The sequence below is a fragment of the Pleuronectes platessa genome, chromosome 13 (genome assembly GCF_947347685.1).
Source record: "Pleuronectes platessa chromosome 13, fPlePla1.1, whole genome shotgun sequence".
NCBI lineage: Eukaryota > Metazoa > Chordata > Actinopteri > Pleuronectiformes > Pleuronectidae > Pleuronectes > Pleuronectes platessa.
In genome coordinates this window covers 12929091-12990413 of record NC_070638.1, presented here as the reverse complement: position 1 = coordinate 12990413, position 61323 = coordinate 12929091, and the positions used below count along the sequence as shown (strand labels likewise).

General features: G+C 43.1%; 7 protein-coding genes across 9 annotated transcripts; 3 read left to right on the top strand and 4 right to left on the bottom strand.

Moving 5' to 3' along the window:
* Positions 1-634: 634 nt before the first annotated feature.
* On the bottom strand, positions 635-4260 carry ticam1 (TIR domain containing adaptor molecule 1). The gene is made up of 2 exons (XM_053437203.1): positions 3955-4260; positions 635-3763 (listed from the first exon to the last, which is right to left on the bottom strand). Exon 2 carries the CDS (start codon positions 3622-3624, stop codon positions 1897-1899), a length of 1728 nt encoding a protein of 575 aa, XP_053293178.1. The 5' UTR covers positions 3625-3763; positions 3955-4260; the 3' UTR covers positions 635-1896.
* Positions 4261-26138: 21878 nt separating this feature from the next.
* On the bottom strand, positions 26139-27205 carry ccl20a.3 (chemokine (C-C motif) ligand 20a, duplicate 3). Its single transcript, XM_053438301.1, has 4 exons — positions 27046-27205; positions 26794-26902; positions 26604-26678; positions 26139-26496 (listed from the first exon to the last, which is right to left on the bottom strand). Exons 1-4 carry the CDS (start codon positions 27119-27121, stop codon positions 26460-26462), a joined length of 297 nt encoding a protein of 98 aa, XP_053294276.1. The 5' UTR covers positions 27122-27205; the 3' UTR covers positions 26139-26459.
* A 2019-nt stretch (positions 27206-29224) lies between these two features.
* On the top strand, positions 29225-31207 carry ccl20a.4 (chemokine (C-C motif) ligand 20a, duplicate 4). Its single transcript, XM_053438487.1, has 5 exons — positions 29225-29376; positions 30424-30518; positions 30633-30744; positions 30846-30926; positions 31038-31207. The coding sequence occupies exons 2-5, from the start codon at positions 30455-30457 to the stop codon at positions 31045-31047; spliced, it is 267 nt and encodes an 88-aa protein (XP_053294462.1). The 5' UTR covers positions 29225-29376; positions 30424-30454; the 3' UTR covers positions 31048-31207.
* Positions 31208-31995: 788 nt separating this feature from the next.
* capn10 (calpain 10) lies at positions 31996-37611 on the top strand. 2 transcript variants are annotated; one of them, XM_053437777.1, is made up of 12 exons: positions 31996-32637; positions 33028-33159; positions 33283-33479; positions 33653-33882; positions 33962-34103; positions 34372-34538; positions 34639-34895; positions 34999-35201; positions 35697-35952; positions 36439-36632; positions 36722-36767; positions 37158-37611. In XM_053437777.1, exons 1-12 carry the CDS (start codon positions 32494-32496, stop codon positions 37185-37187), a joined length of 1998 nt encoding a protein of 665 aa, XP_053293752.1. In that variant the 5' UTR covers positions 31996-32493; the 3' UTR covers positions 37188-37611. The 2 variants fall into 2 exon arrangements, with proteins under 2 accessions (XP_053293752.1, XP_053293753.1); XM_053437778.1 differs by having other exon boundaries at positions 32594-32693.
* Positions 37612-38628: 1017 nt separating this feature from the next.
* Positions 38629-42608, top strand: eif4e2 (eukaryotic translation initiation factor 4E family member 2). Of its 2 annotated transcripts, none has more exons than XM_053438556.1 (8): positions 38629-38742; positions 39590-39698; positions 39852-39986; positions 40156-40260; positions 40345-40497; positions 40597-40733; positions 41352-41427; positions 41528-42608. In XM_053438556.1, exons 1-7 carry the CDS (start codon positions 38723-38725, stop codon positions 41398-41400), a joined length of 708 nt encoding a protein of 235 aa, XP_053294531.1. In that variant the 5' UTR covers positions 38629-38722; the 3' UTR covers positions 41401-41427; positions 41528-42608. The 2 variants fall into 2 exon arrangements, with proteins under 2 accessions (XP_053294531.1, XP_053294532.1); XM_053438557.1 differs by having other exon boundaries at positions 40597-40737.
* A 99-nt stretch (positions 42609-42707) lies between these two features.
* On the bottom strand, positions 42708-47196 carry LOC128454946 (phospholipid scramblase family member 5). The gene is made up of 7 exons (XM_053438555.1): positions 46860-47196; positions 46681-46758; positions 46386-46578; positions 44114-44225; positions 43939-44038; positions 43359-43417; positions 42708-42844 (listed from the first exon to the last, which is right to left on the bottom strand). Exons 1-7 carry the CDS (start codon positions 47194-47196, stop codon positions 42818-42820), a joined length of 906 nt encoding a protein of 301 aa, XP_053294530.1. The 3' UTR covers positions 42708-42817.
* Positions 47197-48698: 1502 nt separating this feature from the next.
* On the bottom strand, positions 48699-54958 carry chrng (cholinergic receptor, nicotinic, gamma). The gene is made up of 12 exons (XM_053438381.1): positions 54819-54958; positions 53108-53244; positions 52979-53023; positions 52732-52856; positions 52209-52364; positions 51053-51150; positions 50761-50961; positions 50117-50231; positions 49927-50041; positions 49541-49805; positions 49314-49447; positions 48699-49224 (listed from the first exon to the last, which is right to left on the bottom strand). The coding sequence occupies exons 1-12, from the start codon at positions 54880-54882 to the stop codon at positions 49021-49023; spliced, it is 1659 nt and encodes a 552-aa protein (XP_053294356.1). The 5' UTR covers positions 54883-54958; the 3' UTR covers positions 48699-49020.
* Positions 54959-61323: the final 6365 nt, after the last annotated feature.

Genomic DNA, 61323 nt, shown 5'->3' with positions numbered 1-61323 from the left:
ATGAATAGAGCACGAGTCTCAAACTTAAATTAGCTTGGTATTGACCACTGCATATTGTCATTTCATAGGAAGGCCACTTTAACATTAAAATACAACAAGAGGGCAATATTTCTGAAAATATACTTTTAACAGTTAGAGCAATTCTTTTTTACTTTAACTGTATTTCAGGGGTTATCAAAGTAAAAAAAATGGGTCTGCATGGTATAGATATTGTCAGTGAAGGAGTCATTAAAGTGCAAAAAAGTTGAACACTGCTTTGTTTGATTTCAAACACATGCCTCCACCAGGCCCAACAGTCCCCTTAAATTCAAGCTGCACACACTTATGGTGTGAAAGTTTTTTTACTAAGACAACTTTTCCCTAGAGAAAACCCCCACCCCCTATCCCAATGTTACAAAAAGTGATAAAAAAAATCTTGGATCTACACAAACATTTCACTCATGGAAGAAATTTTTTCATAGTGTCGTCCTTGTTTGTAGTGAGAATGCAGCACCTAAAATGTTAGTACCACAGTGATCAGATTATATGCAACTGGAAACATATCTGTCCTTGACCAGCTTGACCTCAGCTGTACCCTTTAAACTAAATCGGCACTCATTAGAGCACATACCTCTGCCATAGTCCATCAGTCCCCTTATGAAACGAAATGGATTTTTATTGAGAAATCAACAAACATACAAAAAAAACTTATTTCGCTTTGTTAATGAAAGTGGAAAAAAAAGAAACCATCTGCCCCCCCCAGCAAGTCATGGGAATCGATTCAGCAGCTTTAGCGTAAACCTGCTAACAAACAAACAAACACAAATGAAAACATAACCTATTGGTGGAGGAAATTAAGTAAATTTTACTTTAAATGATTGCTCACCTAAACCAGTGTTTGATGGAATATATTATTTTTATTCATAATGAAATATTTTCCAGCTTCTACCAATGCAGAGAAGGATTTAGATATTTTTCCACCAATGAATGAAGCCCAGATTAGCAGTGAGTGTATTTGAAAGAGAAAACAACAACACATATACATGGGTCAACATGTACATCCCATCAGCAGCCGTATGGAACATTTAGAACCTTCAGATATCACTCACACAAAGTGGACAACAGTACACCAAAAAAAAAATTATAAAGCATCTTTCAAAGTCAGTTGAAAGTGCAAAAGAAAGCTGATAAACACAGTAAAACAAGAGATGATGAAGAAGAGGGTAATATAGGCCGTGGTCGTGCATGATCCTGAGCGGATTGGTAAAGTCTTACAAATCACTAAAACGATTTTGTGACAACCTGCTGCCTGCTCCCCTGCAACTACAACAATAAAAGTGTTGCCACACAAGGAAAAAAAATAGTGCAAATGAGATGATATCAAAATCAAGATCAATGACAAATATTTTGAAAATTGCTCCAAAAGATAAATCTGTTAAATCCGGACAGTTTTTGTTGAAATATTTCGTCATACAACATACGGAACGTTTTCAAATTCAGATATTCTTCAATGTCTTGTAGCTCTCTGACAACAGAGCAGTGATGCTGTTGGATGACACTTCACTTATGAAGGGTGATAAGGAACCACGAAGAAAGTGTAACAACACTGCACCCTAGTGTCTGCATTGAGTCTATACAGCTCAGGAGGTCAGGAAGTGCATGTCACATATTGTTCAATAGATGGCGGTCCTGAGCTAAACATTCATCTAAAAAGGTCTCAGTGTACCATATCTTAGCAGTGGGTGAAACAAACAGGTCAAAATACAATAAAACAATCTACAGTGAATAGCTCATAGTGTTTGTTGTAGCTCAAATATTTTATAATTTAGAAAATGTTATGAATTAGTTAATTTTCCACACACAAATAGACTGAATATCTGGGTTTGTTGTGTTTTTTAAGTATGTTCCTATGTGAGTTTATTGCTTCTTCTCAGAAGAAATTGTATCATCTTTGTCTGCATCTCCACAGTGATCCACAGTCATTTGGGAGTCATTACCGATCATTATATATTGAGCATGCTCAATATGGATGTTTGGATGCTGTTGGCACCGAGCGCTGCAGTCGCCCCCTTCCTGTAAACTGGAACCAAGAAGGAGGTTTTGTGTCATTAAAAGATTCATGTTGTCTCGCTCCAGTGCCTGTGATTCTTTACACTGTTGGATCAGCTTCATTTGATACTGACTTAGTCGCCTAAGTTCCTCCTGTTTCTCCGTCTGACTTTTCATTTTCTGCCCCTCTTCCCAGACTCTCTTTTGTCTGTTAATGTTTGCTGGAGTCAACGATCGTCTCACCTTTCGGTCAAAGCTGCTGTTCTCCACTAGCGGAACTATTGTGTTGAGAACCATGGGCATGCTCTTTCTCGGCAGGCTGTTCTCCCGTGGCACCAGAGGGATAACCGTGTTGTGCTTGTATTTGTTGTTGATGGAGTTGATCAGGGCGGTGTCTGTCTCCGTCTGCAACATGCGAGTGTTGAAGTTGCGGGTGAGAAGCAGCAGGGTGAAGGCTGAGTTGTTGATAGCGTCCTCCACGCACCTCAGGGTGCTCTTTCCAGGGATGGCAAACTCTGAGAAAGTCACACCTTCATAGCCAGTGACCGTTTCCATTCTTTCCCTCATGCTCTCGGCCACGTCTATGTCCTCTGGTGAATGCAGGATTACAAATGCATAAAAAATAGCCTCCTCCTCTTCTGCAGCTTCACTTTCATGCAGGTCGTCTCGAACAGGTACCTTGGGGACACACGTGTTTGCTGCAGTAGGTAGTTCACAGTTTGGTAGGCTGCTTGGTTTGGTGGCTTGAGTTGGAGTGATAATCGGAATGTCCGACTTACTGCACAGTGCTGAGGGTGGTGTGTGCATCTTTGAGTCTTTCTTTGTTTCAAGCGGAGCTGGTTCATTGGATTTAAGCTCCTCAGATGAGTGAGACTGCCCACGTTCAAGGAGACAAGTGTTCAGTCGGGGTTGATCGATTGCTTCTGGGGATATTTTGTCCACTTCGAACAGGGCTGTTGGGGGGATACTAATTTCTAGATGAGTAGGGTATGAGGGCATTGAGGAGCCTGCCTCCAGGGGGCTGGCAAGGCTGTAACCTCTCTCTGACCGATTCGTAATTTGTAAGGTTTCATCCAGGTTTCTCTGAGGATCAGGCCCTGACAGGAGGTCTCTTGAGGAGCACATCAACTCTTCAAACTGAGGCCCACAGACATTTCTAGCTTCCTCTCTGAGTGGGTCATATTTTTGGCCGTCAACAGAAACGGCTCTCTGATAGGCCAAATTCCTCAGGTTCTGATCGCAAAGACTCCTCTCCGACAAAACCTTAAAAATTCGAGCCAACACGGCCAAAGATTCTACTGTAAACTCTTGTAAATCACCACAGTTATCCCTAAAAGCTTCTAATTTACCTCCACTCATTCTCCACCTTTCGCCCAGATGTTTGGCGAGGCCATTGTCCTTCAGCATCTGGAGTTTGTTCAGGACGCGCTCCTCTCTCTGGAGGATGATCAGACACAAGACGTGTATGACATCATCCTCAGGAGACTCACCCAGCTGAAGAGTCAAGCTCACCAGCCGCTCCGAAGGCGCTTTTAGTAATATGTCAAAGACGTCTCGCACTCCCGTCCCCTGTTTTTCTTGTTCTTCCTGACTCATTTTCAGTTGGTCTTGCCACTCCACCTCCAGACGTTAACAGGACGTGGCTGGGTCACAGGGGATTCTCCAACTTGGTCTCTTGTCTCTCATTGTTTCAGATACGTTGGAGAGGTGCACAAGTTTGAGGCCATTCTTGCATCTTTAAAGATATGAAAACAACAAGCCTTCAGAAATGGTACGGTCTTAACAGGAATGTTTGCTTTAAATTACATGACACTTTCAAGTGAGTTTGTAAAAGTAGGTCAAATGAAATTTTATAAATGAACATGTGTTTTATTGCTTCATTTCGACCTGATACAGCAATGTAAAGAGAATCGGACAGTTGCTCACCGGCATGGAGTTCCAGGTGCCAAAAACAATGAACTTTGAGTTTGTTGCCGGCTTGAATAAGGAAGTCACTCAGAGAATCTCTATTCCAGCTGAGCTCAACCGAGAGAAACGTTGTTCTGTCAACAGGAAGCTCTGGGTCCACGCCTGAGAGCCAGCTGCCTCGACCCCACTTTGTTCTGTTAGTCTTGTCCAACTTTTGCAGTCCAGTTGATCAGAGGAAGTACCTGTGGCAGTTCAGGCCTCTGTCTCTGAAGCACGCTAGAACACAATGATGATGTCACAGCTTGTAAAGTATGGGACCTCATGAGGGACAAAAGACAAAACCAGGAAGAGGAATAACTATGTGAAAAAAAGCACAGTTGTCCACTTAACCAATGGCAGAGGTTGAGGAAGAACTCAAACATAGATAGATAGATAGATAGATAGATAGATAGATAGATAGATAGATAGATAGATTCGTTTCACACGTTTAATACTGTAAAGTATAAATCTAGTGGAGTATAAAGTAAAGTTATTTGCTGATATATATAGAGGGTTAAAAGCGAAAAGTACCAGAAAATAATACTACTTACACAACAGTAACAAAGTTTATGTACTTTGTCGTATACCATCACTGCCTAATAGAAAAAACATGCAGAGCCATGAGTTGTACTTTGTCAAGCTAAATCAACTTTTACGTGTTCAAATCTCTTATAACATAGCCAATCAACTGAGAAATAAAGAGTTTGTGATTAGTGTGGAAGTCTCTCAGCTCCTCGTGCACAATAGGCGCCGAAGAGAGAGAGGAATTCTGGCTTTTCCCCCTCTCTGCTGAGAGGCAAGTGTATTTTTATCCACGGAGGAAACCTCTAACCCTGTATTTACCAGGGGTGGGGTCACACCAGGCAGAGTGCAAGCCAAGATCATATCCTTCACTGCAGTGGCAGACAGAGAGCCTCACTCTACGAAACGCTGAGTGCATCGCGATATGTTTACTGTATGACCACTTCTAAGAGTAACTCTATAGGAAGCTCGGTTTCTGTGCCTGCCTAAAAATATGGCTATTGTGAGTATGTGAGTATGTATGTTTCTTTTACCAAATAAATTGTCACCATTCAGCTGAGTTATAAAGCACATGCCACCGAGGCCATGGCTCTGTTGTTTTAAGCATAAGCCCATTCATGGCCGACAGCCGAGCTCACCAAGCCAACTGTTGGGCCTGTATAAGAAAATCATTAGAGGGCACGGAGAGGGTCAGGAAAGGGGGAGGGCTGTTTTCTTTTCGCTAAAGAGAAGATAAATGACATTTTCTGGGAGAGCAGGGGGTGGTGTTTTTATTTCACTCCAAATTCATATCTTATTTTGTATAGGCCTAAATAATATATATATAAAAACAGATACTTTCTGACCAGAGATTGGGTTCAACAGTATTTAATATATCTGCTTCCAAATGTACTGGCTTAATAAGTTTTGGTTATTTCCTTCTTCAAATAAATTATTGTTTTTTATTTTACTCATTTTCAACAACGTTCAAGTGTTCTCACTGCTTTGTGATAATCATTTACCCGGTTCTGATATTTTTCCTTTTGCTACAAGGGACAGGGCTTGCTCTTCTCTTTGGGGGATGCAGGGCTGCACAAGAAAAAGAAAAGCCATTGCAAATAAAATGTTGTTATTTCAACATGATGGATGATAGATACATATTTAAGTGAGGGAGTTTTAGCTTTTTGTAATATTTACATTGTGTGTTTTGTCTATTTTAACAGTACAAACATTCCAATAGATAAATTTCATAGGGATCAACATTGTCTTTGAGATGCTGTTGATGAGGGGTGTTCTGGTTGAAATGCAGATACACTTTATAAACTCTCTCAGCCCGTGTTTGCCCTTGTATACCTCCCCATCCCCAACACACACTCATCCAAGCAGGCGCAGGCAAGCGACACACACATCCCCTCAGCCTTTAGGATGATCCTGAGTCAGTTATGTAACATACCGCCAAACGTCCATCTCTATTGAGGTCAGTTCTTTTAACGAGACACGCAGCTGGGTTAGTCAGCCTGGCGCTAAATTTGCCTTCACCTTCGGGCAAAGATATGTAGTAACAGGCTGTGTCAGTTCTGCAGATCGTGGCATCGCACAGCTTCAGTCATGGTGTTTGGAGAGAAATGCACTCTTCTATTTTTGCGGTTTAACTATTGCGCTGTTTCAACACAAAAACATGCAACTCTAGCCTTGTATGGTTTGTAAAGATTAAGTAAAATGCACAGATGCGTGTGTGTGTCTGTGTGTGTTTGTCTGTGTGTGTGTGTCCGTGGTTTCTGGCCGTGGGAGAGAGCCCTGAGGGAGACACAGAGGGGTCACATATAAGAGGCTTTAGGGCAGAGAAGTGAAAAGGAGGCCCTTTCTTGGACAGAGACTACGGATTAGGATGAAAGACATACGAGTGGGGGATGCTCTCTCTTTTTTATCTGTCTCACCCGCTCGCCGCATTGCTCTCTCACATTCTGTATCATGTCTATTCAGAATGAGCAACATATAAAGAGGGGGACACAAAGACAGACACAGACGCACATGCAGAGAAAGGGAACTAGATAAGAAAGTGAGATAGTGGCAGAGCAAAAGACGACCCGAGACCTTGACAGATCGATAGGCTCTTTAGAATTAAGTTTGTGAGAGGCCGAGAGAGGCCACGCAGCACGCTGCTCCTTTCCCAGCCACTTGATTCGTCACACATGCTAAGAGAATTTAACACACTAGCTTCTGGAAGGCAAATATATGCTCCACACACATGTACATGTGAAGGCATACAGACATGCAAGACCATGCACTCATTCAGTTGGCAGTCCACTCCCATGGTTTCGCCTCTATTGAAGCACTGAATGAAACACCTGCGCTGCAGCCACCATGGCACTTTGCAGAAAAGTTTAGCATTTTCTTGTATCCTCTGCAGCAATGCTGATGAAACAGCATATTATACAGACCTAAAATACTGCGCAACACTGCACTTTGTTCAGAGAAGATAGAGATAATATATGGATGGTTGCAGCTTTAGGTAGCCTATATACGTTCAGACAAACTCTGCCCATATGCGTGTGCTGTTTATATAAGCACAGATAACCCTGGATCTCACACACTGGGGCTAGTTTGTGTTGTTGACAAAGCGAGCAAACAGATCTGAGTTAATGTGACACTTAACTAGCATTAATTCAGGAGCGAAGGTAAATGAAGCGGGCCTGCGGACACAACAGGGGAGGGCAGTGGGGATGGGAAGACGTGTGTACTGTACCACACTGGACTATGCTTGGGTGAGCATGTAGGCCATGCCAACAACAATGCATAATACAGCCTCTGGTGATGGGGGGGATGGATACACACACACACAACACCACCACTTCACCCCACACATACACGCACGCCCACAGACATACACTTGCATAAACACACGCAAACTCACACGCATGCATAGACATTGACGGTGATGGGGCATGGAGCAGTTTATGCTCATATCAAGAGAAAGTCTTTGATCAGTGTGACAGGAAGGGCACTCGCCCCAAAGGAATTAGCTAACTCTTGCCTTGCAAAAAGTACATCGGCAATAAATCGTGCATGTTTGCATTTGCAACAGAGGGGCGAGAATGTCTGATATTTAGCTTCATTAATATGCTAACAGTATGAATACGATTTGTTCCAGTTCAATGTCCAGAATAGCATGTCCAGAGTGGCATGATAATCATAAAAAGTGGAATGTGCAGAAAATCCAGATTGCATATATAATCCTCTCAATTTAATAGGTTGTTAATCTGCACAAGTAATTTACATACGGCTTTTAAATTAGCAAACCCACAAGTTCTAGTTCTCCTTTAAATTACACAGTTTCTTACATATTGAGGATTTTGAAACAGATTCAAGCTTTTTAAGTTATAGCACATAAACAGTATTTCACAGATACCTTTTAGATAAATGGATGAAATTGCTATTTCCTAATCCATCAGCAGTTATCCTTGAAACGATTAAGGCTATAAGATAAATACATTTTCTGTGTTAGTTAAATCAGAAAATAATACCAATTTTATATTTTCCTGTTAAACCCTTACCCTGTTATAGCCGTGCAGCAGACGGTCGGCTAAAATGTACTTTAACATAAAATGGGAGAAACAGCTAGCCTGCTAGTTGTATGAGGAAATAGAGTTGTTAATATAGTAATGCCCCATAAAACAAATCTCTGATTGTAGTTTGATAGATGAAATTTAATTACTAATTATAAGTCGGGGGTAATTTTGGTCTGTGAGAAAGGTTGCAAAAGGATTTTTAGAAATCCTCCACCCAGTCATACATATGTAAAGACTACGGAGCAGCAGAGGAGAGAAGTGAAGGGGACAAGAGAGAGGAGGAAAGGAATTAAAAGCTCCAACAAAACTAAAAGAATAAATGGACCCAATCTGGCTGCACTTGGTGTTAGAATGGATGCCCATCCAAAGGCACATGCCCAATCCCCCCATGTCACTTTGTCCGTCTCCAAACCCTGCGGATGCTTCGCTTGTATAGCAGATGCACATAACCAAAGGATGTGAGGCATGAAAGCAATAGGAAATTCATTACATATCCCTACCCCCCTCCGTTCCCCATAATCACCACAATTAGCAGACATCTGCAGTGACTCCAAAGCTGGGAGTGCATTCAGGCAATCAGGGCGGCTTCACCGACAGCACTGACTGCAACCCCCTCTGCGATGGGCCTCATCCTGAAGGGAAGCATTCCATTAGAAACTCATTGATTAATTGAGACGGAGAATTCGCTGCTGGCATCGAGCAAGAATGAAACCCGACAGGAGGCATCGATACTGTCAGGATTGTACGCTGGGTTTTTATGGAGGTGGTCCTGAGTTGACGGGACCGTGCCATACTGTTGATTGTTGTGAGATAAGGCGCTCCCACTGTGGTTCGCAATTAGCTATATGAGAACAGTTAACCACGACAGCTATATAAGGATTTTCTGACCCATCAAGTAAACAAAACCTGTGTGTGAGCAATGATTATCATAGCCACTTGCGTTGCAACGTTTGAAAGAAACAATTGGAGGTGATTGCAGTTGTCAATATCGCCTGTTCACTTTTGGAAGCAGTTCAAATCTGAATTTCCAATCACCCAAACCACTTAACCCTGTATGCTAGACACATGCATGTTAGTTTCAGAGACTACAACTTAGAGGGACTAGTTTGACATCTTGGGAAACATGTTTATTTGCTTACATTGATGAGTGCGAGATGAGTAGATTGATATCATTCTCACATCCGCACAGTAAATAGGAAGTAACGGCACCACAGACATTAGCTTAGCTTAGCATGAAGCCTGCAAACGAGGGAAGTGTCTCCCTGTTCTTTAAAAAAAAAAAAACGTTTCTGACTGAACGATTCTCAAAAGTGTTGAGTGGCCCATACTTTATGTACTCCATCTGTAGAGGATGGCAGCATGTTAGGCAGCTCATTACTGAAGCAGTTGGAGATGTCACTCTCACTAGGCACAGTATGGCACAGCCCGGATTTTAAGCCTCAACTTAATACGTTGTCATGGAAATCGACAGTTGCACATCAGACACTTTCCGTTGTTGTCAAGTCCAGGGTTGGCTTGTTTCTGGATCACACACACGTATGGTGGCAGGAATATATAGCACATGGGCCTTCACATCATTTGATATTTTCATCAATATTGAGAACTATAAACACAGTTCTGGATTTATCAGATTGATTTTTAGAAGATTCAGTTAACTGTCCATGTACCATGTACTACTTTTTGGAGTTTGTTGATAAATCATTTACTAATGCTTCACAGATCGTTTACAAGCCATTGATCGGAATGGTTTTTGGGTTCCAGTTTGTAGAGTTTTGCTTTGCTTTGTGTCGATTCTGTTTACCCGCGGAGAAAATAAAAACATTCACATCATTCAGGTACTCAAACGATATATAAAATCATCCATTACAAGTGAGAGCAAATTCAAAACTGGAAAAGAAGAATTGTGTCATATAGCATCACTGCTACCGTACTGTGAGCATTTTACAAACACTGTTTCAGTGAATCCAGTGTAAAGTAAGTAGACTGCTTCATAGTGATGCAGTTATATGATAGTCAGCTGTAAATAAGATGGAATTTACTTTTAATGTTGTTATAAACCAGGAGTTATACGTATTAAACAAATACTAACAAAGAACATTTCCAGGAATCTTTTTTAATATTTTTGTCCATTTTCCGGGTAGTGTATTATAACATAAGTTGTGTATCGTTTTGATTTGCACACACATACAATATCACAAAATTCAGATAATGAGAAAACAAACATAAGAAATGCGTTAGGATTGCACAGGCTTCTACAGTGGACCTCTATTCTCTGGGGGGGGGGGGGGGGGGGGGGGGGGGACTGATAAATATGAATGATAATACTAATGGGGGAAATCTACCACAGGGATATTTCACAGCCTGGTAACTTAAGTCTTATGACAGTTTTATTAACCATCGGAAAGATACATCTTAACGCCTCTTTATGAAAAGGACTTTATCAGGAAGTATAGCTCCATTTTGTTAAACCCATAGGGAGGACCATATGACCCTCCAATTAAAAAGAAACCATGAATTGCATTGAATGTGGAATTATAGGGGTTTTCACATGATAGCAGTCACACACACCCACACGGGTAGATTTGTGAAAGGGCTGTGATTGAAACTGCAGCTAAATTAAGAGGAAAGAGAGATTAGAAGCTTAAAGGAAATCAAGCCAAGGCTGGTGCTCTCAATTGGATGTTTGGAATTGGACTGAACACTGAATAAATCTAGGTGCTATACTTCTGAGCGCATCATTCCCACCAGTTATGCAAATGAGCCATCAAACTCACACAATAATCAGATGATGTGCCGCTTTGTTGGGATTCGAGTGTGCTATTTTATCGGCCTGGCTGAGACAAGAGCGGAGAGGCTTCCCAAAAAAGAGCTAATTTGTGGTCGATGGCCTCTTGACAGTCGTAAAATTGTAGAGTCATAATGAAATGGGTGTGATCCTCCACTTGGTGCTTCCTTCCTCCCAGTCCGCAGGGTCTGGGCCTGCTTAAGGCCTGTGTGGTGCAGCGCAGACGGACCGCCTTTCTGCTGTGTGCAGAAATGTGTTCAATCACCATGGCTACTGGTCAGAGAAGAGACCCCGCTGTGGTTATTAGGATTGCTCCGTCTGCTCACACATCGGCTCATGTATGCAGGTTAACAACTCGCAGTCTGTATCGTGGCTGGGAATCATTGTATGTATGTGTGTGTGTGTCTGCGCAGGAGGCCCGTAGGTCAAGGGTGATTTGGCGTCATAATGACCCACATACAGAGGGAGTGGTGGAGTTTTTAATGCAGAGCTTCATCCCTGGAAGATGGCTATAAAAATGGACCGCCACGGACCCTGCTGCCTCTCAACAGTAGCACTGATGTGAGAAGGGGAACATGAGAAAGCTTTGAGCAGTATTGATTCAGCTGAGTACTCTCTGAGCTAGTACCGGAGGATCTGAAGAGAGAATTATCCATGCACCATTTCCTCCTCTGCTCCTGTGTGGAAGATTCTGCAGTTACAGCCCTCTCGTAGCCTACATACAGCAGAAACACACACACTCTCGGGATCCCACACACACACACACACACACACACATGCTCGGACGACTACACACTCGCACACACGCACAGACTTTCCTGAGCAGTGATGCTGCAATAATAATGTTTGATTATTTATAGTTGACCTCTTCCATCTGGTGAGTCCATCCTAGTTTATTTTGCCAAATTATTCTTTTATAAAATGGCATACATAGAAATAATGATTATACTGGTGTAAATGTCAGGGCTCTCCTCTACTTTACATCATTTTTTAGTGCAGGAAACAGTCGTTATTGGGATATTACAGTGATCCCAGAGCCTATAAGTACTCTGGGGTCATTATAATCACAGCCACAGACAGATTCAACATAAGTGCTCCATTTTGACTGTTGGTCCATATGAAGATATTATTGGAAGCCACAACTGTGTAGTGGATGAATCCACCAATGAGATGTGGATTTCTCAGACACAGGGCATTGTCTGCATGTGCCGCTTTGCCCTATCCTCCTCCAACTCCCCACCCGGGTTCTCCTGAATAATGCAACGACAGGCCGCCTCCCCCACATACCCCCGCTGGAAGGGACGTCCAATGGCAGAGGCGCGTCTCATCAAGCTATGTCTTCTGAGCCAATCCCGGTCCTCCCGGTGATCCCTGTAAACCGGATGCCCTCCCTCCTGCCGTCTCGAACCGATGTAATCTGTGGATCGGGTGGGCATTCGGTCACAGTCGGTGTGGAGTTGCTGTCGGATGGAGGTGATGAGAATGAGAACAGCGTCTGTGGCGGAGCCGACGAGAATCGTGCAGTTTCTCAGGGAACAATTTGTGAGTATGCATCATGTCAAATGCAACAAGAAAAAAACTACGAACTAAAGTAGAGAGGCAGTATTTTTCTGTTCGATCCTGAAGAATATGTGCAAACTGCCGCTTTAATTTGATCAAAGGCAAAAACCATGCCTCTTTGATATATCCATCTATTTTAAGAGAGCATGGTTATTCTGCTGAAACTGTGGAGGGGATGAACGTGACACTCTGTGATAATGTGTGATGCGGTCGGGGCTGGCGCTCGGCACTGATCGGGCGGCTGACACGTCTCTAAATTCAGCTCGTGTGAATTTGTCCAACATGCCAGCGGATGATAAAAGCGATAGTTTCGTAAGGACATCCGCCCGACTCGACTCGAGGCGAAGCGTGTCTCTCGCGCGCGTATGTGCGAGACGAATCCTTTCTTACGCACACTTCAACTTTTAAACCGCATGTGCCGGACGCATCGATGGTACACCGTGTACTGGCGGGGAGGTGGGGGGCTGTTAGCTTTGCTTTGGAAAGTTTTACCGACGTGTGCGTAAAGCAGCCGGTGGCAGCCCCGCCGGGATCGTGGCCGGGGTCCACTCACCAATATAACTTTGATTCATGTAACTCATCAGTCTCCTGCTCCTGTTGGGCCTGGGAGTCGGTGCGCCCTGATAAATGGTGGCTATTATTTTTCAGCAGAACAATGCGCCCCGGCTTTGTGAGGACCATCTGTCATTGTATCGACATTACAGCGGCAGCCCCCTCCTGCCTGCTCCCTCCTCCTCATCCTCCTCCTCCTCAAAAGAAAAAAGGAGTCCGAGTGACACACCTGAAGAGCAGAAAACAGTCTGCGATCATTTCAGAGCCACCACCCGTCTCTCAGCGAGCCGTGACTCCCGGTGTGATGATCCCTCACTGTGGACGGGTGCGTAAACGTGGCCACTGGACCAATACAGAGCAGACACCGGATCAGACTGGTGCGGCTGAAATATGCCATGTCCAAGTGCTGTGTCCCTCCGTGTCCATGTGATGTTTTAACGTGTGTTTTTTAAAACTCAGAGAGAAATTGCACCATTGCGCAAACTGCACGCAAACTGCACGCACATGGATTCGCGCACATATTCATGGGAAACAGTCTTTGCGCATCTGAGTTACTCCCAGAATTCGGGCCTGTAGCACATGGCATAAAAAAAAAATCTCAGCCAGACTGCCATTTTCAGGGTGGGCACTTTTGAGCTGATACACACTGACCGGATGAACGCACTTTATCATGAGCTTCACACACTCACCTCTCTGGTGGCAAACGTGGCACCTCACTCCTGACCCTGCAGGTCGTTTTAATGCAGCCAAGACAGGATTTTTTTTTTTTTTTTTAAGAGACTTCGGAAACTCCGTGCCTAGTCCCTCAGCTTGCAGTGCCAAGCACTAATATGCCTTGAGGTTAATGAGGCACTCTCCATAAAGTCTTCTGCCATCTGGATATCGTAGGTCTAGACGCTTAGTGCAGCACTACATTTAATGGCTATGGATTGAACACACTGAGCTTTAATGAAAAAAGGTGAATTTAGTTCAATCTCTTTTTATGTAAAAATCTTTCAAGAGTTATCTCGATGTATAGCTGTGTGCATGGTGGCTGAATGATACTGATGGGTGCTGATGTGATCAGCTGTGATAGCCTCTCTTCCGTCCCTCTCAGGGCCGAGTTGCACATAATTCACTTTGGCTCTGTCCCTCACGAGGAGCAGAGGCAGCGCTCGCCCTCTTCACAGCAGCAAAGAGCGGCGAATGTTCAAGTGCATATCTGTTTAATTCAGTTTCGAGTAGCTCCCAGAGAGTTATCAGGGCGGGGATTGAGTGAGTGGAGCAAAAGCCACTGTCTTCCTGCCATCACGGTAATGTGGGCAGAGGGGTGGTTGGATGCTGGCTTATCTCATCTCCTGCTGAAGCTATGATCATCATTCCTGCATAGCTCATTATCACATGTGGATGGGTTTCATCGGTTTGCACCCTGCAATTATGCCGAGAAGCAACCTGCTATACCAGCGGAGAGGCTCTCAACCGCGGGATCGCAGTTGTTCCTCCACAGTCTCACAGCATCTCTCAATTCCAATGAAAAAGTAATGTTTCTGTAGTTTTTCTTTTTGTTAGGCAGTGAGAATGCAACACTTCTAGCATCGGGGAGTCCCAGCTCGCCGCCACATGACTCCCAGCAGTCCTGTCCCTGCAACCATTAAAGCACTGAACACACAGATCCGGAGGAAGAAAGAGCTTCTGCATTCACTTCCCCTTGATTCTCTTCAGTCATTCAAATACACTGTGCAAAGTAATTTTATTACTTCTTTTTTAGCCATCTGTAAAACATAAAAAAAGCGTAGATCCTCAGTGGATCAAGAACTAAATTTATAAGAGAAAAGTTGGGTATAATATTAGTTTCTTTTTCGCACATTAATGTTAAATCTTACAGCAGCTGATCAGCAGATACTTGGTTCATGTTCGTGTGTTTCAGGTAAATTAAGTTACAGATTGAGTTCAGCAACAACCTGTGTCCATATGTGTGTGCTTGTGCTACTCTGTGTGCACCGCTGCGGTTTTGGGTTAAATGGAAAGGTTAGGTAATGGAGACCCCTGCCCCCCGCCTCAGGCATCGCGACATACATATCTAGATGAGTGGATGACCTCTGACCTCTTGTCTAGCCAAGGGCTCAGGTCCGCTTGGGTCAAGCCAGGCGGCTTTCATGAGCCCACTGGACTGTTCAGGAGCACATGGCATTTAAACTCTTTCACTTCAGGGCCAAACGTGCTATTTTTGGTTACTTAAGAAACTCTTAAGTGTGACTGTGTGTGTGTGTGTGTGTGTATGTGTTATCCGTGTTACAGATAAAGGTGGGGATTAGAGAACAGTGACTAAGAGGTGAGGGAAACTTGTTAAAACCTGTGAGACTCCAAACAGCTGCTCTCTGAAATATTCTGATGTCAGCCATAATGAAGTCGGACCCTTTTCTGACGGATCAAAGGCTCCTTTGACTCTTACATTTAGAAACCTCCACAGATCCCTGATGTGAGAGAGAACAGATTTGACTTGTCGAACCCAGACCTGGCCATCAGACATCCCTCTCGGCTCATGAGATGGTGCGGTCGCTTCTATCGTGACGCATTGGTAGCTGTAAGACAAAAAAAAAACAAAAAAAACATTTCATTTGTCCTGATCTTGTCACAGCTGAGAAAAACAGCCTGTATCAATTCTGTCGCAACATGCTCGCCATTGTATCGCCGAGATACAATAAACGGCAAGAAAGTCCCCATGGAAATTTTGGAATCTTTCCCATTGTTCCTAAAGGAAAGGGGGCTTTCATATGGAAGTGGGGAATGCCAGGAAATGACAGGCATTCTTTGTGGACTGTTTGAAAATAAACTTGTGGGTCCTCGCTTCTGTCTCGACAGCTAAGCAAAAACTAGACATAAGAAGAGAGGATTATGGTCTTAACAATCCCACAATGGCGTTTCTTACGTTGCCTGCTGCAATTTGTCCCAAAAGTATATTTTCTTTCTCAGTGTACTGGAGACATTCCATCTGAGTTTCAGCTCAAGAGCTTTTGTCGAGGTGCCTTTTCACTCTTATTATTCGCAGTTGCTTGAATGGATGCCTTCATATTTTTCCACCTTATTTGTCCTTATTTTGCCTTATCTCCCCCCCCCCCGGCTTTAAACACAACCCAGCAGTTTGAGCTCGTCTTTATGAAGTGTGACAGTGAGGTCTGGTTGCCGAGGCAGTCTGCGCGGACTGGAACGTATAAGCTTTACATCCAGCCAGCTGCGGTCGGGTTCGGGGCGGACTTAAACTCGCCTCACCCCCTATACAATGCCTCGTATACAGGAGCTGCCTTCATTCTGCTGAGCTGGCAGGGAAAGTTCAGAGCTGAGAGGAGGAGGAAACAGAAGGAGAAAAAAAAAAAACGACCAACCTCCCTTAACTTCAGGGTTTTTAAATGGACACATACAGTCACTAACCCTTTAATAAGAGAAATACCAGGAGCATTGACTAAAAGAAAAGCAGCTGATCATGATGTAAGTTTGTGTAATCATATATAACATGTTGTGTAATCTGGCACCAGGTGTTCATATTCCTCCACTGCTCCCTCATCTTTTACTTTTTGAGAATTAATAACAGGTTTTATGTAACAGGAACACCTCAGCCCCCCTCCTCCTCCTCCTCCTCCTCCTCCTCTTGCTTTTGACTTCCCACCAGGCCAGTGGTAGTTCCCAGGTATTTGACCAGTGTAGCGTAGCCGGGATGATGGTTGCTGCATCCCCCTGGTGAGACAAAGGCAGCGTGCTTGAAGGAGAGGGATGAAAGGGAACGGGGATGTGCAGCCACTCCTTTTTACAAGGGGAATCCTCCTTAGTGAGGTTGTAGAGCAAATAACCACTTTTTTTTTGTGCCGAGACTGTGAGAGTCCGGTTTTCTTGTAGTAGGAGGAGCAGTGTGTGTGTCGGGTGTGCAAAGAGGAAAGGCCGTTCTTTACGTCTACACTGAACATCTTCAGGCTTCCTCTTCCTTCCACCTGCTCAGTTGCAGCTGGCAGATGGGGGCCTCTCGTGCCAGAGATGTTTCCTGTGTTAAGGTTGTTTTTGTCGTGGTTTCAACTGTAAAGAGAAGGTTGGAGGGGGGGAAAATAGGATTTTAATGACGTAGATGATGCTGGATCAGTCCAGTAGCATTCAATGTCATTAAATATATATCTTTAGAATTTATGTTTTTTCACGTCTGTGATAAAATTAAAATACTACTATGTGTAAACTGATAAAAACAAAAAAATAGTTGAACATTAAATAATGTATGTCAAAGCAAATACATATTATATTAATTTAGTACACAATATTAATGGGAAACAGCATTTCAGAAGAATGTATTGTGTCCCTTGTATTGTTAAAAGTTTAGATGTGTTTTTTTTTTTTGCCATAGTGTCTGACTGCTAAATACAATTTGCATTACATTTTATGAGCTTATTTAGCATTTTACAGGTTAAACAAATCGTTTAATAATAAAAGTAAAAATATTTTCTGTTAGTATTAACTACCAGACCATGACAATGTAGATTCTTAGTGCCAGATAATCAATCCATTCACATGCTGGTAATTCCAAATAATTTAGCACACTATTTATTACAATGCTTGCACGTATAATTATAAATATACATATATTCAACTTTGTTCTAGAGCAGTAGCGCTCAGACCATAGCCTCACCAACTCGGGTGGTAGTCAGGGGGAGGGAGCGGAAGCTGCAGGAGTCTTTTCATGGCTCCAGAGACAACCTGTTTTCAGGCATTTCTCTTCTGGCACGTTTTTATGACATCATAAATCCCTCCATTTCCTCTAACCCGCCCTAGGTGGATATAAAGGACATACCTGGCCAGTAATTGTCTGTCTGGGCCTCTCGTCTGTCAGTCTCCCTCTACTGCTGGTGACTCCCTCTAGAGTGATGGGGTGAAGAAGTTTTTTTTTCTAGTGTGTGGTTTTCCTAGTTGTCTCTTACTCCATCTTAGGTCAGCGAGGAGCGTCGGCCCGGCACTCACGCTAAGATGCTGAATGCACTTCAGGCCGACAACAACAGCCCCACTCTCAGACCTGTGGATACCTTTTGTTTGCTGAACTCTGAGGATAAGGAGCAGAGGAGAAAGGGGTTAGGGAGGTGAAAGAGGACGTTTTCTTTAAGGTGGGAGGGCAAAGGAGAAGCCCCTCAGGAACTTTCAGTGTTCGCATTCATCTGATGCTCTGCTGGGGCTCCTCAGGGAGGCTGGAACAATACTCGCACCAGTACAACAACATTCCTCTGGGTTAAAAAGGTCAGGGGTCACCTGACAACCCCACCCAGCCAATCAGTCCCAAAGCACTAGCTTGGTGCATTTGTTTTCAGTTTATGTCTTCACACTTGTTGAACAGACTCTGCACCTTGTGTCCCTTTGTGCCCTTTGCTCTCAGACCAAACTGGCACAAAGCACTTGTGCTCTTTCATTCTAAGTCACAGGCTTCAGAAGCTTAAATGAACAGGGCATAGAGTGTGTTTAGGAGGATGGGGATCTCGCTCCAGAGAGAGAGAAAAGAGGTACATTAAGAGAGGACGTGCATTAAATTCACCAAACGCGGCGAAGAAGTACAAATTAAGCCAGAGTCTATTTTTATGTCTGGAGCCTATGGCCCATACAGTATCACAGCCAGATGTTTAGAAACCATACATCTACGTATGCTCGAAAAATAGACCCACCACAAGCAGCCAAACTATAATTATTGTCCGTATTTTGAATTAATTTAAAAGCCCACTGTATATGATCAACCCTCAAATATTAGACAAACGAGGGGAGCGCTACAGATCGTCAAAGTCATATTTGTTCCCTCTTGTGAATATTTTGGTGGGTTTTTTTGTGTGTGTGTGTGTGTGTGTGTGTAAGTGCAGTAAAGCACACTTCAAAAAAAGTCTGAAGGCTGCCATTAAAGTGGAGCATATGCGTGTGTAGGCATGGGATGGCATGTGGGGCCCCAGCAGGCAGACTGCAGGTCTGTTACTCATTACCAGTGAATGTACAGTATACACTGGAGTGGACATGCAGCTACATTAAAGCCTCACCCACGGCCACATCAGACCACCCCGGAGACACGCCGCTGGCACTTCCTCCGCCCACTCCCATCGTTCAAACCTCAGGGGAGAACGCGTTTCGGGGATTTCCGGAGGATGCACTGGACATTAATCGTCTGGTGATTGGGAAACTTTGAATGAGAAATCAAGTGAATTGCGTGGGGTGGTGCTTTTTCCTATTGTTTCTGTTAAATCCATCTCCAGTTTTGAGTGTTTTGCCTCCAACTGTTTTGTGTTTGTCTTCCTCTCTGTAGGTGTTTGTATCATGCCTCCTGAACTCCATGAAGCTTGTTTCCATCAGGTAACAGCGCACCATCATTACAGCACATTAAATCCTTCCTTTCTCTATTACTGACTATTCGTGGCAATGCGTCACGTTCTTTTGTCCTCTTCCTCGGCGGAGCAGCGTCACAGAGAGCCCACGACTATTAACGTAAATCTGCTTACAGTAGAGGAAGGAGACATCGCTCTCTATTAGTCTGCAGTTAGAAGCCTATCTGGCTGCAGCTGTGGAGGAGCTCCAAAGACGGGGACGTTTATTGTCAGGAACAAATAGAGGCCTTTTTCTATTTTGTCTAGCAGCTGACGCCTCTCCCCACCCACTCCTCCAAAACCGCTTTTGTCGGTAATGTAGAGTGGCCTGCAGGAACAAGAGACCATGAAGAGTTTCACAGCAGAAGAGAGAAAAAAATAAATAATAAAGTGCAGGGGGGGGTGACGGGCGAGGGGAGGAAAGGCCCGGCTGTTTGCCATATGGTGTAATTATCTGCCATTTCAAAAGATTATCTCCCTCCATCAATATAGTGTTTAAATGTGTGCGTGTGCATGTGCATGTGCGTGTGCGTGTGTGTGTGTGTGTGTGTGTGTGTGCGTGTGTGTGTGTGTGTGTGTGATTTGATCTCTGGTTTGTACCCCGGTGTAATTTTGAAACTCTGTGGCCTGCAACACGGCCCCCCATTTAAACTGGATTAGAGTTTTTGATTTCCCCCCTCAAATCACAGTCCCTCCCCCCGTGATCCTGCCATCCCTCACACACAGCCACACACACACACACACATAAGGGAAAACAAATATATATATAGTGATAGACACACATATACACGCACAGTCCATCAACACAAAATAATATTCAGCTGTAGAGCGGGGGTCCCTCAGAGGGCGCGACATTGAACTGGGGGGGATTAAGAAGAAATGGCTGGCTGTCACTGGGGTTGCCATGGCAAAGCCCCCTTTTCGCCTCTCCCTCGACCCTCTGCCTATTTTTCATTTTAGGTCTCATTGTGAGGTGTGTGTGTGTGTGTGTGTGAGTGTGGAGTGGGGAAGATGTAATATGGCTTATGAATTTAGTCTCTTATCTGAAGCTGCTCCGCTCCATCCTGAGAAAAAAGAGACTTCTCGTTCACATGCTGCAGAAAAAAGAGAAAAGCTCAGAAAAAAGACTTCATAGGGTTTTATATTATTTACTGAGTGACTATAAATATTTTACTACAATATCAGGCATCATTTCTCTACCTACCGTCCAACATATTTCTTCCTCTACGATCATACAAATTAATTTGAACAGTTTTGCATATCCATAAAAAGGGAGCCTGCCGCGTGAGAGCGGCGGGGCAATTATTCAAAATCCCCGGCCCGCTCACGGGACAAAAACCAAATTGTCTTATTTTACGACTTTCTGAATTATAGCTGCAATAATGTGACGCATTACTCATCCATTGTAGCCAGTCTATTATCTTGCTCTTCTGAGGTCGGCCTGCCAGTCCGAGCAGAGTAATGGATTCTGGTCTGGCTCGCTCGATGACATCAGCACCCTAAGCCGATGAATGACCATAGATCAGCGTTTAGCATCCTGACGTCAGCGGCCCGCTCTGTGCGGCAGTGCACTGACACTATCGGTAGTTGTTCCCCAGCGATGGTCTGCCCCTGACAATGGGAGCTCTCAGCCTGTGGCCCGGCGGTGGCTGGGGTATAAAAAGCTTGGCTGCACAGTAGGACATCACCGCATTGTTCTCTGGACTAGATATCCATAAGGACCGTTGCAGCCTGTTCAGAGCAAAGCACAGAGAGAGGGTTTCAGACTTTGAGTACAACAAACATATTTACATACTTTGGAGTTTTTGTCTAATTTGCTCAGAGTTAGATATACGTTTTTTTTCTCTACTCCTAATTGCATGGAAAAACCAAGTAGAGCTCAGGTCTCGCCAAGGCCCCTGCGACAGTCCCCTTGTGGAACCACATTCAAATTCACTAGTTCTAGATTTTTATTTTGATCTGCACCAAATTTCACACACTAAGCGTAAATGTTCTAAAACTGTTGAACAAAGGGAGAAAAATTAAAAAAATGTTACAGGTCCCTCCTTGAGTCATGTCCCGCCCCTTGACAAATTTCATTTAAGTAGAATTTGTGTAATACTGGTAACTTACAAACAAACTCAGAGGAACATTTAACTTCCTTGGTGGAGGGGATTACATTTAAATAATCAATAGCGGGGTCATATTTCAAAAAGGCTTCAGACTTACAACGAGGAATCCTCCGTTTTTATTCTCCTGAATGAATAGCTATGAAAGCCACTGGCAGTTCTGTTTACCTCCTTTCTGTTGCTCCATGGTTAAATTCATTAAAATGAAACGGAGAAAATGTGTTTATAGATGAACTGACCCTGAGATAAAACTCCACCGCTAATAGTTCTCTCCTCTGTTACAGATGCTGTCACGTCCAGGTTTGAACTGGAGACTTCACCCTCCTGTGATGTGAGGGCCGAGGTGGTGGTAACGTAGTGAAGCAGGTCCTCTCTGTTTAAGGTCCATCTTATTCCACTTCCTGATGTGCTCTGCGTGCAACATAACCAGAGCTGCCTTTGCCCTGTGGACAGTGGACTCATTCTGCCACTGTCCAGTGTCATTATGTCCCTGTGCTGTGCGTCCCGACCTCCGTGGTGTGAGTGACGTCCCCGGCTCTGGCCCCACGACCCCCAACCCCCCACCCCCGCACGTCTCACTATCTGTCGTGTCCCCCCGTCCCCTCCCCGTCCCCTCTGTCAGCTCGACTCACGGTCACCTCCCCGCCGTCCTGCCTGTCTCGGAGAACATTCAACGCTGTCGGTGAGTTTAGTATGGATCACATGAAAACCATCGACCGTTGATTGTGCCCCGAGGCTCGCACCGATGACGTCAAGGAAGAAAATGAGCAGAAGGGGGCAAGTGGGCGCATGCAAATCCAAAGACACACACACACACACATCCAATGAAGTGCCACTGTGTTCCCACTGTACCGAAAGACCAAAGGTCACAATCAACATTCATTGCTGTCGCTGGGTTGGACCGTGTAGAAAGCTCACTGAACAATGAGTGCAACTGTGGCCCAGATCTCCCCGACTCGTGTCCCAGCCAATCAGCCGAACCGGATGTGAAGCCCTCCGATTTCTTTATTTATGTACTTCTTGTTATTTACTTCTATATTTCCCCTCTCTTCCTCCCCCCCCCAGCGCTGGGAGTCTTCAGGGTATGAGTGGAAAAGAGAGAGAGGGAGGGGAAGAGAGACGCAAATAGACTTCTGGCTGCTTGCATGTCCTCCTTGTCCTCCTCCTTCTCCTCTCCTCTAATTGTTGGGTATGTGTGCAGCAAGGGGGAAGGAAGCAGAGTGAATGTGTAATCATTTGGAGTCTCTTCTCCTTTAGATGTTTCATCCCTCTCTTTTTTGTTTGTCTAATTATATACCCAGCTCAGTTAACTCCGTGCTAAGTGTGTGTCTGTGCCGGAGAGAAACAGCCGCAGACAAAGAGAAGGGACAAGGGAAGTTTTTAGAAAAAAGTAGAAAGATTATAGCACCAGTCACTCTTTTTTTATTCAAGTGAATTTCATCTATTATCTCCCTGGTGCTGCTGCAAGTGCCAGGAAATAATCAATTTTGCAAACGCAGAAAGAAGATTGTTTTCACCTTTGTGACTAAGGATGTCTCATTATGTGTTTGAGTTTCATGAGAGACTGTCTGGTTTGCTGTGTGCCTCTGTCTGTGTCTGTGTGTGTGTGTGCGTGTGTGAGCATGTATGCTCTGATTGAGGACCTGTCTGCTGGTCTCAGAGTGTGTGTTATTTTCCTCCTATATGAAAGCCTGCTCCCTCCTGGGAAAAGGCAGTATATAACCTTGTCTTCCTTCAGACAGTCTGGGACCGGGCCACTCCGCTGCTGCCATTCCTCACTGTACCCTCCTCTAACCACTCTCTGACACCGTGTCCTGTGTCCGTAACTCATGTTGTGTAAACACACGGCCCACACGCTTGTTATATACGTAGGAATGTGGTCGTATGTTCTCACGAAGTGCGGACATCTCATGAATAATTCCAATAAAGTTGAATCCGAACCCATGCATTAGTGTCTGATGTGATTATTTACTGTGCGACTTACATAAAACTAATATTTAGTCAGGCTTTCACTCCAGTTTCCACAGTCTCCAATCGCTCTTTATTCAACAGTATGCAGTCCTTCTGTCATTTAGTAGCCATGCTCCATGTCCGTGTCCCTCTCTCCCCTGTCTCTCTGTATTATTCATAGAAAAGCACTCTGTGCACTGGTGCAGAACAGTGGAGGTGATGTAATAGTGGCTGCGAGCGTGGCTCAGGACTGTCATTTGGGACGGACTCATGCGACAGGAGAAACCGCTCACTGGGTTCAGCTTTGACGGTGCTGCTACACGTAACTTTAGCAGACTGTAGGAGGAAACACTTTTAACTAATTCAAATCATAAAAATAAGTTTTGCTGAAACGTGGTTTCACACCCCTAACCCCACATACGAAGGGAATCTACCCCCATCTAGTGTTCAACTATTTTTTGAATCATGTATAACAGATAGGATCGTTCATTCTGCAACTGAGAAGAAACGTGACGAAAGCAAAAAGTGAGCAACAGTAAATATTTGTTTTAACTGACTTTAATTTGTTTTGTTTTTTATTTTAGGATTTCATTTATTCCTTCTCCACACGACATACGTTTCTACTAAAGACTTAACTTAAATTTTAATTATCACTTTTGTGATATTAAAACAAATTGAGACATGATTTAAGTTTATGTTTTTCTTATTTGATTCCATAAAAATACATATTTATACAAATTAATGTTAATGAGAAATATGAATATGTTTGAAAGACAGAATTAATATATGATTATGAAAAGCTTAAAGGTATTCTATTAGTAAATAGGTAAATATTCTGTCATTGCATTATTTTATTTAAGTGAAGTTTAACCTTATACCGTTTTTTCTAATCACCGACTCTTGGGCCAGATGAGGGCTGCAAACAATTCCAGTAATGTTGCAGTTTTTCCCCCTTGTGTGTTTGAGTAATCATTTCCTTATGGCAGGGCTGCAGAGACACACACCTGTCTGTTCTTTAATTTCTAATGTTACAGTGAACGTGACAGATTCCACACGAGGAGGCTGCTTCCTGTCTCGTGTGCAGAGAGGAAGCTTCTGTCTTCATACGGCTGCTGCCGAGAGGTGACTCATCTTTAAAATGTATGTAGTTGAAATATAGGATCACTATTATCATTCTTAATATGACAACCGGTCTGACAGCTTAAATATGAAGGTTACACAAGCATTCCTGGGCCATCCTCCCCTCTTCTCTCTCCCCCATTCCAATCACGAAAGACTTTTAGAGAAAACTATTGTGAAATAGTCTTCGGGGCTTATAGACTAAGCAGAACGCCATGGAAGCTGTCCTATGAATTAGGAGCTTCTGGTCCGAAGGAGACTTCCCTCACACTGATTCTGGTTCTGCCCGAGGTTTCTTTCTGTTCTAGTGTTCAAGTGCCAAGAGATGCTGTGATTTGGCACTATAGAAATAAAATTGATTTGGAATTTAATTCAATGTGACGGAGCCTTGTTCATTCTCACTTGTCTTTATTTTAGATTCATTTCCAGGCTTTTCAATAATCGAACATGTTAAAGTTGGAATAAGAGACAACTTGTTTAAATAATTAGAAGTAAAACGCAACATTTTGATGTCATGGTAAAACATTGTGAATAGACACAATATAACTATAGAAGAGTTTGATATATGTAGGTTGGAAATCTTGGCTCAAAAGGTCAAGTGTCTTAAAACTTTGAATGTCTTTTTTGTTCTTTTTCAGGAATTGATAGGTCTATAATTAAAGGATTACACATCTACATCTAGTGTACAACTGTGATAGTCCCTGCAACAGATTAGGGACAGTTTTACACTAACTATCAGCTGACAAATCATTCATAAGAGCCCGCGTGTCAACATGGAAATACCTGTTCTGCCGTGAGCTATGACGCAACCGCTACCATGACTTCCTCGTGCTTGGCTCACAGGACTTTCAACATTATTTACTCGACTTTTTAAAAACGAAAAGAGCATTCATTATAATCTGAAAGCTCCTGAATGCCCAATAATATTATCAATCTTTTAAAATGATCTTTTATGTTATAATTAAATAAAATGATAACATACAAGATCATTTAAAAAGATAATGATAGGTAGTGAATTTGTCTTTTATTTATAACAAATAAAAAAATGGATACTAAATGATTTAAAAAAGGCACTATGAGGTTTTTAAAAACAGATAAAATGTATCATTCACCATGAAATAGCAATATATAATAATTCATCCTGTTGAGCGAGCTTTTTCAATAATCTTGCGTTGCATCACTGCTGTCACGCTTCATATGTCGCAGATGAGAGATGTTTATCAAACATATGAAATTCAAAGATGTGTGATGCACATAGATTCATCTCCAAACCCAGGAGTTAATGTTCTTTCTTTGAGACATGATAGCTCCATAATTAAAGGATTACACCTCTGTTTACAATTGTTATAGTCCCTGCAATATATCATAATGACCAACAGGTTAGTTCACAGTCTTACGCTCACTAACAGCTGACACAGCATTCAAAGGAGCCCGTGTGTCAACTGTGTCAAATACCTGTTCTGCCGTGAGATTTGAAGGAACCTGCTCTCATGACTTCCTCATGCTGACGTCACAGGACTTCAACATTATTTACTCGACTTTGACCACAGGACGCAAAACTTCCCGAGCTGGAATTTCTCATCAATGATAAACAGGAGGAGATGGAGTGCAGCTAAATGACTGATTAACATTTAACACACTGGAGGGTTTTCATGAAGAGACTTTGGACAAAGTATTCTTTTTTTTTCATAAAACTTTATTGCTTTTCTCTGACAAATATATATATAAATATAAATAAAAAACGTTCACATATACAAATATCTATATACATATATACAATGCTAACAATTGAGCTGATGCCTGCTTTGCATGACAATCCTTAAAATGATGAGCAATTTAGTTAAATGGGAGTTGAGTTGAATTATTGGACTATGAAACATCATGGATTTCTGGATACCAGGCCGAGCTGAGATTGGAAGAGTCCACTGGTTCAGCTGCGTTCACACCGTCTCCCCTCGGTGAGCAGGATGTTTATCTTCAAGATCTGTTTCTACACCTATTGGTTCTTGTTGTGAACCATTTGTGCTTTAGTCCTGCAAAGATGATCAAATGAGTTATTATTACGTCACCATTACATTTCCCCCACAGCAGTTTTGCATTATTTGTCAGTTATACTACAAGTTTCTGTGAGAAATCTCACCTGACTCGGTCAATATAGTCCATCACCCAGCCCAGAGTAGGATCGGCGCATGCTTGACCTCTTTTCGTGTGGAAACTGTGGGATCAAAAAAGAAGGAAAATTTAATTAATATTTACAGACTTATGATGAACACTCGGGTTTTGTCTCATGAAATGTTAATTCCTCATTATGTCATCTCCTGGATACTTACATGATGGCATCGATTGGACACATATCTTTACGAGTCTGGACAGAGTATCCTCGGATTACATGGAATGGGAGTTTGAATTTCATGTATCTCCGACAGCATGCGTAATTCACTGTGAAACAAGAGAGAGACGATAAACTGGTTAGAAACTGGAAGAGAAAAGGTAAAGAGATATAATGGCACTCTGTACAATTTGTGAAATAATCAGGAAAATAAAAAAGGATAAATAAAGATATAGATGGAGATGAAACCGACCTGCAGATGTCTCTGTCGCCAGCAGGCAAAACGTGAGGAGTGTGATCACCATCACCGCAGCTTTGATTGACACCATGTCTTCTCTCAGAGATATTTGTCTTGCTCGTCCACAGGTGGAGTCAGAGAGTTTGTGCTGAGGTGCTCACTGCAGCGAGCTTTTATGTCCTCGGAGAAACAGGAAATTTCCAGTCAAAAAAAACAAAAGACCAACTTGCCCTATTAGCAGAGCTATTACACCACACCGGAAAGTCCCCACTTTTTCCCCCAGTGAGAGTAAAAGGAGAAGATGTGGGTTGGGTGGAGCCAAATAAGATGAAGTGTTGATTAAGTGTGTGGGAAGATTTCAATTTAAAAGACAGATCATTGAAATTTAAGAAAAACCCAAGTACACAAAAGTTTTAAAGAAAAATAATGGACAGTCAGTGCTTCCCTTTCACTGTCAATATAAATGAAACGTATTGTTATGAAATCACTGAATCAGCACAATAACATCAGGCATGGGAATAAAACAAAATAGAGGAACAGGAACTCAGTGCATCATTCAGCACCGTGACCACATTTGAGGAATATAAATGAATGAAATTAGAAAGCAGTTCACTAAGAAACTAATAATGGGTGTTAGTTGACACACATCAGCTTTTCTCATTACTACAGCATGGAAACAATCCTGAAGAACCAGTGCTACCTGGGAAGTTACAGAGGAGTGTCAGTCACTCTGACGATGCATCATACTATTAAAGACAGAAGATACAGTATGGTGACTTCACTGAGGAGGTTTAGCTGCAGAACTCATGCTGCCGTGCAGGTTTGATGTGGGCTGCTACACGTGGGTGGATTCATTGGGGGTACAGAGATTCTTTTCTAGGTCAGCGGAACTCTCACCGTAGACTCAAGACCCATGCATCTAAAGGAAAAAAGTGCAGGGGGACCACTGAAATAGGTCAAGATGCAGGGAAATTGTTTGTCATGAACTTTCTACCACAATCAGGCCAAGACTGTTTTCCACTTTAGATATCATGCGACCCTATTGAACTTTTCTTTATTTATTGAATAACTGTTCATAGCTGACAAAGAAACAGATCCGACAACAGGAACGCATTTCTTTCAGTTTTACAAATTTCATTTTATCTAATATCGGTGCCTTTTGATTTCTCAGCTCTTGTCCTAGTTCAGATTTTGATTTCTAATGAAAATTACACTAAAATCTAGTTAATTTTCCACATTTAATTAAAAACATAAATCTATCCCTCAGTTAAAATGTATATGTTAATATACCAGAGAGTGCATGATGTTCCCAGTGAGAAGAGCAGAGCCAGAGAACTTAAAAGTCAGAAAACCTCACTAGTAGCAATTTGTTAACGTCAAAGCGTGAGAAAAAAAAGGGTTTTCATATATTGTAATTATGAGAGTGTAACTTTCCCTAGTGGATACTGAAAAGTCAAACTGGGTACTGGTGGGTTTCTGAGCGGCGTCATCAGTGAGATGTGTGCACAGGCAGGGGGCCGCAAACATCCCAGAATGACTTAGAGCAAATGAGGAGATGGACATGATGTACTTAAAGCGGTGTTACGTCGCTGTGATAGCACTTTTCAAATCCAAAGAAAAGAGCATTAATCAAAATCCGAGAAAATCCTGAATCCCCAATAATGTTTTAAAAAAAAACTAAAAAGAAGTTGTATGTTGTAATTCAATGAAATGATAACATAAAAGATAATTTAAGAAGATAATATAATAGGTAGTGACTCTGTCCTGTATTTATATTAAATTAAAAAGCACTATGACGTTTATAAATAGAGATCAAATGTATCATTCACCATGACAGAGTAACATATAATAGTAGTAGGCCTTCATCCTGTGGAGCGAGCTTTTTGAATAACCTTGCGTTGCATCACTGCTGTGACGCACTATATGCCACAGATGAGAGATGTTTGTTTCCTCTAAAACAGTTTAAGTATACATGAATGCATAATTTAACCAACTGTAGGGCATTAAACTATGAAGACACAATAATTACTCTCACCAACAATGAGCTTAAAGTTTGGCAGTGAAGATGTTTTGCAGACTCTAAGTTCAACAACACCGTCACTTCCCTGTTTTACCCCATCATTTGTTTAAAATACGGACCATGTACGTCAGAGATCAACTAAACCAATGTGTCTCACATTTCACCCATTGTGAATCACTCATGAATTAACCTGAGTGCATCATAACCATTGTTACTATATTGGCAGGTGCCGGCAGAGCCTGGGTGGAGATGAGTTAACACCCAGGAGTCAACTCCTGGTGTCAGGAATGAAGCACCAACCTGCTCTGACACCAGCCATGGATATGGTACAGAAACTCTTTTTTTACATATCCACAACACTGTGCGGGTTTATTGCTTGTTTTGTCATTTTTCAGCAGCATTATGTGTCTTAACTTGAATATTGAAGTGTAAAGGGCAGTTTTAAGACAGGTGTCAGAGTTCCTCTCACTGAACTACCTCCTTCATCCTACAGCTAAATCAGTCTAGCCTTGAATTAGTTAAGGAGCAATATGTAAGAACAAATGTATGAAGAAAGCTGGTAAACATTCTCAGAGATAAAATGTATTTTCTACATTGCCTTATATTTTGTGCATGAAGTAATAAGGTCTATCATAAACTGTATTTTTCTTCTTCTAAAGTTTCCTGAAAAATAAATATTGACCTCGACATAAATAAATGCAAAGGACATATTGAGAAGTTATGACCACTTTTACTGTTTCGTATTTACTTATAAAAGTGAATATGGCATACAAACTAGTACAAGTTAAATTATATATATATCAGCATGATATACTTCAAAATAAAAAAAAAAATTATGCAGCAAAACCTCTTCCTGTGTTTAATATTTTGTAATATATACATACATTTATTATATCATATCATATTATGATTTAATGTAGTCTGGGTGATTTAAACTCATATATTGTGTGTAACATTTAAATGTGAAAATGAACAACAGTAAAAGTACAAAGGGACAAAAAATTTCCCTGAAATATAGAAATAGCATTACGTCATTAAGTAACAGTGTTTGTGTGTTTATGATAAGCATGTGCTGTTTGTATTTGTACGCATCAGCCATCTTCTTCTTTTTTTTTTTCTCAAATAAGCAACACACGTGTGTATAATGCATCTCTTCATTCACGTGTGCTGACCCACAGAAGTCGGGGGGGTTGTGTTACCATTGTGGGTAAAAGCACGTTGCTTGTCATTCTTACCACTTGACCCACATATCATTAGAGTGCATTGCACTGGTATTTCCACGGGTGTTCTTTGATTGTGGTGGGACCTTCCGATTTCAGGCAGTATTTAACCTTGACTGCCTGAGCTAAACCTTATCAGTTCATCCCCCATAGGAATAAACTGCTGAAGAGAAGCTGAGTGAGGATGGGAACGCTCACTGTGTGCGTCTCTGTGTTGCTGCTGATGATGATGACACTCAGTGAAAGCAGTAAGTAGGACTTCAAGTAGAATATGTTTATCTTTTGTCAAGATTATTTAAATGATTTAATATGTTATTCAGCCTCTTTCTTCACTTAATTGATTTTGATCTCCTTCTTTAAAGGTCGCCTGAATGCTTGCTGCACGCAGTACCATGAAAAACCGATCCCTGTCCGATTTTTGCGATGCTACACAATCCAGGAGGTCACACATTTCTGCAACCTCAAGGCAGTAATGTAAGAATAAAAAACATGTATGAAATAACACACATTACAATCAGGTACATGTTAACTGTCAGTTCTGTGATGTCTGAACTTCTTCACTCGTCTTCACACAGTTTCAAGACGGTGAAAAAGAGATTAGTTTGTGCAAACCCTGACTCCGGGTGGGTGCAGCGGGCCATGGAGTCAGTGCCAGAGTACGTCAGCTCAACATATGTGATACGACACTATACAATATATTGTCAAGATTTAATAACACCTGTGAATCTATAACCTAACCTTTTTCTTTTCCTTTTGTTTTTTGACAGATGTTTTTAAAATAAACACAGAATTGGACGATAGCTGAAGGAGTCAACCTAAAGACACAGAAGACACGATTAATTGAATGTATTATTTTAATTTCAATAAATAACATATTTTTGTATTTCTTTAAATGTATCACTGTAAAATCAATAAATTGAGAAAAAAAATTAAATAACTTGCAGACAATGTGTTCATCTATTTTACTACCTGGATCTGATATTAAAATGTATAAATGATTTTGTTTGTTTTTTTGAAGTGAAGTAAAAGTAGTTTTTAGTCTCAGGAGCAAGGACAAGAAGACAAGAAGATATAAAGTAGACAGTACTTCAACAAAGTAGGATACTTATGGACAGTACTTGGGCAAAATAACACACAGTTGCTAGTTTATTAGGTATCTTGATAAAATAGTCTCTTAATAGATGAAGGTTATAATAATACTACTACTACTATTGTAGTTGTATTAAAACTCAATCATGTTGCCAGTCTTTATGTGTTTAAAGCAGTATTAATTGTAGGATTGTTTGTAGGATTTAGTTTGAGGTAGAAGTACATAAAACACTTGACGAAGCGACTGCACACACAGTAATTAGCTTTGAACACTAGGTGGCGGCAGCGACCAGCCACACAGGAAGGATTCACTGCATCTATGAAGAGCCGGAAGTGTGGGCGGAAGTGTTTTCACGCTCAGCGGGATGACAATTTAGACACGATTTGGTTTAAATGATTATTTGTGTTAAACGTTTTCTTACAAACTCATCCTCGGTGCCGTGGCGTTAAGGTCCCGCTGTGGCCATCGTCCTCGCACTATGACAAGATGAAGCGACGCGGAGATGCTGCGGCTGCGCATCACAAGCTAACAGATGCTAACGTTCAGCGGCTAGCTGCGACTGTTGCTATGACAAAAATGACACCGACGAGAGAGAAGAAGCCGACAGCGGGAGCAAGGTAAGATGGAGACGCATGATAGAAAGTCCCAGTAAACATCTGACAGGTGAATAACACGGCACTTTAATTTGTAGCCCGGTCACTATGGATTTAACAGTTATGTTGGTTGTGTAAAGCAGCACAAAATAAAACATTACCTTTAGTCGAATAACAACTAAATAAACTTGTCCCTTAATTTACTTTTTCACTTATATATATCATGAGTGATCTGATACTTTATATCCATTGCTGCTGCATATGCATGTCATAAAAGGCATGCACATACACACATCTCCACATAGTCATAAAGTATCATTTAAACAATACTATATATGAATAGGCGGCACATCCATCCTCTGCTGTTTGCACAAACTGAAAGAAAATGCAAAGTCTCATGAATATATAATGCTGCTGTGTTTGTGTTTCAAGGTGTAATACAAGTGTGAGATGTGCACAGGGTCAGTGAGGATGGTCACATCTGGCTGAGGTTCACCCACTGACCCAGGAGGTAGGATTCAGAAGCAGCAATCCGGAGCCATGACAGGAGAGGGCCGGCCAGAGCGTGGAGGCGAGGCTCTGTTCGAGGACCTGGACTTCCCCTCTGACGACACCTCCCTGCTCTCTGACAGCTCCACGCCCATCGCAAGGCTGCGCGCAAACATCACATGGCGGCGCCCGCAGGTTAGACCAGCCAGGAGGAAATGGGAAATGGGAAATGCCGCAGTGAATTCCTTTTTGTAGGTTGAATATTTACAGTGAATGATGTCGAGTTTCTATTTGGCTCGTGTCCCATCTACTTGCGTCACCCGGTTCGTTTTTTCAACTGACAACAATGGGATTATGAAAGAGTGACGACAGGTTATGATTCAGTATTTTACAAAGCAGGTCTAATAATTAAAGGATAAGTAATATTTGTAGGATTTTATTTATATTTCTTTTCATCTTGCAACCAGCAAAATAATAATATCAACACACAACATTGTGGGAGATCTGACCTCCATGTTAACTGCCCAACAAAAACTTTAAGTCCAAATTGTATCAATCCTCATTTATTGTATTTCTCACTTCCAGGAGATCTGCCAGTCACCAGTTCTCTGCCCTGACAACATCAACTTGGGTCACGCTAAACAAGGCTTGTTAGGAGACTGTTGGTTCCTCTGTGCCTGCACTGTCCTGCTCAAGAACAAACATCTACTCAACAAGGTATAGAAACAAGTGCATTAAAGTGTAGATTCAAATTGCTTTAAAACAAATATGCCTGTGTTAAATGTGAAGTGTTTCTATGTCCTGCACTGCTGTAGTGACTTAGTCCTCGACCCTGTGCAGGTGCTCCCCCCAGACCAACCCCTGTGGGGTGACAGCAGGTACAGAGGCTTCTTCCAGTTTTGTTTCTGGCGGCAGGGATACTGGACAGAGGTGACCGTTGATGACCGCCTGCCCTGTATTAACTCCACTCTCTGCTTCTCAAGCTGCCACTCCCCCACTGCCTTCTGGGTAGCCTTGTTGGAAAAGGCCTATGCCAAGTAAGTAGCCTGTGGAATTTCCCTCTCTTGTTTACTCTAAACTTTTATCTTGGTTATTTGACATACATATGTCACTGTTACTTGTAAAGTTTCCCGGGACTAACCATGTACTCCCATCAGCATGTTTAATGAAGTTAGGAAATCCCATTTACTCGCCTCTCCATCCTTTCTAGGCTTCATGGCTCATACGAGCAACTGTGGGCTGGGCAGGTGTCGGAGGCCCTGGTGGATTTAACTGGCGGCCTAGCAGAACACTGGAGCCTGGGAGACTTGGGGTCAGAGGAGGAGCCGGGATTAGGACGGGACAGTGAACAGGTCAGGAGGCGAAGGCTTGACCTGAACCTTCTGTACCCTGTGAAGGATGACTGTGTGCTGAGCTGCTCCATGAACAGCAGCCCTGGAGGTCAGAGAGGTTTATCTCGCAGATGAAAAGTCATCTTGTGATCCCTTTGTGATCCATTTGATCCTTTTGCCTGGTCTAGGTGCCAGTGAGCCGGGTCAGTACCATGCTCTGACTGTCATGGAGTGGGTGGATGTGAAGACGGTGTCAGGGGGCGATGTACGTCTACTCAGGATCAGAAACCCCTGGGGAAGGTGCTGCCAGGGAGGGGGCTGGATAGAGAGGTAGGCATATTCCTGGATCCACTTGTTTGTTAAATGGAATGGGTTCTGCCTTGGTGCGGAACTTCCATAAAACTTCATGGAAATCCATTTAGTAGTTTTTGAGTAATCCTGCTAACAGACAGACGAACAAACAATCAGCAATGAAAACATATTCATATTCTGGTTAATCCAACCAGAGTGGGAGTCTGCAGCTGCAGCGACATTCATACATTAGCATTCAGCCCTAGTCTGCATCAGATCTATTTACAGTGTGTCTCTCTCTCCGCAGTGGTGCAGGGTGGAGCTCTGTCGACCCCAATTGTGCTTCAGATCTACAAGCCCGGGTGGCTGAGGGCGAATTCTGGTTGGATGAGGCTGAATTCATGTCCCAGTTTGATGATGTCACAGTGGGGTACCCCATCAGTGAGGAAGGTCACCTAAAGAGTATCTATACAGGTAATTTGGTTAGTTCATTAAAAACAGCTTCCTACTTTCAATCTATAGTTTTCCTTGGCAGCCTTTTTTTTCTCACTCAGACATCTCCCTACCCTAATAGGAAGTCTCCTGACACACAGCCATCAGCTGCCTGGTCGGTGGATAAAGGGGCACTCTGCTGGCGGTAGCCGGAACAGCAGCAGTTACGGTACCAACCCAAAGTTCTGGCTTAAAGTGAGTGAGAGGGGAGATGTTCTGGTTTCCCTGCTGCAGCATAGGAAGTGGAGAAACACAGAGAAAAATACACAGATGCCCCTTGAGGATAAAGAGAACACAAAGCATCAGCACTACCAGGCTACCGCTCTACACATGTGGAAGGTTAGTGTCTATTAATCTGCTCCAGTCCGTGCAGAAGTCTGCCCGGAAGCTTTAACAAAGATCCAATAGAAGTCGTCACCTAAGTTTGGTTTCCTGTCACCAGGTGGAGAAGAAGCGTTTCAATCTGAGCCGCATGTTGAACAAACCTCTGTGTGCTTCGACTCACTGCCACGCCTACGAGCGAGAGGTGGTCCTCCACGGGCAGCTGGAGCCGGGATACTACCTGCTGATCCCCAGCACCTTCAAGCCAGGGGTCGAGGGCCGCTTTCTCATCAGGGTCTTTTCCTCCTCTTCCATATCCCTTAGGTAAGGACCAGTTAGGGGGAAGAGAAAGTAAACAAGTCCATCTTATCATAACAATTCATACTATATTTCTCTTTTCATTAAAACGTTTGAACTTCATAGTTTTAAAAGTTTCAGCTACATTCACACATCTGCGTTAATGTTATTTCCTACAGAGTCCAAAGTGTCAAATGACTAATTAATTCTCCCAGCTTAATAAAATATATTCATGCGTAGTTTGGCAGACTTTCAATAGAAATCACTAGTAGTAGATATATAGGGACACCTGGTGGTAAAGTTGAATACCTTTTTTTAATCTTTATGAAAAAGTAAATTAAAGCTTTTCTCCTTTTGAAAAGCATGTCAGATTTTAAACCATTAACCCTCACAGTTTAATCAAGTTGTGTTTTCCTACTGACATTTTCTGTTGTTTAAAATGAAATTAATGTAGTTTATATAATTTGTAATGTGTCAGATTTAATTATTCATATTGTGTATCAATGTTTGCGATGCGCTCAGTGCCCTGAAAAGCCCAGCAGAATCACTGCCATTAACCGCTGAGGCTGAGTGGGAGACCTGTTACTTCCGGGGATCGTGGATAGAAGGGAAGACGGCGGGAGGAAGTAGGAACTTCCTGTCTCACTGGCAGAACCCTTGCTTCCCCTTTACAGTGTCTGATGACCCAGCGGTGGCATCAGGGGTTAATGTGAGAATTACCCTGCACCAGAGCCGCCCTGACACGGATCTGCACCCTATTGGCTTCCACATTTACAAGGTCAGTCAAATATCATTGAGAGGAGGAAGACGTCTACTTCTGTGTACTTTCCCAACAACTTAATCAGCTATAAAATCCGCTCAGATCTCTGAGATGTTTACTCTTTCTGTCAGTTTTAATACCCTCTTTTAAAAACCCCTTTGTACTTTAAGTGGTATAAGATTGCTCAAAGGTTGAATAAAGAAACATCACATGAAACAGTTCTTCACAGGGTTTTGAAACAATATGTAAAAGAACGGAACTTGATATTCTTTGCACATCAAGCTCAGTGGACTTTGTGACTTTTGTCTAGTTCCCTGGTGAATTGTACATGGACCTTCTTACAAAGTCAGGATGTCACATACATTATTATGTTTCAAATTAAATTTGAAACATAATAATTAATGTGGTACTCAAATTTAGTCACAATAATCTCCCATAAATTTAACTTGCAGTTTTAAAATGGACAATTTTCAGTATCTAATTTTGACTCTGAACCGTATCCAGGTCCTGGAAGGAGAATGTGAACAGGCGATCTCCAGGGACGAGGAGCCCGCCGCCAGTTGCGTCCCCCACTGTTACACACAGGATGTCAGTCTGGCCTGCACTCTTCCTCCTGGAGATTACGCCATATTACCATCCACTTACGAGGCCGACTGCTCGGCAGACTTCACCCTCAGCCTGGCTCGCCAAATACGCAGGTGAGGTCACTGCACAGGTACTGGCAGTATCTTCACGTTTCGTTGTTGTGTCACTGTCAGGAGTAACAATAGATGTGTGTCTCTTTCAGGAAGGTGGTGAAAAGTCAGGAGAGGCTGGGGAGAGCCATTCAAGAGGTTTGTATGTTGCAGTGTTGATGACAACAAAACTAACTGACAGCATCTTTACAACTGATTAATTACTTAAGTCATATATGAATAAAAATTGACTTTTCCACTTTTATGTTTCATGCGATTGTAAATTGAATATATTTGGGCTTTAATTGTTAAAAAAAGATACAGTTTGAGAGTGTGACTTCTGGGTAGTTAGGACTAACAATTTGATTAATTAAAGTTGAAACCCTAGTGTTACAGGGATGAAGGTCACAGTGGAAACAGCTTGACCATTCAACACACACGGGAAAGCAGACAAAGCTTATATCCATATTTTTGAGTCTGTGACTGTGGTTCGAAGATGGCAGCTCTGAATAATCCCTCTGTCTTGCTTCGTTTCTCTCCCGGCGGCAGGTCTCTCACATCTCCGTGATGCAAAGCTAGTTCTCTGGGACCGTTGCAGCTCATCTGACGTCGGCTCACCTCCCTGTGCCTCTTGGCGCACGATGAAAGAACCAGCTCTCCTATCAGACCTCACCATGCGGCCTCTGTGTGTGTTTGTGTGTGTGTTGCGGAGAAGGCCGGCAGATAGAAAGATTTAGTGGGAATGTGTGTGTCGGGAATCGTAGAAACCCCTTTATCCTGAACCGCTGAGGCTCAGGGCTGATGGGCAGCCACACACTCATCGGCGATTAGGACATCAGAGGTTGTCGGTGGGCTGGGCTGCTAATGAAGTATGACGGGACTGGCTGGTGTAAACAAACAGCGGCCATTGAAGAGTGCCGCCACTGCTCTTGCTCATTCACTCACTGGTGCGCCCGCCGGGCCGGAACAAAGGGCCCTCTCATGAAGGTCTTCACAGAGGCACAAGGGGTGAGGGGATGGTCTCCACCAGCAGAGCCAACCAAACCACACCATACCGTGCCATACTATACCAGAGCTTTTCTCCCATCCCTCGACCCCCCGCCAGACAATCTGCTCCTCGTGTTGTCCACCTTTGGACACACGTGTTTCTCAATCCCTCAACCCCTCACCTGCTCACCTCTCTGATTTAACACCTAACTCAGTCTGGAGCTAAAGTAGTCCACTTTGCCCCTGACCCCCACGACCCTGCACCTCCCTTGTTACCCCCCTAGACTCGGTCCACAGCTCTGCTTCAGGACACAGCCGCTGTTTGAAGCGGCCGCAAGAACAGATGACAAGAGGGATGGATGGAGGGGATGAAACAAGGGGATGCGGCTCATCAGAGGAAGCCGGTTTCATATGAAGAAGCCGCCGTCGGCCCTCTTTTTTGTGTTTAGGCTGCGTACAGTATGTGTGGTGCTGTTTGTGCGCCTGCTCATACCCACGTCTGTGTGTGCAGAAGTCACAGGGTTTGTGATTATTCACTGGAGTCAACTGAGACTAACGGGTACTGTGCTATTTGTTGTTTTTGGGGAGTTTTGCCTTTCTGAGATGCAATGAATAAAACATCAAAACAAAAATGGTCTGTATTTATATAGCAGCTTTTCTAGTCCTGATGATAACTAAGTGCTTCAAAGTACAGTTTTACATTCACACACACACACACACACTCAGCATCTATGTGCAGCTCTTTCTCTATGATGAGGGGCAATTAGGGGTTCAGCATCTTGCCCAAGGACACTTCGGCATGCGATCTACAGAAGACTGGCATCGAGCCACTGACCCTCTTGGTAGAGGATGACCGCTCTAACCCCTGAGCCACATACTCCCCCAACTTAATGGTTATGACTCTTATAACTTCCTGAGCTCCTGAGTCAGTTTCCCATGTGCATATGTTGTGCATTGAATCGTGCGTGTTTGCATGTGAGCCACTGGAGGGAGGTGCCCCCCGCCCCCCCACGCTCATAACCGACACATAGCGTGCGCGTTCACATGCCTCGGATGTGCGCGTCGCCGTTCCTGCGGAATCCAGGAGTGCAGTGGTCGGACCCCGAGAGGCTTTCACCGCGAAAATAATGAACAACAAATTTGACGCGTGAGTAGTGAGTAACAAAGTTTGCGTGGGAGCACCGGCCAGTTCCACGGCCGCTGTCGCACATCAACCCGGGGTTAGCGTGGTGCTAACGACCGCTGCGTGTATTAGCAGAGAGGTGTGTCAGCTACGTTGCATGGTCCCGTGTTTGTGTTAGTACCCCCCCCCCCCCCCCCCCCCCCCTCATGAGAACGAGCCCCAGGCACACACTACTGCAGCGATATGAACCAGCCACAGTGAGTTAACGGTGTTTTGAAGGAGGAAATGCGCTGCCTTGCTAGCTGTAGCTTAGCCTGGCGGAATGCGGACAGGCCTCGCATCCTCGGCGTGTTGGTTGTGCAGAGGCCGGGGGAAGGTGCGCGTAGGACCGGCTCGAACTAGGGCACCAGGGCGCTGAGGTTGGGACAGACCGCTGACAGCGCGTTGTGGGCTGTGATTCACGGTCTGGGTCGTTGAGGCGGAACTCGGTGTCCATTTGCAAAAACAATCCCCCTTATTCCAGAAGTTAAAACTGTATTTACTCACCGGTTTAGTTTTGTGTACAGCAGCTCTGCAGCAAATCCTGGGTTTAAGAAGATAAAGTACAGTTTTGTGTTTGTTTCCATTTTGTCCCCATTTATATCAGTATATCACTGGTTATATCACGTATTATTAGAAATATCACAATAACAGAAATACAGTTTAAACTACAAATATTAATATATCTTCAAATTAAAGATATAATCTATTGCAGGACTGCTGTTAAACACTGCAGTGGTTTTAAGCAAGGTTTAACGTCCTTTATTTTAACTCAGTCGACACGTGGCTCAAACACTGTCTTGTTTGTTCTGTGTGTTTCCATGATATCCAGTCTAAAAGACGATGACAGCGGAGACCACGACCAGGACCCAGGTTCACCGAAAGACGGTGAGAAGGAAAAATCTGAAGACGAGGACAAGGAACAGAACGCCAGGAGAAAGGTGGGTCGGGTTTATCTGATTGTTTGTTTTATTTAATTTTTTTTTTCTAATATAAGAACAGACGCAAATCAAAGCCTAGAAAGTATGTTAAGAAACTCCGGTTTGGTTGAAGCCTCAACATAATGACTTGGTCCCCTTCTTTCTCGTCTGCAGATGGCAGTGCCAGGGGCAGGAGAGCACCCTCTTCAATTCAACTACAGCTTGTGGTACTCCAGACGAACCCCCGGGAGACCAGCCAGCACTCAGAGCTACGAACAGAACATCAGGCAGATCGGCACCTTCGCCTCGGTATGTCCCTCCTCCTGACCTCTGCAGAGAGCCCACAGCCGATGGGGAGAAGACCCTCTTGACTTTCATTTATAACCATCACCATATCAAGACATATTCTCAAAATGCCAGATCATACCGATTTATCATCCCCGCATTATTGATGTTAACATCTCTTTTGCTTTCGTAGGTGGAGCAGTTCTGGCGTTTCTATAGTCACATGATCCGGCCTGGTGATCTGACGGGCCACAGTGACTTCCACCTGTTCAAAGACGGTATTAAACCCATGTGGGAGGTGCGTACACATTCATTTATATCTCGTATGCCAAATAATGTTTTATAAACTATCTCTCTTAAACCATGCATATGTTGTGCGTAGGATGACGCCAATAAGATGGGTGGAAAGTGGATCATCCGTCTGAGGAAAGGTTTAGCATCTCGGTGCTGGGAGAACCTGATCCTGGCTATACTGGGGGAGCAGTTCATGGTGGGAGAGGAAATCTGTGGCGCTGTGGTGTCAGTACGCTTCCAGGTAAACCAACCCCACACTAACAGACACTGTTTCATGTAACCATGCTTTGCCCACTCCCACATTCTCAGACATGGCTCTGTGCACGCTTCTCTCCCTCAGGAGGACATCCTTTCCATCTGGAACAAAACGGCCAGTGACCAGGCGACCACGGCTCGCATCAGAGACACCCTGCGTCGAGTCCTCAACCTGCCGCCCAACACCATCATGGAGTACAAGACGCACACAGACAGCATTAAGTATGTATGTCTCCGCTTTTATACTATTACCTCTCCCTCCTCTCTCTCATGTGCATGCTCACTAATGTAACAATTTCTCTCATGACACTTGATAATGTATCAGTGTTGCTTCTAAGGACAGAATGATATTAAACAATGCTAATGTTCCTCTCAACTTCAACTGATCAGATGTGGTTTTGATAAGTGATTGACCAGTTCACTTTTTTAGTAGCAGAAACTTTGTTTTCCAAAATCTTGAGCTCAAGTCTTAAGATTCACTGCTTCTCTGTTTTATACGATTTGAATGGGTTTTGACTGTTTGTTGTAAAATAACAAAGCAAAGAAAAACTTTGAACATTAAGATGTCACTTTAAGCTCAAGACCATTTTTCTTTTTAAAGTTTGTATCAATGAAAACCACATTAACAATATTCAATGCTATTGAAATAACAAGCAAAACCAATTTCCCAATGTTTTCATTGTCAGTTGTTGGTGTAAATCATGAGAAAGAACCCTGTGTCCAACTCCATTGAGTTCTATGTGCTTTTGCAGTGAATTGATGCATCTCTTGTCATTGAAAAGGCATAACACATTTGAACTGTGTATTATGAATGATGACGTGCTGCATCCTCATTGGCAGAGCATGGGAAGACTTCCATGGACTGGTGACTGCTAGCGGCGGACGTTAGGCCCTCACACAGAAAACCTCTCAGAGGGTGAGAACTGTTGCTGCAGGATTTTCAGTGTGAAAGAAATCGTTCTTCTCTGATGTGCTTTGTCTCATGTGGATGTCGTTTCTCTCTTTGTGGTGTGTAGGTGTGAGGATATGTAATGAGTCGGGGGGGAATGACGAGTCCGGGGAAGGATACCTCTGCGTGGATTGGCACTGTGTGTGAAGACAAAAGTCAGGGGCGAGAGGACCATTCCTTGTTTGTGTCTAATTGGAAACGATCAGAAAACAAGCGGACGGCGAACAGAAGAAGTCGAAGGGAGAAATTTGCATTATTTTTAATCAACCAGAGGAGAACAAAGCCTCCGTTTTTTTATGTTTTGTAATGCAAGTTGCAACACCTGTTAACCTGCCACCAGGGGGGGCATGTGACTGGTGTTTGGTCATTAGCTGATAACAAAGTGTACTTGACAAAATACAAAACAACCCACAAACGAAACCATAGTGATATGTGCTCGATCGGATTTTATTGCTCACATCAAGTCACACGTCCTGCTGTTAAAGGAAGTCTGTGTTAATCTGTTTTATTGGGACTCAAACAGGGTTGCAGAATATTTTATTACTGTGCTGTATTCCGGTAATTTTGAACTTGAAATGATTTGCTGATTAATACTATTATTGTGTATGATATATTGTAAATATAGTCCACTTCAAAGATCCCTTAACTGAATCTGCCATGATTCTCCATCTTTGACCTGAAAGTTGAATCCCAAAGGATGAGGACCATCCTGTGTTGGGCAGAAGGTTGCGTAAGAGGCATCTTAATAATGGACTGCCAAGCTGCCTCGATCACTGTGCCTGGCCTCGAGCCCAACCCGATCCAGGTCCCCCCTCCTGAGCGTTTCGTCTTAACCCTGCCTCCAAATAATCCAAGGGTCGGGCTCTGCTTTATTGTCCTCATCAAAGGCCCTTATTGTTTTAGTTTTTCCAGCAAAAGAGGAAACTGAGGTCGGGGGTCTGTTACATTTGATTTTTCGGGAGCATTTTCAACATTGAACCATCTTCAGAGAGCGCCTGTAGTCTGTTGAAAAACTGTAATGCCGCCCATGTGTGGTAGCGCGAGGATGGGTGCAGGTGTGTGTGTGCGTGTGTGTCAAAAGTGAAGAAACAAATGTTGGATGTACACCTGATGGTTTATAGCAATAAATGTCAAATATGCACCTGCTGGTTCACTGTCAACTGTCTTTCATAAATGGAGCCCGACACTCATTTGAAGTTTTAAACAATAGGTTCTGCTTCGTGGTTTATTACCACAGGACCCTCGGTTCTCATGCTGCACTCTCTTGTGCCATAAAGTGTTCAAACTGCTGATGAGCCTCTAGTTAAACGTCCACTTGCGGCGTCTTCATTTCTAATGATTGTTCCCCATTCACCCATCAGCTCATCTCAAAGAACATGTGATTCTGTGGAGAAATAACACAACCTATAAAGTTGGGAGTAATTATGGGTAAAGTACTGAGACAAGGTTGAGGATTTAAAATTCTGCCACTTAATGAAAAATAATGTATCTGAGGGAAATCTATTTTTATATTCTCTACAGTCATTTCACTATAGCTGCTCATTAATTTATATACATTTTTACTATATCTAAATATATTGCTATTGATTAACATAGATTACTGATTAAACTTCGCAACTATACATAAGTACTTTAGTTCCATCTACACCAACTACATCTGTTAAAAGTCACAGAATTTATTGAGACAATTGTGATGTTTACTGTTAAAATATAAATATATACACAACTTTACATAGAAAGTATAACTGGCAGGGAAATATCTAAATAGATTTTAGTGAGATAGTTTACATTGTGGTACTAGACCTTTTCTAAGGGATACTTGGATTTCATTCTCTTTAAATAGAAACTCAACAATTTATCTTTCTACAAGAACAACAGGAGACAACATAGACGCTCACCAACAGGAAGGTGGTCGCCAGCAGCAGCAGTTTGATGTGCGACTCCAAACTCATTGGCACTGGAAGAATTAAATGGATTTAGAAATGGCAAAATTATTAAATGGGAATGGGAATAATGTGTAAGAGGCAAAAATATGGAGGCTCTGAAGTGCAAAACACAAAAGGATAAGGTTTTGGCTGATTGGATGGACGTACTGTCCATGTGTCCTGTGTTTATTTTTTTGCAATTTTTGCCACTGTCTTTTATTTGCGGGTGTGTTTTATTATTTGCTGTTGTGAATTGCATTTCAGACGTGCTGTACAAAAGGCCATATCTTTTCAGTGTAAAGTGCAGGATCAGAGTATTGACAGGGAAGGGAAGAAAAGAAAAGCAGGTGATGCTGATAAATTTAAAATCTGATGAAGCTTCTCGTGCTCTAGAGTTTAAGTTCAATGTAGGAGAGTTATCTTTGTTTTGTGTCACTGGGGGAAGAGTGAGAAAGACTTGAGAAAGGTGATGCTCTTTCTTCATATTGTTATTAAGTAAAATAAAGTTGTTGTTTTGACAAAAAGAAAACGATAATAAAATGTCAGAACTCACCATCCAACCCAAAATATTCATGGTCCATGTTGCCTTCATCATTGAAGCCAGGCCATCTCTTCCATATTGTGCCAATTTTCTCACCAATGTTTGAGACAATCTAAAACCCATAAAATGCAGAATGTGAGAAAACCATTCATAATAATTTTATTTTTGGTCACTTGAATGTAAATACCTGAAACTGCTGGTTGGAGAAACAGCGACTCGGGCAGCAGGTGCCCTGGATCCTGATGGTGGACTCTCCCTCTGAATCGCACACCTCCAGGAGAGGGGTGAACATGCTCCACCTGGAAGAGCAGTCGGCCAACGCACAATACTTAACACACTTCCTGGCATAATCATGCAATATGGAACCTGGCAGATGAACTGGCCAGTACTTCACACAGTGGCGCAGCCCGGCCTTGCTGCTTGGTTGATCACATTTTCAGCTGTCATGATTCTGCAGCACCAAAACCTTTGTTTGCTCGGTGTCGGAAGAGTTCACATCGGGCCATGCTTTATTCGAGTGCAACTGAGGGAATATTTATACCAAGTAGATCTCTGGTCACTGAAACCTCTGCCAGGTCAGTCTTAATTGGACACAACTTTGCCTTGTGTTGCTTCTGGAAAACTCTAAATTCGACACACAGGCACCCCGGCTAACCCTGGAGTCAGACTCGGGCCACATGAAGAAGGAAGTATTTTGGTTTTGCTGCAGGAGACGGGGGAATACATTCCCATTAAGGAGGATGCTGCATTCCTTCCTCACCAGTCCAGCGCAGCTTTGTTGCTGTGTCTCCATGCAGGCAGCTGTTCTGTGCATTAACTCTCCCTGGTTTAGAATGCACTACATGCCCGGCTGTTTGGAACAGTAAAGGCTCCCAACTGCTATTTACAGACAGGTCTGGGCAGCCACGGTGGTTCAGGGTGGCCCAAGGCTGAGAGCGACATGGAAAATGTCTCACGTTACAATTGTTTAGTCTGAGAATGTGAGGTATTAAGACGGCTGGTTCAATATTCTGATGGTAGGAGGTGTGGAAGGGGTTAAAGGGTTGATTCAGCAAAAGGACAAAAGACATTAAAACATTTTGAACAGAGTCCAGCAGGGTGTCCTTTAACACTGGATGTAGCACAGAGGATGCTGTTACCGGCTTTCTATTGCAAAGTCTGAATTGCTTTGAATGGTGTGAATCTGTGTGAACAAAATCCACTCACTACCAGCATGTTTGGATCATACAGTCTGTGGTTTGGATGGAATCTCGGACAAACATCCCAAAACCCCCAAAGGGGGCGCTAAGTTAGGATATTCCTTAAAATGTTTTAAAATCAATCATTTTTATCACTAGTACATGATTTTATTCTGTTTGACTCTACCCTGTATGAACTATTGTTATTACCAATTTTACTGGCCTATTATTATATATGGTTGTATTACTGTCCTAAGGTTTTGCAAAACCTTACTGTCCTAAGGTTTTGCTTAATCTTAATAATTAAGATTAATAATAATTAATCTTAATTATTATTATTATTAAGATTGAAAAAGTTTGTGTTGTAGTTTCATTTCAGAGTCCAACTCCTGTGGTAAAAGAAAAACACACTTTGAAAGGAAGATTATTAATATTGCAAATTAGGGGAGACAAAGAGCAGGGGCAGGGTCAATATTAGCATATTCACAGTTGCCAATCACGACATGAGGAGGGAAGGTGTAGAGTTATATTTAGGTCATTTTTAGGTCATGTGGAGATTATGTTTTGAATATGTAATTTTGGAGAACAAAGAAGAGTTTTAGTGGTTTAATAAGCTGCTGTGTTGGGACTTTAAGTAAAAGTACAGAAGCATGAGCAGCAAAATGCAGCAAAATGCACGTTCAGTATCAATAGTGAAAATACTCATTTAGAGTATTTTCTTTTAGAATTATAATGCTTTTTATGTAATGAAATTTATGAATTCCAATGAGAATTTACCAGATTTGATAAACTATCATGTGCTCTATCTGTAAAATCTGAAAAGTTATTATAGATGTTAACTGAGTATAATATTTCCCTCTGAGGCTTGATGGAGAAGAAGTTGGAGAAAATATACTGAAATTCCAAGAACAATTAAAGGTTCAGTGTGTACAATTTAGTGACATCTAGTGGTGAAGTTTAAGTTTACAGCTGAAAACCCCTCACCCCCTGCCTCCCCTTCCGAACATAACGTGAAAGAGAACCTGTGGTAGCCTTCAGTTGACATACAAACAAAAAAAATGTTCGCTGTAGTTTTACGAGTCTGGAATACTGTAAAAACATGGTAGCCTCCATAGAGAGGGCACACTTTCGATGTACAATTTAGATGAAACGTCACTAGGTCTGTCTTATATTCAATTTCTGACTTTTCACCTAAATCTTACACACTGAACCTTTACTTATAGTACTTAAATAAATGTACTTTTCACCAAGAACACTGGAAGCCGATCCCGCTGGCCCTACCTCTGGCAGACGGTGCCAATAAGATGTTTTTGAGGCGTGTAGACCTTCATCTCCATCAGGCAGCAGCCGAGGCAGCAGGCGTCTGCCCTGAATGGCCTTTCAAAATAAAAGAGCTGGCAGCCCTCACAGTCGAAGCCCTTCAGTGTACAGGCCCGAGCTGGACCACAACACTGGAGACATAAACAAGAGCTCTCTGACAGGAAGGAGACATTAAGAAGAGAGTGAGAATACACTGAACAACATCATCAGACTAGACTAATGTTCTCAGTTAAGACCCAGGGAGCTGAACATTCACCTTCCACAGCCACAAATAACTGTGACCTGCTGCCATGTGTGGTGATGCTGTAGATCCTCCGGGGAACACACTGTGGACCTGCAACAACAAAGCTCTGCTCACTCCAGGTGGAGAAGTATCTGCACTGCAATAATCCTTTCTACACACAGACACACACATAAACACCTGTGTTTTCTTACCTTGTAACTCAGGCCGAGCACTGATATGAATCTGACTGACAGTTTCCAGCACAGACATGAAGTCCGATCCTGCCGCACCACCGAGGCTCCGCTCCTCAATCCCGAGCCTGTTCATTCCCTCAGGTGGCTGCGTGGAGCCGTTCTCCATCTTCCTCTCAGGGGCCCCGACTGAAAGCTGCTCATCAGAATCCCAGTCAGGGGCCGTTCTGCGGGGTTTGGGTCCAGGTGAGTGAGTCTGGCACTCGCAGCGGTTCTGGAAAGCCCTGAAGATCATCTGAATGTGCTTTTCTCGTTCCAGTCCACCAAGAGGAAGAGGCTGGCTGGTCACAGCTGACATGGTATGAGACTGAAAATATACAGTTATTTTAAACTCTCTTTTCAGTGTTTCAGTCTGACAGATGTGTTTGAAACATCACTTGTTTGAGAAGAGTTAGAGAATACAATAAGGGAAGATAGAGGCAACGAAGAAGTAATGATTTTTTTTCCATGGGGTTGAATAGCCTCCATTTCAGCAACATCTTATTTTTTAGGACTTGTTGGACTAAATAAATGATTCCCAAAGTTTTTTTATGTCTGACTCTTAAATACAAAGTGTTACAAGCTTTACAGACAAAAGAGGATTTTCCTCCTTCCAATGTATCATTTAAATAATTATTAGGTGTCCAAAGATAAAATAACACAGTATGTTCATTATTTACATTTGAAATAATTTGACATAAGGTTGTATGAAAGTATATCACTTAGGACAAACTGAAAAAATGACATTCTTTTGAAAATGGAAATATGGGAATCTAAGCTGAGAACCACAGATAGTTAATAAAACTATTCAACACACTAGTTTGAGTTTAAATGCATAAACAGCTATGGTTGTGAATATCGTTATAATACAAAGTTATTTTCTCTGGGAAGGTGAGTCTTGCTTTTTTTTTTAATTGATCTATTAAATCTCACATTATTAAAGGATGAAGATAAAACTAAGCAGCTTTTCTTCGACCCCAGACGGTTCCCCGGCAGCAGCAATATAAACAATGTCCTCACAAGACAGAGTGATTTCCACATTAGAGCCAACCTGAGCTTCTTTTACATTCACTTCACACTCTCACAGTCCTGTCGCACAGTTTGGTCTCATCCCCACACATTGAATATTCCACAACAACACCACGATGATGAGGTCAGCATTTTCCTACAGCCCATATCCTCATTTTATGTGACATAACGGAGCGTAAAGACAGGAGAGAGCACACATGTAATTGAAGTCTTTAGCTTACCATCAGTGTTCAGCCTCCAGACTCTGCTCATGTCGCTGCGAGAGGAAAGAGACGAGGCCGACGCTCACGAGTCCTCAGCATCAGGAGGAGTCGAGTGACACCCTCTCCGCCACCTCTGTGTGTTTATTTTGTGTGAATATTCACATGGCAATGTTTGTTTGGTGTGTGTTTGTGTCTGGAGATGTCACTCCCACTCTTGTTCCCCACAGCTCTCAGTCTTACCCCCCCTCCACCCCTCCCGCCCCCCAACTCTGTTTCCATCCCAACTAGCCGGATCTGCCTTTTGTTGGGCTAGAAAGGCATCACTCAGCCATGTAATTGAAATCCTGCTTCTGGAGGTGGGTGGGTGGGGTGGGGGGGCTGCACAATGGGTCTGTGTTTTTTTTTCGTGGGGGTGTGAGTGCTCTCGAAATGTGTCTTCATAAAGGTGTCAAACAGGGGACTGACATATTTCTCAGACAGCTGTAACCACGTGATCACAGACGTGCTTTTATTGATAAAAGCATCCATTTGGAACATTTGGCCGTTTACTGTCCACATGTGTGATCAACACGCATGTATGATCCCAGAAGGCAAAACGCAGTAAACACTGTGCCAACAACAATACAAAGTAACTTCTTATTTTTCAACCTTAAACAAAAACTTACAACTGAAACCAGTGTGCATCATCATGGCTCTAACGCGGCGTCCACTACATTGTGGAGTGGTGCCCTGGATCCTTCGTCATGTGCAGCTTCACCTCTATGACAGTCCACACCAGCAACTGACAAGTGAGCAGAAAATACACAACAGGAGTATCTTCTCCGTTCTCAGTCATTAGAGAAAGATCATTGACACATGTCGTCAGATTTTCCCTTTGGCTGAAGCGAGGAAAGCTCTTGATTTCTCACTGCTCACATGCCACTGTCACTCATATCAGAGATGTTGTTCAAGGGAGGCAGATACTTCTTTGGATCGCCCAGGAAAGGGGAGGAGGGAGGCTGGTTGAAGTGGCCCATCAGGAAGATCCCAATGGTGCCGATGAAGAACACCAGCGTCATGACGATGAAGCAGACTCTGTCGATCACCCGGGCAACGAGGATCCACTCCTCATTCTCCTGTGTTTAAGACAGAGGTAAAGATATTGTGAGCTGATGTTTCCTCGTGTGAAGATGACGTATGTAGAGGTGTAAATGTAAGAGCTCACGTTCTGGAAGTTGTTTTGCTGCCGTGCGGTCTCTGCGATGTGTTTGCAGGACGCCACACACTGCTTCAGCTCTGGGGAGGCGTTCGCCAGGCTGGCACCGAGCTGCTCAGCTGTACCGCCCTCCATCCCATCATCTGAGTCCGAATCAGACCAGAGAGTCATGTGGTTACAAGGGGGGAAAACACACCGTCATGTGCACTCAAACGTCTTCAGACTCGTTCACTTACGTAGCTTCTCTAACACTGACTTCATCAATCCGTTTCTGTCTTTGAGTCTGGCAAACATGAGTTCGGACCGAGCTGTTTTCATCACGTATTCCTCCGCCTTGAGGATGAGGGTCATGGAGCTGCGGCGGCGGCAGGGAACCAGGAACACGTGGTTCATGTCTTCAGTCTGAGTTTTGCCGTTTCCGGTTGCCATGGTGTCGTCGTCTTTTGGTGTCCAGGGCTGCATCTGCATCCTCAGCAGTCGAGGCAGGATGTTGAGGAGGATCTAGGAGGGACAGCAGGTCAAAGGGTAATCCGGTGGCAAACACACGGATGTGGACTCGTCACAGTGTAGCTGCTTATTGGATATTCCGCTGAGAAAAGAGGATGTGTGGCCTCAGGCTCACCTTTCGGACTTTGTCTGTCATTATGTGGGTGTTGGGGGTCCTCAGGGACACGTTGAGGACGATCACACAGTTCATCACGACCATGGTGGTCACTGACATCACAAACATCAGATACCTGTCGCCAGGGGTTCATAAATCACTCATATCAATTCTGATCTGAAATCCTGTAGAGTGATGCACGTGAACTCACTTTCCGATAAGAGGCACTGCTTTGGAAGTCTCTGGGACCTTCTTGGAGATAAGGAGGAGGAACACAGTCTGACCCAGAAGAGTTGCAATGGACATCGTGCACTTCTGACCGCCAGCTGCAAAAACCAAACCACACACGCCAGTATTCAGTCAGACTGGTGAGGTTTTGTGCAAAAAATAACATTAGCACTGTAATGGCACTCAGTACAGCACATATAACTCCCTCAAGGCCCAACAAGTCCCACTAGATTCAGTCAAGATGAACCCCATTATACACAATTGATAAAAATCCTTTATCCTCTAAATTTGTATGATCTTTTTTCTTTAACATCCTTGAGTGCCTCTCTGAAAAATCCTCTCCCTGATTCCGATAGATACTAAAAATCCACTGGGTTCTTCCCTGACCATTACTGCAGGCTTCCACACAGTTTCTTGGTTGTACCTGTCTTGTATTTTTTTGCACAATGCTGCAAACTAACAAAAGAACAATGAAACAATAAAAACCTCCTTAAAGGCGGAGCTAATGACAGAACTTCAAGTTAATGTATTATGATCTGGTAATGAGGCTGTTTGAGGTTGATGAGAATGAGGTTTGGCTTTTCCGAGATGTTACAGCTTTTAAAGAAACAAAAGGAAGACCAAGACCTTTGGCAGGTAAGTAGTAGACGAGCAGGCAGAGCGAGGAGAAGAGCACGCAGGGAGCGATGATGTTGATGATGTAGAACAGGGGCTTCCGCTGTATGATGAGGAAGAAGACCACCTCCTGGTACTCGCGCTCGTCCTTCGTGTACTGAGTGTTGATGACTTTCTTGGCCGGCCTGTGTTTGATGACCCACTCACCATTCTCTACCAGCAGAGATTCACGTGTTGGTTTTGTATTATGCATTTATTTAAAATCCATCATTTAAAGGTGTCATATAGGTTTATTTGTTTGTACCTGTGAAAGCTTCTGGATCGATGTCCACCCACTCAAGCGTTTGGTTGTCCTCCTGTTTGAGCACCAGTTCGATCTCATTGGCACTGTAGGTCTGAGAGCTGCACATGGGGGAGAGAACATGTTGTCTTTCTCCACAGCAAACACACAACCATCAATTCACTCTAACAATACAGCGGTGACTGAAGGAGGCACCGTCTCTGCTGTGTGGATCATGACAACACAAAGGAGCCTGACAAGCAAATAAACAAAGATTTTACAGATACGAGGATTAAATGTAAACTTTTCATTGACATTAATGTTTTATATATAATTTGTTTCAGTAAAAAAAAAATATCCTGACATTATATTCTATTTCAAAGGCGTTTTCCAACTGTCAGTATTGTTAGTATTAGTTAGTATAAGAAGTGTTAACATTAACGCTATTGTATCTTACACCCCTTACACAATTTATACTGTATACAAAATAATCTTGTTTTTATTAGGGCCCAACCACCGAACGGTGGGAGGCCCTATATTTGAATTGGGCGTGGCAAAATGGCTCAGCAGCGCCCCCTGGAACGCAGCCCCTAGGTTTCCCTTTGACCGATCTTCACGAAGATCGTAGCCCAGGTGTATCATGACCAGACAAACAAAAAGTGTCAAAGGCCATTATGAAAAAACGCAACAGGAAGCCGGCCATTTTGCATTTAGTGGCCATTTTTCACATTTTTACTTTGATGAACTTGTCCCAGGGCTTTCATCAGATCAACTTCAAATTGAGATGGAGAAGAAAACTAACTATTTTTTTGGGAACTTTTTGTATATTTTTAAAATGCCTGCGCCTTATTTTATCTTGTTTTACAAACAAAAACAATTACACAAAACTTAATGAACATAAAAATACACAAACAACAACTAAATTAATTGATAAAAAAGGGAAAAGAGAAGAAAATTATGAGGCTAAAATTATTATCATCATATTATTGCTTTTTATTGTAATCTGTCTAATTTCTTTAACCTTGATTTAACTTCAGGGATTCTTATATTTGTGTAGATTATCACAAATTAATTAATACATGAAAGACAAACAATGAACTGGTTCATGGTATGTGCAGTTACAGTATCTTGTGTTTCGAAATTGTATCATCCGAACACGGCAGATCCTGCCTCGACTCACCGGAAGACCATGCTGCAGTTCTGCCAGTCGAAGGGGAAGTAGTTGACGGTGATGGCACAGGCACTGCGGTAGATGGCAGGAGGCAGCCAGTACACACAGCCGTTAGGAGACACAAGTGCGTTGCAATAGAGAGCGACCTCAAACTGTCCGTCCACACTGCAGAGCAGAAGACAGAGGAGACAGAACCTGAGCGATTAGCTGTTGGCGATTTGAGCGCAAACACACACACGGGAATTTTTTGACGAACATTTTTAATAGGCAGAGATTTGTAGATCTAGCAAATACAGCAAAAAGTTACTCAGCCTCACTGATATTCCACAAGCGTGCTATTTTCAAGGATTGGAGGCAAGGGAAGAAAAACTGCCTCCGAAACACGTTTTAATATGATGTTGTGTAATTGCAATTACATCACAAGGTCTCTCAGCACCGAATAGACATTTAAACAACATCTCTTTCTCCTTGACTGAACAAATATCGGAACCTTTTTGAAATCATGCTCATAAGAGAAGGTTGATCGACCCACTTGTTCTCCAGGATGACGTCTGGCAGCCAGATGCTCTTGGAGGGGATTCGTAGCTCAGAGGTGATGTTTCCGTACAGAGCCGACCTGGGCGGCTGGTCCCATCTGAGCCTGTAGTCACACCAATTCTGCATACGAAAATACTGAAGGTTGGACAAGAATTCAGCAGATGGTGTGTATGTGTGTGTGTGTGTGTGTGTGTGTGTGTGTGTGTGTGTGTGTGTGTGTGTGTGTGTGTGCGTGTGGTCACCATCTCGATCCAGACGCTGGTGGTCAGGGCCTCCTCCTTTTCACTCTGAGGAGAGGTAGTTGAGGAGACAAAGTTAACAAAGGGCCTGGGCAGCCTTATCAGAAACACCACAGAGTGAACCTCACCCACCAGGGAGATGAGGTTGGTGAGCGTCATCTTGATGTAGACCGGAGTGATGTCCCCGTTCTTCTCCGTGGGCCGAACGTGCTTGTTGTAGCCCCTCATCAAATCCTTAAAGAGCTCTCCCTCGAGGTTGACGGCAGATGCTGCAGAAAGACCACACAGACTGGGAGTGAGGGATTTAAACTGGAACTCAATTTCACACACGATTTTGTTTTTCATGAGGAGTAAGACATTTGTTTTCAATCCTCATGACATCACAGATTTATTTTGGCATAGACGTGAGATAACATTAGTAAAGTCTTTCATTCATAAGCATCTTAGGGGCACATTATCAAAGATGCTAATGAGGTGCCCGATAGGAACTGTAGGCTGCATTGTGTTTGGAGCTCGATCCAGACCAGGGACGAATAAGTGGAACATCTCAGCCTCTGCTGCTACAAACTAATCAGCACTGGAATGAGGAAGAAATGTTTAGGGGACTGATTATTACGAGTGTGTGTAATTTGGTGCAGATACGAATACAAATATGCATCTGGACAACTAAATTTGGCTGTTGGACTTTGGCCGAGCTATGTGAGTGACCTTGTAGATTTTTCTGTATTACTAAATTCAGAAAAATAATTTTAAATCTAAAAGAGTGCTTTGGCATATGCCCCTATATTGCCTTCTTAAATACCAAAGTCCTTGATCTGCCTATTTTTTCACATCCACACTCACAAAATATGGCTTCACACCTCCACAAAATTACATGTAAATCAGCGAAGTAGTTTTTTTGAGTAATAAATTGACAAACAAACGCAGATGAAGGCAGAACCTTTGTAACAAGAGGTCAGTAAGTGCAGGGCTCAAGAGAGCGAGCTGAATAAATGAAGTCCACTACAATGTTTGTGTCTGTATGAACAGAAACACCATGAATTTTACACTGAAACATATTTAACTTGACTGTCTCTCAATTGAGCACATATACAACCTCCGAGGCCCAACAGGCCCCTTAAATCCATTCAAGCTGGACCAAATTACACACACTCATAGATATCAGTTTCCTGAATGTGCCTGATTCTTTTCATCAAGACACATTAAGTATTTTCTGAGAAAACTGGGGAAATTGTTAAAAAACACAGTTCTGATAAAGAAGTGTTTTAATGGGTCCTTCCCTGACCTTAAGCACATCCTTCCACCCAGTTACATGATACTCCTTCCTGTAGTTTTTTCGTGTAATCTTAGTTACAAACAAACCAAACAATCAACTCACAAACAAACTAACAGAGGTTAATGATAAAAAGCAAAAGAAAATAGTTTGATTTGCTGGATACACTTTGCTAAACACAGCACAATTATGAAACAATATATATTTGAGACAAATGCAGATCATTGTGTTGGGAGCACTGCTGTTTGTTTCAGTGTCTTTTGTTTGAATGGAAGAAAAAGAGGCCTAATACTTTAGTATTACTATAGTACCATTAAAGTAATTGTCCGATATTATTGTGTTATTACATTTAGATGAGTCAAAGGTTAAGACAATCAGGCCCTTCGTGAAGAATACTTTTTCTGAATAACTTTTTCTGTTTAGTCATTATTTTCTCATTACTGTGTTATTGAGTTTGTACAAATCTAAACATCTGACCTCACAAATTCACACCGATTCATGCACACGCACAGGATATATAGTGTCATCTGTATCAAACATGGCAGCAGGTTGATAATCCAGCGTTCCTACCTGTGGCAGAAATCATAAACACCCTTAAGAAGAGCGCCAGAGAGTGCAGACGTCCAGGATCCATCAGTGCTGTGTGTTGATGCCCAGACAAAGCTCTGATCACTTATCTGATACACACTGACACTGCTTGATAGAGTCACAGGCACTGAGCCTGTGTGGGTATGTGTGTGTGTGTGTTTACGTGTGTGCGTGGGTGGGTGGGTGTGTGTTTCCCAGCAGAAGTTAGGGCTCACGCTGATGGGAGGGTTGAGGTTTGGAGGAATGATTGGAGGTTGGCGGGGGAGTTGATGATTGTTAGGGTTAAATCCAAGAGTGTATTTCCAGGACTGCATAGCCAGCTGTCGCACGCACGCACAAACAAACACACACGCACACACACACACACATTATACCCAGTCCATGTCTACCCTCCAGTGTTAAGGTACACCATCAAACAGACACTCTATTGTAATCATCTTGGTCGCACCTGGCTGCTGTCATTCAGTCGAACACACACATAGAAAATAAGATAAGTTGTGGACTGTTTTGGGGCAGTGATCTCTCAAGCTATAAACAGCTTTTTCCATTAGACTTAAATGTGTCCTCTATAATAAAAGGATTACAGGCAAGGAAGATTAGACGGGTAAGACAAAGCAGCAACACAATGTGTGTGTGTGCGTGCGTGTGTGTGTGTGAGCCCAAAAAAAGTACAGTGGAAGAGAGAACAGGTGATAACTCTTGTCCATTTACAGCCCACTCTCTGTGATGACTGATCAGGCTCTGTGGAGGTTGCTGACCCATTTGTGGCCTGTCATTACTCTGCGTGTGTGTAAGTGTGTTTGTGTGTGTGTTTGTGTGTGTGTTTGTGTGTGAGAGATCCATGTATTACTGATGTTGTTGTGAGGTCCTAAATCGGTTCACAAGGACTTGTCGTCCTTATTATGACAAAAATGTTGTCCCCATAATGTAAATCATTAGATTGAGGTTAAGGTTCGACTAAAATTTAAGTTTAAAAGGGTTTAGGTTAAAGTTATGTTAAGGTTAGGGTTAGGAAAGTTGTAATTATGGTTAAAAGTAGATTAAGTCTTTAGGAAATCAATGTAAGTCAATGTAATGTCCTCTGAAGTCATGGAGACACAACTGTGTGTGTGCGTATGTGTGTTTGTGTGTGTGTGTGAGTCACAGAAATACTTTATCCTGCAATGATACAACCCAATTCCCCCACATGCATATTGACACCCAAGTCAGGGACAGGAGCTGATGAGTTGCAACAAAAGTATGTGTGTGTGTGTGTACGTGTGTGTGTGTGTGTGTGTGTGTGTGTGTGTGTGTGTGTGTGTGTGTGTTTGTGTGTGTGTGTGTGTTTACACAGCTGTTTTATTCATATCCCTGCCTATTCCTCAGTTAGGACTTGAGCCGGGAAATCAACAGACTTCGAATAGGGGGCAGACTTTAATTTTGAAGTTACTCAGGTTAATCTGGGCTCATCATCAGAGCCTCGACCGATCGCCCACTGAGACCTGGTGACCACTGTTAGAGGGACACAGGTCATGAACACAGCTGACATGGGGCTCGTCTGCGATGCAAGGGTGTCACATCCTTGAGCAACAGTTGTCTGCACTTACAATGTTTTGACAGTCAATAAGAGACTGTAAAGGTCAGTTCCCTTAAAGACAGGCCGGGACGTACCTTCAGCACAGCAGCTGCTGTGTTTATGGCAACGATTAACCTAAGAGGGTTGGAGGTCAATCCGGGGTCATAATAACAGAAACCAATCGGCATCAAAGGCTGCCTCATGTGAGACAGTTGGATCTCGACAGAACTGCAAATACTTCAGGATTAGCAGCATTAGTGTTGGCTAATGTGAATCTCTCACATTAGAAGCTTGATGTAGATTGACAACGACCAATACATTCAACAGAACATGCCATAGCATTAGAACAAGTTTATTCACATATATAGTTTTTTTTTACAAAAATACAAATTCTCTATACAAATAAATATGGTAGGAATAAAGATAACATGAATAATATATACAGTGTGAGTGCATCACAACAGGCTCAACCTTTGCAAAAGACAATGACAATATGAATAACTTATCATTTTGTACATATTCATAAGTTAGACAAGGTTCTGTCTCCAACCACGTAAAAAAGAAAAAAACCTGCGGCGTGATGGGCGGTCGATGGTTGGGTCGATACATTCATGGCTGTGTTTTCATTTCGCGCGAATGTCAGGCTCTCAGGCGGGGAAAAGAAAACAATGCTTTTCACTGGAGGCTGGAGTTTCTGTGATTCTGCGTTTTCTTTCCTGTGTGTGTGCGTCTCTGCTTCCCGGGACAAGGATCTCCCGGTGCTTCTCACACACGTCTCCCTGAGTCTGAAAGTCTCCATCTCTTTTTTTTACCTTCATGTCATCTCACTTCACTGTCACGATGAAATCAGGTCTTGAGCGCCTCCAGTGCCATAGCGATGATCCTTGGTACGCTGCGGTAGAATGACTCGTTCTCCAGGCCGACCAGACTGTAGAAGGTTAAAGGTCGTCCTCCCACCAGTGCCCTGACCCGCGCCTGGTAGAGTCCTCGATCGTTCTTCGAGCTCAGATCAACTAACACCTGAATAAAAGACACAGACACAGTTAGCGGAGCAATTCAGACATTATTAAACGATGCACCAGTGTACATTCAGTTCTTTTTAACTTCTACAATCTTTTTCGGATAATTCACCTCTTGGAAATTCATGCGCAGGTTTTTGTTTGGGATGTTTATGACCCAGCTGTAGGAGTCTCTGACTTGGCTGACCTGCTGTGAGGATTCTCTCACTCCAGGACAAACTACAGGACAAACAGAAAATATTTCATTAGATAAAGAACATGGAACATGGATTATTGATAAAGGATGAACTGGGAGTGACACGCACTTTTTCCACTCGCTCCAGGTATCTGCCTCTTGCGTAGAAGGCTCCTGTACTTCCTCTGAAGACTTTTAGGCTTTACAGCATTCACAGTTTGTCGGGGGTCAGCTGTCATGTCTCTGTGCTCGGCCTCAATCACTGTCTTGACAATAGTTGTTGGCTGAACTGGAAGTGGGGACACCAGAGTTTGTAATTCTGTTCCATCTCCAGTCTCAACAAAAGTAAAATCCTCAGACGTGGCGCTCCACGTTACATCAGGAAAAGCGTCTCTACTCGATGAGGTTTCACTTTGAGATTCATCTTTTGGCACAATCTCATCTTGTGTTCTCAATTGTTCAATTTCTTTCATCAAGGCTTTTAGGAGTGACCACGGCTCCGTGGATTCCTCCTTGGACGAGGAAGCGGCCTGGAGCGGCCTCCCAGAAGAAGATGTGGGAAAGGGGGGAACAATGGGAGACTCTTTCTGGAGGTAGGTTGTGTCCAGGTGCATTATGGGAGGAGCAGCTCTAGAGTTCAATTTGGAGCGAAGAGCTGAGATGACGGATCGATATTGTCCCTCCAGCTGATTCACCGAGAAGTCTTCCGTCTGGAGATGTGAGAATACAGATAGATATAAAGATTAGCTTAAAATTAACAACAACAATTTATTATAGATAGATAGATAGATAGATAGATAGATAGATAGATAGATAGATAGAAAGAAAGATAGATAGATAGATAGATAGATAGATAGATACCACATCTACCTGTGAGAAAAGGTCGTGCTCCTGTGATGCTGGCACAGATGAGATGTCTGTGGATGTGTCAGTGTGCTGTTTGTCCAGGTCCTCAGCCATGGACCTCAGGTAGTTCTCCCAGTCATCCACCAAAGGGCCCACCTCTTTGAATAAGGTGGGAGGAAGTGGTGAGGGACCCTGCTCTTCAGGCACCACAGCTCCACCAAGTTGTTCTGCAAGTTATAAGGCACCTGTTATAATGGTGATCTAAAAAACTCACTTTTTTATTAAGATAACATGGTATCTGAGCTACTTTGTCTACAATTTGGCAGCACTACACAAAAACTATAGGACGGGTTACCAGACACTTAAAACCATTCTCTAGAAGGAATGATTCATGGATCTTGATGAAACAAATCTGGCACATTTACCATTCTAGTCTATCTATAAGTTCTCTCTACATTTGTACTGCAACAAGTGGCCGATGATGTACCTTCTATCTGTGTGAGACTCTGGCTCAGCCCCAGGTCTCTCCTCTCTCTGGTGTGAATGAAAGCTGTGCTGTAGATGTGCTCCACCAGCTGAGGCAGAGTCTGGGTGAAGAAGGTCAAGTCCACCTTGTCCCTGATGTAGTCTTCAGCTCTCTGGAGGAGGTCCAGCAGGGTCTGCAGGAACGACCGCATCTCTAGGGGACAGAGATTGAGGAGAAGATCAGTACCTTTCATGACGGCAACATTTTATTTGTATTGTAAACTGTATATTGTGACTAGCATACAACTATGAGAGATTTATCTTTACTTACGACATTTCTTGAAGCGGGTGAGGCATTTGTCCTCGGCCATGCGGCTGCAGGTGCTGGCAGACTGACCCCGGGGACAGGTCAGCGTGTAGAAGTGACATAAGGAGCTGAATTCGGATCTTTGTTCCTCCTCTGTCATCTCTGTTGTCTTCAGTAGCTCTGGACACGTTGGCTCCCGGCTCCCAAACGACTCTTTAGAAAGCACGAGCATTAACAATATTGTTATAGATAGTATTTTAACATAGATAGATAGGTTGTACGTCAAACTATTGCAGTTTGGTGTTTTATGCTTTATACTCACTCTGTATCTCAGCCTGAATCCAGTCAGAGAAAGCAAAAACTCGTGTGTAGACTCCGGGCTTGCCCTTCTCTCCACAGCCGTCTCCCCAAGAAGTGATGCCATAGAGCTGGAAGCGACCGGAAATTCGATCTTGGTAGATCAGGGGACCTCCAGAGTCTCCCTACAGAACAGAGAACATCCACCAATTATTTAAAAAGCGTTTTTTCCCCACAAAAATCACTTTTTTACCCAAATAATATGTGAAAATCTGAAAACAAAGTGACTCTAACTCTCACCTGACAGGAGTCAATGCCTCCAGAGAGATATCCAGCACAGAGCATGGTGTTGGTGACCAGCTCTTTGCCGAGGGCACTCTTACAGGTGCTCTGAGGCAGCAGGGGAACCTTGGCCTCCATCACGACGTCAGCAGACGGTCCATCTATTCATGAAAAAAGACACACAAAAATACTATATGAGTATTGACAGGTTTTAATATTTAGACATATTTGAAATCATCTAAAGAATAATTTCTTTTAAATGGAAACAAAAGGCATTGTAGTTTGCTTGCAGGAAACTGATGCATAAGTAACTTCAAAGAGAGAATATATCCTCCACTCACCCTCATAGAGGGAGCCCCAGCCTGCCACCAGACACGGGCTGCCAGTAGGGGGCTCCATGCCAGAAGGCAGACACACTGGGGTGACATGTTCAGACAGGACCACTGGGGATGTCAGCTCCACCAGGGCTATATCGTTGTTAAATGTCTTTGGGTTAAACTGCAGAAGGAGGAGAGAATTTGATTGATTGATTAATTGATTGATTGATTGATTAATTGATCGATTGATTGATTGATGATTTCATGACAGACTGATCTGGATTTTTGACCGTTTGGGCAGCTGTTACCTTGGGATGAGGGATGATGCGGTTCACTTTGACAACTTGTTCACCAGGGTCAGTCTTGGTGATGTCAAACTCCCCCACAACTGCCGTCCAGTAGCTCTCACTGCGACTGCTTAAGAGGAGGGAACAATGAGAACGGGGAGTGAGGAGGAGAGAAAAATAATTGTACAATAAATTTGAAATGCTATAGACAAAATAAAGTCTCTGCTACAGTTGCAGTCACACATTTCGCTTACCCTGCAAAGCAATGTGCAGCAGTAACCACCCAGGAGCTGTCCACCAGGACCCCACCGCACATCAGACCGCCATCTAGCTGCAGGTTGACCAGCCAGGGCCAGCTGCCTGGAGGAGCTGGGGAGCCGCCCACAATCCTGGAGCGAGGATGAGTGATGTTTTGCACGTTGGCCGACCTCTGACCGCACACCGCTGCAGGGACAGAGCAACACTGATGGTCAAGAAACTATTCTCTTTGTGAATAAACAGATAAACATATATGAAAACATACAATACTTCTTTGCAATCACACATGTCTCCTTACCCTGTGCATGCGTCTGAGTAGCAGGTTCCAGGTTCTGCATTGTGTTCAGAAGGCTGCACTGGAGGACTCGGGCGCTGCAACTCTCTCCCATGATCCTGATGCAGCTCTCCTTGTCCACTTCACCGGGTGGGCAGCGACGCTGGTAGTAGGCACAGGCCTGACTCAGAGCCCAACTCCGCTGTGCCTCATCCTGAAGCTTCTGGGCCTTACTGATGATGTCACAGCTGGGCTCCGACAAGGCACTGGCAGGAGATGCTGTTGGATGAAAAAAAATGGAGATGTTGATAAGGATACTACCAAATCATTCTGTAGTGACACTGGACAAATAGACTCAACGGGGGTTCATAAATCAAAATGGAAGTGAGAGTAATGTTGCACGTA

Coding starts and splice junctions, on each gene's coding strand:
- ccl20a.3 (XM_053438301.1), bottom strand. CDS start 27,121: ATGGTGTCAATCAAAGCTGCGGTGATGGTGATCACACTCCTCACGTTT. Junction 26,903..27,045: donor GGCGACAGAGACATCTGCAG/GTCGGTTTCATC, acceptor CTTGTTTCACAG/TGAATTACGCATGCTGTCGG. Junction 26,679..26,793: donor TGTCCAATCGATGCCATCAT/GTAAGTATCCAG, acceptor TTGATCCCACAG/TTTCCACACGAAAAGAGGTC.
- LOC128454946 (XM_053438555.1), bottom strand. CDS start 47,196: ATGTCAGCTGTGACCAGCCAGCCTCTTCCTCTTGGTGGACTGGAACGA. Junction 44,226..46,385: donor ATTGGCACCGTCTGCCAGAG/GTAGGGCCAGCG, acceptor CTGCTCTTCCAG/GTGGAGCATGTTCACCCCTC. Junction 44,039..44,113: donor TCTCCAACCAGCAGTTTCAG/GTATTTACATTC, acceptor TATGGGTTTTAG/ATTGTCTCAAACATTGGTGA.
- ccl20a.4 (XM_053438487.1), top strand. CDS start 30,455: ATGGGAACGCTCACTGTGTGCGTCTCTGTGTTGCTGCTGATGATGATG. Junction 30,519..30,632: donor GATGACACTCAGTGAAAGCA/GTAAGTAGGACT, acceptor CCTTCTTTAAAG/GTCGCCTGAATGCTTGCTGC. Junction 30,745..30,845: donor TGCAACCTCAAGGCAGTAAT/GTAAGAATAAAA, acceptor GTCTTCACACAG/TTTCAAGACGGTGAAAAAGA.
- ticam1 (XM_053437203.1), bottom strand. CDS start 3,624: ATGAGTCAGGAAGAACAAGAAAAACAGGGGACGGGAGTGCGAGACGTC.
- eif4e2 (XM_053438556.1), top strand. CDS start 38,723: ATGAACAACAAATTTGACGC. Junction 39,699..39,851: donor AACAGAACGCCAGGAGAAAG/GTGGGTCGGGTT, acceptor TCTCGTCTGCAG/ATGGCAGTGCCAGGGGCAGG. Junction 40,261..40,344: donor GTATTAAACCCATGTGGGAG/GTGCGTACACAT, acceptor TGTTGTGCGTAG/GATGACGCCAATAAGATGGG.
- chrng (XM_053438381.1), bottom strand. CDS start 54,882: ATGGATCCTGGACGTCTGCACTCTCTGGCGCTCTTCTTAAGGGTGTTT. Junction 50,962..51,052: donor CGATCCAGAAGCTTTCACAG/GTACAAACAAAT, acceptor CTCTGCTGGTAG/AGAATGGTGAGTGGGTCATC. Junction 50,042..50,116: donor GCAGTGCCTCTTATCGGAAA/GTGAGTTCACGT, acceptor CCCTGGCGACAG/GTATCTGATGTTTGTGATGT.
- capn10 (XM_053437777.1), top strand. CDS start 32,494: ATGACAGGAGAGGGCCGGCCAGAGCGTGGAGGCGAGGCTCTGTTCGAG. Junction 34,539..34,638: donor CCTAAAGAGTATCTATACAG/GTAATTTGGTTA, acceptor CTACCCTAATAG/GAAGTCTCCTGACACACAGC. Junction 34,896..34,998: donor CCGCTCTACACATGTGGAAG/GTTAGTGTCTAT, acceptor TCCTGTCACCAG/GTGGAGAAGAAGCGTTTCAA.